Raw genomic sequence first — 68,784 nt, forward strand, 5'->3', positions numbered from 1 at the left:
ACATGCCGCGGAGTGGCTGGGCCCATGAGCCATGGCCGCTGGGCCTGCATGTCCGGAGCCTGTGCTCCGCAACGGGAGAGGCCACAACAGTGAGAGGCCCACATACCACAAAAAAAAAAAGGAATTGGGGATAATAATACCTACCTCACAGAGCAGATGTGAGGATTAAATAAAATAATGTGAGTAGAAGTGCCCCACACAGTGGCATTCTATACATGATACTTTACTCCCTCAGCAGGTGAATACAATCTTCCTTAATCCTAAAGTTGATGCAATGGTATGGTAAATATGTTATCACTTTATAGACTAGCAAAACCTGGCTGTCAAGAAAAATCCTATTTTCAGGGAATTCCCTCGTGATCCAATGGTTAGGACCTGGTGCTCTCTGCTGGGACCCGGCTTCGATCCCTAATCAGGAAATTAAGATCCCACAAGCCACGAGGCAGCTGAGGGAGTAAATCTGACTCAAGAGAGACTCAAAAAAGAGATATCACTCCTCTAATTAAGAATCTACATTTAAGAGAATTCCCTGGTGGTCCAGTGATTAGAACTCGGCACTTTCACTACCACGGGCCTGGGTTCAATCCCTGGTTGGGGATCTAAGATCCTGCAAGCCACATGGTGCAGCCAAAAAGAAAAAAATCTACGTTTAAAAAGAAAAGGCCGGGCTTCCCTGGTCGCGCAGTGGTTAAGAATCCGCCTGCCAACGCAGGGGACATGGGTTCGAGCCCTGATCCGGGAAGATCCCACATGCCATGGAGCAACTAAGCCCGTGCACCACAACTACTGAGCCTGTGCTCTAGAGCCCGCGAGCCACAACTACTGAGCCCGCACGCCTAGAGCCCGTGCTCCGCAACAAGAGAAGCCACTGCAGTGAGAAGCCTGCACCGCAACAAAGAGTAGCCGCCACTCGCCGCAACTAGAGAAAGCCTATGCACAGCAATAAAGACCCAATGCAGCCAAAAATCAATTAAAAGAAAAAAAGGCCTATAATGCCTTTTTAACTCTCTTTTAAATCATGTTCAAAGTCCTTGATCTAGCATTTTAGGCTCTTGCCAATCTAGCGACACTTCACTTGACTTTTTTGTTCCCTTGCTTAAACATACCCTTCTGAGGGAATTCCCTGGTGGTCCAGTGGTTAGGGCTCTGCGCTTCCACTGCAGGGGGTATGGGTTCAATCCCTGGTCTGGGAACCAATACCCTTTGATATGTTAGCAGTGGTTACAAACAGCAAAAGGACTAAGCTTGGAGAGAACCTGAAGAGGATTCTTACTCCATATGCTTCTGCATTGAGTCTCTTACAGTGACAATATGTATTGCTTTGGAATTTATAATAAAACACAAAAAGTAAAATAGAACAACTTCCTACCCAAGCCTGGCTCCCCCTACTCTTCCATATCTATCCAAATTTCTCATTCTTCAAATTTCCATTCAAAATATATTTCTTAATCCTCACATTTATGGTTAATTGGTTTTCAACTAGGGTGCTAGGACAATTCAATGGGGACAGAATAGTCTCTTCCACAAATGGTGCTGGGACAACTGGATATCCATATGCAAAAATGTAAAGTTGGACCCCTACCTCGTACCACATACAAAAACTAACTCGATGGATCAAAGACCTAAATGTAAGAGCTAAAACTATAAAACTCTCAGAAAACATAGGAGTAAATTTTCATGACCTTGGATTAGGCAATGGTTTCTAGGATATGACATCAAAAGCACAAGCAACCAAAGGAAAAATGGATAAATTAGACTTCATAAAAATTAAAAACTTTTGTGTATCAAAGGACACCATCAAGGAAGTGTAAAGACAACACAGAGAATGGGAGAAAATATTTATAAATCATATATCTGACAAGAGACTTGTCTCCAGAATATATTTTTAAAATACAACTCAATAAAAAGACAAGCAACCCTAGTAACAAATGGGCAAAGGATTTGTATAGACATTTCTCCAAATAAGATACAAAAATGGCCAATAAGTACATGTAAAGATGCTCAGCATCATTAGCCATCAGGGAAAGTCAAAGTAAAACCACAATGAGATTCCACTTCACACCCACTAGGATGGTCATAATAAAAAAAGACAAGTAACAAGAGTGTTATTGAGGATGTGGAGAAATTGGAACCCTCATACACTGCTGGTGGGAATGTAAAATGGTGCAGCCTCTTTGGAAAACAGTCTGTCAGTTCCTCAAAAGGTTAAAAGTTACCATTTGACCCAGAAATTACATTCCAATTACACTTGGTATATATCCAAGAGAAATGAAAACATATGTCCACATAAAAACTTGAACATGAGTGCATGGGAGCATTATTATAGGAGCGTTATTCATAATAGCCAAAAGGTGGGAACAACCCAAATATACCTCAACTGATGAAGAGATAAACACAAGTGGTATATCCACACAGTGAAATATTATTTGGCCATTAAAAGGAATGCAGTACTGATACATGTTATAACATGGATGAACCTTGAAAACATTATCCTAAGTGAAAGAAGCCTGTCACAAACAACCACATATTGTATGATTCCATTCATATGAAATATCCAGCATAGGTAAATCCACAGAGGCAGAAAGTAGATAAGTGGTTGCCTAGGGCTATGAGTCTGGGGGGGACACTGGGAATGACTGCTAATGGGTACAGAGTTTATTTTTGGAGTGATGAAAACATTGTAAAATTGATTGTGGTTGTATAACTCTGAGCACACTAAAAAAAAAAACCCTGAATTTTACACTTTGAACAGGCAAATTGTATGGGATGTGTATTGTACCTAATTAAAGCTGTAAAAAATGTACTTCTTCCATGGAGCTTTCCCCTTCTACTACAGTCCACATTAATCACTCCATTCTCTCAACTCCTACAGCTTTTCAAAACTGTACTGCACAATTTAGCACTCAGTTAAACTACCTGATAATATTTATCATTATCTCATGTAGAGCCTTGACTTGTCAGCCTGACTACAATTTTCCTGAGAGGAATGAATGAGTCTTCTGTTTCTCAGATACCTCTAAACCACCTAACATATAACTGGGCACATAGTAAGTACTCAGTAAATACTTGGTGGTTGTGAAGAATTGATTACATGTGCTTTTTTCACACACGTGTGTTGCACACACACGGAAGTTGGAGGGAATGAATACAATCTTAGATAGTGAGGTGAGAGAACGACACTATGTGAAACTGCAGAATACAAGATTTATTTAAGGGAAAAAACAGAATGGTTGGGACACTTTTGTTCTCCCCTCCTTCTGCCTCCTGCTGCTCAATGACACCACATGGCCAACCATAACCTGGTCTCTGAGATCCTAAGGGAGTCACTGAGGTCCTACCTAGACACTTGACTGTCTGGTGTCACTATTCCCCCATCACTTCCTCCTCTTCCTCCTCCTCTGTCCAGCTCAGGTCATCATCTGAATCCTCAGATTCTTCCTCATCCATCTCTAACCCAACCCCTGCCTTAGCCTTCTCAGCCAGTGCATCGGGGTGCTCCAGCTGGGCCCAGGATCCTGGGTCAGCCTTGACCAGGGAGATTTCAACCCGAGATGGCATCAAGGAGACAGAGCTCTGCTCCACGTTTATGACCTGAGGAGGAGGGAAAGATAGTGGAACACAGAAGAGAAAATGAGGAAATCAAAGGGATTGGGGTCAGGGAAGGATGGTGATGAATGACAGGGAGAAAAATAAAAAACGCAAGGTGGGGAAAGATATAGGGAAGGAATAAGTAAGGGAGAGAGAGAAAGAGGAAAGAAAGGGGAGTTGGGGGGAGAGGGAGAAAAAGAGGGAGGAAGAGGGGGAGAGAGAGAGAATATCAAAGCAAATGAAGAGAAAACCTCCACTTTCCCACTACAACTCCTTCCCTCAAGACACCCTCTATTCATTCCAGTCTGGCCCTTCTTTTTACCCCATCTGCCTCCCCCTCCTGTGCCCCCTTATCTTCACTTACCCCCCAGAGCTTCATCTGTGCTTGGAACACACGGTTACCATCAAAGACAATGTGGACATGAAGCTGAGAGAAAAGAATTACAGGGGTAGTAACAATCCCAGAAGGTCAGAACAAGTCATTACGACAGAGAAGCCGGCCAGTGGTGTAATCCCTACATCCACGGGTCAGCCAGATAACCCTGACCTAACAGGTCTACCTTCCTCTCAGAGGACTATGGAGCCTACATGTTTACTGCCTACGATGACTCTGCCTGTAAGATTATAATATCACCCAATTCATTGGCTTCCCATCCAGCATCAGACGTTCCTCACCTCAGTTTGACTGGCCTTCACCCAGTTGAATGCAGGAAGTGGAATCTGGCCGTATACAGTCACCACTACTAAGGAATCTGTCTGGTGCCAATCATGACGGCAAGACGCTGGCAGCTAAAAAGAAGACGTGAAAAGTGGGTGGTAAGGATGAACTCTTAACCCAAGGGGCGTTCTCATGGTATATGTGGAGAAGAGACAGAGAGTGTCAGAAAGATCAACACTACCTCATATTGCAAAACCACTGGGCTGGTAAAGGATAAGGAGCAGAATCTTATTTGGTCCATGCAAAAGGGAGAAGATACAGAGCTTGGCCATGAGGTATAGGGAGAAGAAATTATTTTGGAATTGGGTTCTAATCAAGAGTTCGGGAAAGTCGGGACTTACCTGCTTCCCCCAGTCATGTCTACCAACTCTGCACCCTGGCTGTGCCAGGAATGCCCCAAAATCCAGGGTCTGGATACCACAACAACTCCAAGATTTCATCCTGAGGTAGGAACAGAATTCAACTGACTCTCCTTTCCCCTCCCCACAAGCCCCCACTTCCATCTTAAGGTCAACATTGGGAGAAACCTGTCTCACAGCCCACCCAGTCCCCTCCATCACCCCTCATGGAATCGAGGTGCTCCTGGGTGGTAGGTACATGGAGTAGCATCACTCTCCGGGCCTTGGTAAACCTGAGACAGATAAAGGAGAATCAGGAAAAGAATTGGGTCATTTAAAAATGTACCCTATGCAGCCTCATATCTATACCCAGTCATCCCTCAGGCGTGGCATCTCTCAACCACATGCTTGAGTCCTCCACAAACTCTCACTCACAGCATCACATCCTGGGTTCTGGCAGCTGGCACCAGTCTGGATCAGACTACTGTCAAGTCCTGGGCAAAGGAAACAGAGTCAGGAACCCTATTCATTTCCCCCACCCAACTGCCACTTTCACTAAATTCCTGCCTGTGAAGCCTGTCCTACTAAAGACCCACTTACCTGCTCCAGGTTCTTGGTCTAATTCCTTCTGTTCCAGTGCCATTCCCAGGGCTTGGGATATATTTAGTGGAAGCAGCTTTGGAGGCAACTCTGACCTAGGGAGTATGGGTGGGGTGATTTAGTCCTGACCCACTAAACGTGATCAACAGCGCCAACCTTCCCAACAGTGGTAATGGAATCGAAGAAGTCTGGTGAAAGGGGAGCAGGGTTAGAGAAGATGGGTAGCAATCCCATTGCCAATTTTCTTCTCTGTGGACATGCCAAATCCTTGAGCCCTGGGGAATTCCCCAGGGCTCCTCTTGCCCATCTATTCAGTTGCTCTAAATCCAACCATATTTCTCTGCAGAACTGCATCATTCCCTCTTCTTCTTCATCTAATTAGTCGTAGACCCAATATGACTTTCTTCTGTTGCTCATACTATTTCCACAAAATTAACTTATTCTTCTCTGCAGTCTCCTGGCTGCCAATACTACTACATCCTTTTCTTGATGCAAAACTTATTATTATTATTATTATTATTATTATTATTTTTGCGGTACGCGGGCCTCTCACTGTTGTGGCCTCTCCCGTTGCAGAGCACGGGCTCCGGACGCACAGGCTCAGCGGCCATGGCTCACGGGCCCAGCCGCTCCGCGGCATGTGGGATCTTCCCGGACTGGGGCACGAACCCATGTCCCCTGCATCGGCAGGCGGACTCTCAACCACTGCGCCACCAGGGAAGCCCGATGCAAAACTTATTTTAAAGCTCTTTTCCAAAAAGAAAATAAAGTCATTCTCAACAATCCCCCTTGTATTATAACTAAGTATATATTCATGAGAGGCTATCTACTCTATTGATTCAAAATACCTATCCCAGGACTTCCCTGGAGGTCCAGTGGTTAACTGTGCTTCCACTGCAGGGGCACGGGTTCAATCCCTGGTCAGGGAACTAAGATCCCACATGCCAGACAGAGCAGCCAAAAAAAAAAAAAAAAAAGAAACCCAAAAACACAACAAAAAAGCCCCACAGAATACCTCTCCCATCACTCCGTACCACTTTAGCACAAAGGACATTATTTCTGGACACAAATTTCCCCTAAGGCACCAAAGTTACACCAAGTCCTGATCCTTGGGTCTCCTCACATCTCTAGTCACTAGTCTCCAAACCTCAATGACCCATTAATCACTCCTAGTAAGCTCCGTTAATGTAGGAAAAACCCAGGGACCTCCTCCTCTTTACTTGGGCCTCTCCCGGCACAAAGTCTCTGCTGACTTTGGAATCATATTCGGAGGTTTTTGCTCCTGAAGTGAACTGCTTGTGGCAGGGCCCTCAGGTTGAGGGGTCTCAGGGAGCTTCTCAGCACAGTGTGGTCCCACAGTACAGCCCTAGTACAGATAAGGAGAGAGGATTAGGGATAGAATCCTTCTATTAGGGGCAGAATCCCAGGAAGTAAAGAATTTACCTTGATGTTTAAGAACTCAGAGAAATCTACAGTTCGCTTCCGGCAGCAGGACCAACCCTGATAACAAGAGATCCAGCTCAGCTTAGATTCCTGGCTATATTTCTTTTGCGAAATGCTCTTGCTATCCCCCCTTGCCTATTCCTCACCTTAAGTGCATCATGGAAGATTGGGACCCCAGGGTGATGGCAACAGGAATCTGTGGATACCGGTAGAAGGATCAAGGAAGGAAAGATACTATACCAAAACATCACTTCTTACCTTTTTTCCAGGTTTATATGCTTAGTCTTTCCGTATGATATAAAAAAAAAAATCAGTGAAGACTGAAAATCACTCAGAACTATGGCAGGTACACTAAATTTTTCTTTTCTTTCTTCCTTTAACAGACTGCCCACAGCTGACAACTCGCCCAGCACTCACAGAGCTCCTGGCAAGGTCAGGATTACTCACCAGGAAGGTTGGTTTGGGGGTCAAAGTGCTGCCCACAGCCTTTGTTATAGCAGAGTAGAGACATGGAGGCGTTGGTAGAATTACTGAAAGGGTGTTTCAAGGAGTCTGGCTGCCAGAGTGGGGAACACCTCTTAGTCTGGAGGCTTTTAGCTGCCTGGAAGGGCCAGCTGTTTCTATCTTTAGTTCAGGAGGCGTACACCTCCTAACATGGGCAAGGGAACTTCAATTGGTCTTCCCAGCCAATAGGAAAGAGCTCAGGAACATTTTAGCTCTGAGGCTCAAGAAAAAAGGATCAAGCAGAGTAGGGCTTGGAACTTGGGTGAGGTCAGCTAACCACTGCTGAGACAGTTTTAGATTTACCATGCTAATTCCAAGCCTCTGACATACCAGCAGCTGCTCAGAAATGAATACCAATTTTGAGCCCCCCCCCAGCTTGGTGAAGGTACCCCAATTCCTCCAGCCCATTTTCTCCCTTTCAGAGCAGCTTTCCTCCCATCCTCATTACTTCTGTGTACCACCAATAGCCCCCAATCTTTGTCAACCACTTCAGTCATAGCATGCATCCAACCTCCCCATGTTTGCCTAGATGGATGATTAATACTTTAAGCAAAAGGTCGTAAAGGATTATTCCTATAGCCTTGTGCTCATCTGAGACAGAACTCCCCTCCCTCCCTGCCCCTTCAAAAACAGCACAGAAAATTAAAAGGCTTAAAATGTATTTTAATAAGTTGACATTGCATTACTTCATTTCTCAGAAAAACTCCAAAGGTATCAGGGACAAATCAATCATGGTACACCAATAAAAAATGCACAGCATAACTACCTAAGATAGGCAAAGCTAAGAGCTACTGTCTGACCTTCAGCATACAGCAACCCTATTCTCAAGATTGTACTAGGCCTATCAAGAAAAGCTGTGAACAGCAATGTCATAGACACAAAAGGGCCATTTCTGAGTTGTCCTTACCCAAGAAAAAGATGGAGGCAAGTTTAACACAAGAGTTTTTTTAAAGATATACTAAATGAAAATCTCTAAGAGAAAATGTCTTCCTTAGGACACAAAGGGGTAATATATGGGATATAACAGAACCGTATGTATGTTGTCTGTGACCTCTGTGGACATCTGCCTGAATTCCCACCTGGGAGCAAATGGAGCAATGGGGCCAAGGTCATTGGGGGATGTTTGGTTTTTGTGGTATATGTGGCAGTGTCTCTGGGATGGGGGTGTAAGGACAAGAAAGCAAATAGAACAGGGTGGACAAAGAGTGGAATGATTAAGATTAATGGCCCTAACTGGATCCATTTTATCATGGCTCCCCGCCCCTCAGGCTCTCAACAATCACATGAAACTTTAGGAATGCACCACACAGAACTGGTTAGTTAAAGGATATACCACACAGAACTGATTTGTTAAATATCGCCCCTCCCTTACCCTCTGCCTCCAGCATACTCCCTAGAGTACTACAGGCAGGGAAGACCTAACTATTGGGAGGAATCCCTAACACTTTTCCAGGGTAGAATTCGGCTAGTCCAAAAAGGGTCCTTCTTTTAAGGGTTTTGGGAAACTAGACACTGCAATTTTATTAGTATCGGCGACGTTTGTTTGGAGCAAATTCAGCTCCAGGAGCTGCACGGTTGAATGCAGGAGGGGTTCCACCAATTGCCCCAATTCCTTCCATTGTAGCAGCTTGGCCAAAGCGTTCAGTTGTTGGTGGGGTCTTAAAGAGAAAGAGAGCAACGTTATAAGAGAACCTATGCCCTAGCTTCCCACCCATCTGTAGTCCCTCCCCGGAGGCCATTTCCACCCAACTATTCAAGGCTCCTGATGGTAGGGTTGACCAAGCCTGTTTAGAACTCTAGTGGCTATCCCTAAAAGGAAAGTAGCCTGAAATACAGTCCTACCCTACCATCCTACCTGTAACTTTTTATCCGTATTTCTCCATGCTAAGCAATATTACATACTCCTAGGCTGGTTAAGTGCTAGCCAAGTCCTTTTTCCTGAACCAGGTACATGGACGAGGGCAGTCCATCACTCCTCAGCAACCTTAAGCCTATCTAATTTAAACATTTTGACAGTAGAACTAAAACCACCTCAGGACTGTATGAGCCATAAAGCTTTTGGACTCACATCTATTTTATGTGATAATGCCTAGCCTTTGTTGCCTTCCCTCCAAAGAAGAACCTGTTCACCCAGGGTAGCAACTAAACAGTCAATCAAGACTACCCAGTCAGACAGTTATTTGCTTAACTCCTGGGTAAAATATAATTTGAGACTGGGCTTGCACAAGACTCCAAACAAAGATCTTGAGGTAATATTTTATGGATAACAGTGATCCTAAAAACTGTCATCTGTAGCAAAATTGTGGCAGACCCAAGGACCACGAAGGCAAAGTCCTTCCTCCTCCTATTACCATTTAGAGTTACTATAAGGCCCTGCAGTTTATTACCAATCCCAAGGTTCCATCTGGCATCATAGTGGCAGGTCCTGGAGGAGCTGGGGTACCAGCTGGCACAGGAGCAGGGGGCATAGCACCTCTGTTGTTTATGCCCATAGCACCTAAAGCAGAGCAGTGTGATCAGTATAGGAGACAGAGACTGTCAGTCTTTTTCTATGCCAAAGGAAATAATTCAAGATCTCTGGCCTAAGACATGTTACCCTCTCACCAAAATGATGCTCCCAGAAATGTCAAGCCTCTTAAATTTGGACTAGGTAGGAGAAGCTACCTAGTTTACCAGAGACAAGACAAAAAAGGAAAGCAGAGCCATTAGCCCCTTAAGTCCTTACCTCCCATAGCCATCTGGCCCATCCGTATCTCCTGCTCTCTCTGAAAAACAAAAAACACTCAAGACAGTCCACGACAGCACTGCATTCATTCTACCACAATCCACTGAGGCCCACATACTAAGGGAAGTAGACAGTGAAAACACATCCTAAGTGCACTGAGACCAAGCTGAGGAAGAACATCAACAACAGCTCCTTGAACTCTTTACAGCTGTACAATGAATTCAAGATTAGAGCTACTAGGACACAAGTCAGAGTTTCCTATTAGGAACAGAAGGAAAGATGAAAGAAAAGGAAAGACATAGCTGATTTCTTCTAGGGCTCCAACCTGTACAACTGCCAAGGACATCAGAAGACCAGTCAAGGCTGCTACAGGACTGGGGGTCTATCTGATCCTGCAGTCACTGAGTTTAAACAGCATACACTGGCCCCCCAGCTTTTCATCCTAAATTGCCTGTGAGGCAAGAAGAGCTCCTCTTCAAACCTTACCTTTCCTTCCTATGAATGCTTCTTTCTATAAGGAGTGTCATAGAATGGAAAAATTGGTCATAGCCTAGTGTGTTTTAATAGTCCTAATGGACAATTCATGATGAGTTTTTCATATCATGGGCACATGGGAGATAATACCGCATCAGGGAATGTTCCCTTGAATCCTTCCTGCTGTCGTCGCATCATTTCTTCTTGTTGCCGCCGCATCTCTTCCTCACGGCGCCTGCGCTCCTCTTCCTGCCTACAGAGAAGTCACCAAGATATTTAAGCAGAGGCATTCCAAAACTCGAACAGATTATCTTAATAGGGGACTCAGCCAAGGAGATCAAGAGCCTACTGAAAACTATCATAGCTCTCCAGGAAACTCACTGTTAAATGTGCCCAGCCCTAAAACAACCCAGATGTGTCCTTCAGGGAAAAAAGTTCTTTCCCAAAGGAGCCAGTCTCATAAGACCAGCACTCAGCTGCTTCCCTCTTTAGCGCAGTCCCAGGAATTCCTAGAACCATGGGTACCTGAAACATCTCCAATCTAAAGAGAGAACTTGAGAAGCAGCCAGGAAATATTTGCCAACATATTTACAAATGCATGAGGTAGCATGGTGGTAGGAAACAGGAGAGAGACATTACATTTTAAAGTTGTCAGATAAAAAGGGTTGGAGAAAAGAGCTACCTGAGCTCCAGCTGCTTTCGTTTTTGCACTTCTTGGTTGTGCAGCTCTTCCATCCTCCTAAGTTCTTCTTGACGCCTCATCAAATCTATGAAAACAACAGACTGATTGAGAGTACATAGGCCCAGTAATTTTCCATAAAGATAGATCCAGAAAGCAAAGGGGATATTTAATCCCTGAGTGGCCATCCGAGGTATCCAGATTCCAAAAATGAAGTCAAACCTATTATTTCCTTCTCCACAGAATCCAGTATCCTCTGCCACATCTCCAAGCTCATTTGCCTACCAAGATCAACAAAATATTTCAGAGAATAAAAGTTGAAGTTTAGGCCTTTCTCTACTGATTGATACAAAGAAACTCCTGAAAAAAGTTACTCTGTCCTTCTTATAGTTTTAAGACTTACAGGCCGATACTCACCCTGCCTCATTAGCATGACCTGGTGCTCATGGCGAGCAGCCTCCATCTCCATCTCCAGCTTCTCACGAGCTTCCTTAATGTTTCGGTCCACTTGGTCCTGTTGCTGCTTCTCCATCTCAATAAGTGCCTTCCAGCGCATGGCATACTCATACTCAAAGGAGCCAGGCTGTGCAAATCTGGGTGGCTGCTCTCGCTCCCTATACACAAGGTTCCTAGGTTACTAAAACTTTTGTCCAAGATTTTCCCAACGAAACACTACATTCCTCCCGAGGGCCAAGACAATGGCTGCCAGTGAACACATACAGCAAAGATGTGCCTCTTTTACACATCTCTTTACAAGCTTCCTTAAGAACAGGCAATACCTAACAGGGAATCTGTCAGGACCACATACTTGTGAAACTGTTGGTTCTTTATAACCAGCTTCTCTGGGAGTCCCTCTTCATCATCTAACTGGTCCATGGGCTCCACAGTCACAGGTCGAGGAAATCTGGGAGAGAGATGCTCAGTGTTAATCAAATTATACCGGCACAGGGAACTAGTTAGGGGTCAGGATTGGACAATTAAACATACTTCTGAAGGGGTTTTTATACGCAGTCCTAAGTAACCACGCCCTTTTAATGGCATTATGTGGAATCTGGGGTTGACAGGATAGAGTCAGGTTTCAGATCTCTGAATACAGTCTTTAAGTAGGTGGAGGACTTAAGTGCAGCCTTTATTTATTTATTTTTTTTATTTAATTTATTTTTTGGCTGCATTGGGTCTTTGTTGCTGTGCATAGGCTTTCTCTAATTGCGGTGTGGGGGCTTCTCATCATGGTGGCTTCTCTTGTTGCAGAGCACCGGCTCTAGGCACGCGGGCTTTAGTCGTTGTGGTGTGTGGGCTCAGTATTGTGGCGCATGGGCTTAGTTGCTCCGCGGCACGTGGGATCTTCCCGGACCAGGGATCGAACCCATGTCCCCTGCATTGCCAGGCAGATTCCTAACCCCTGGGCCACCAGGGACGTTCCAAGTGCAGCCTTTATATATGGTATCTACAGAACTCAAGGTAACGACTTGGGGTAAATACTAAGAGAGACGTTACATGCACAAAACAACTTTTTAGAGTTCTAAAACTTCACCATAAGGGGAGACTTAACACTGATTAAATGACAACCTACTGAAAGACTGCAAAGGTTTATTTTTTAATCCTCATACCATTTCCATTAATTTAAGAGTACACTGAAAACTCTACTAGAGCTGAATTATATCAAAAGTCTTTAAATGAACACAGGAACATGGCTCTTAGAGGCTAACTCCCCAGGCCACAGAAGGAAGTAGCATTTAAGGTATGTTTCTGAAAATGACCCCTCACTCACGTGGTTAGCAGGAAGGAGCCTTCACTGCATCTGTCCAGAGCTTTCCGAGCAGCTGGCTTCCCTGAGAATTCAACAATGCCTTTTCCTGAGGGCCTTCCTCGATCATCCACAATGACTACAGCCCTCTCCACCTGGCCGAACACAGAAAAGGCTTCCTCCAGCAGTTCATTGGACACATACTGAGGAAGGTTTCGGACTGTAAGGGATGCACTATGGCAGGCAAAGCGCACACGCAGCTGCTTTCCACGGAGCGGCATGTTGTCCAGTTCCACTTTGGCAATCTCTGCTAGGGTTCTTGTTTCCTAGGAAGCAGAGGAAAGTCAGAATAACTCAGTTGGACAAAGATCACCTACACAGCCATCAAGAGGCTCAAGAAGAATAGCTCAATGTCTCCAAAAAACCCAAAAAAACCCCTTGGCAACAAGCATACAAAGAAACATGGATAGAACTGGAAGAATGGAGTCAGGTGTTTCAGATAACTCTTTGGTTAGCCTAACTGCTCTGATGGCCTTGCAATATATCAACTGGAAATTCTAGAGTTAATACCACTTACATGGTCACTGGTATCATAGGCTATTCTCTGAAGTGTTAACAGATCATCTGGACAAGAATGACCATCATAAAGCCTACCCTTACAGTACAGCAGCCAGAATTATTTTAATTTTTGCTAGCTATATACAAGTTTAACCAGAATCACTATGCCCTACAAGAGGCCTCTTTAGAACCACAGACCTTGATGGGACCCTCCACATTACTGAAGAGGAAGCTGAGCCCTAGAAAAAACGACTTGCCTATATAGTTAGTGGTAGATCTGGAATGAAGACTAGTTCTGACCGTAACACCCAGTGATCTTGCTAGCACATTATGTCCCTCATTTATGGAGATAGATAATGCCCAGAAACGTTTCCCCCATGCACTTAAACACATTTCCTAAATCAAGTCAGATTTTTTTAAAAAAAGATCTACACTTAAATTTTTTTAAAAAATACATACAAATAAAACTGTTCCCTCAAGGTTTTGACGAATCTTAAGTGAGATAACGTGTAAGGGCTTTGGAAATAAATTATATAAACCTTGATCATTACTAAAATAAAAACCTTTTTTTTTTGGAAAAAAAATCTAATTTATTAAAATATTTGTGGGGGGCAGTAAATAGAAGGGTAGAGATAAAACAAAATTAACTATGAGTTGATAGTTACTGAAGCTGGGTAACAAGTAAGTGCAGGTTCATTATACTATTCTCTCCACTTCTATATGTTTGAAATTTCCAAATTAAAACAAAAGAAGTTCCAAAGGGCATACTTTAGCCCCAGAGTCCTAGGCAAATAAACCTATGTTGTCCTTGAAACAAAACAAAAACCTATGAGGAAAAATTAAAATAAAATCTGCATTTTTGTCCTGTTCCGCCAACTGTAACTATAAGCTTTTAATGTCATCTGAGGATTATTTCTACTGCCTAACTTTCCATATCCATCATTCCCCAGCTTCCCCACCTTTTAGAGCACATGCTCTAAAAGCCCACAGTTGCTCACCAAGCGGATAAAGCCAAAGCCCTTGTCCTTATGAATGAAGACTTCGCCTGCCTTCCCATATTTCTCAAATAGTTTCCTCATTTCCTCCTCAGTGATGTCAGGAGGAAGATTGCCCACAAAGAGCCGGCTACGCTGGGTGAAGGTCTTCTCTCCTGGTTTCCTAAAATTCTTCAGGTCAATAGTCAAGCCTTCATCTGAGAGAAGACACACAGTCACATTCTCAAAGAGTTACAACTGCTGCTAGATGGGCAATATAATTGCTGTAGAGAAGTCAAACACCATTTCCCAATAATGGAATCTATCCACTAACCACTTATCAGTAAATTGCACCTTAGAATGTGAAAGCAGTAGGCAGAGATCTGGGGAGACTTCTCAACAACTCTACTATGGGCCAGGAGCCACCCTGGACTAACTCAGAGACAGAAAGAGAAAATTAAGCAAGTCAAGGAGCCCTAGGTCAGAAGGGATCAGGTTTTTACATTTAAAACATAATTGTTCCATTTCCCAATCCCTCACTAATCTTCATAACCTTAACAGTTCCCATTCTTTCAGGCTTGGGGTAATGGAATGAATGAAAAGAATGAGTTAGGGAAGAGTATTCTTTGTAGGAATCTCTGGAAATAAAGAGGGTTGAGGTTGGTTGTAGTCTTAGAGGCACACAACAGGTGCTCAAAATTTGCTGAATGGATGGAAACATACCTTTAAAGACCTTTTACTCTGATTAAAAATGGGGTGGCACAGGGACTTCCCTGGTGGCGCAGTGTATAGGACTCCGGGCTCCCAATGCAGGGGGCTCGGGTTTGATCCCTGGTCAGGGAACTAGATCCCACATGCATGCCGAGGCTGGGAGTTCGCATGCCACAACTGGGAAGCCTGCCTGCCGCAACTAAGACCCGGTGCAACCAAATAGATAAATAAATATTTTTTTTACAAATGTGGTGGCACAGGCCCTAAGATAAAAGTATAATACTTAATACCAGACTTCTTCTCCATTAAGTCTTAAAGACCTTTTCTATATCTTCTCTATGTACTAGTCATCTGATGATTACCTCTAAGAACCAAGCTCTGAGGTAAAATATGCAGCCATCTGTTTAGCAACAGAATGTGCCAATGCAGCAAAGCAACCTGTACTCAACTGCTATCCTACATGTCTGCTCCTTATTTCAGAGAATCAGCCTTTTTCTATCCTAAGTATTAAGAGATAAATAGAGAAAAGAACAACAAGGGTGTGCTACAAAGGCCCATTACTTTATAATCCCAAGAATCTAATCTCAAAATCAAGAAACTATTCCCAAGAAGGGACCTATTTCTACCCCATTACTTAGCATGTACTCACTTTGGCTGCTGGCTTGCTGCCCATTTGCAGGTATTGGTGGAGGTGGTGGCTGCTGCTGTTGCTGCTGGTGGTGCTGCTGATGGTGATGCTGATGATGTTTCCTCGGAGTGTGGTTTTGTTTCTCCAAGTTAAAAGTTTTATTGCTCTGCATTTTTGCACCCTAAAAAGAAACGGTAGAAGGTCAAATACATTCAGTGCTAAGAACACAATCAGCCATCTTCCTGATGACTTGTATGTCATTAATCACCTTTGGTATTATTTTTAACAAGTATGGCAAAGGACTACAATTCAAAAATCTAAAAACCACCAGCACTAGCAGTTATGTTGTACATAGAAACTAGACAAGTACTAGATAAGAACAGCTTGCACTAGAATGACTTGAGGAAACTTACAGTTCAATAACTATATGCATTAATAGGAAACTACTTTCCCAAAAGAATCTACTCCCTAAAAATTGGCCTTATCATAATATTAAAGCACACTTTAAAACACAATGACTGAAACAGATTCTAGTTATCACAAGGACTAATTATAAGTCTTGTTCTTCTCTGGTACCTTGCAGTCCTAGCCTACAGTAGATACTGTGGAATGAACAGCAGGCAAAGTATGGGCTGTGGAGTTAGATATACTTAGATTTGAAGCATGGTCCTAATACTTACTTACTAGCCATGTACTCCTTAGTAAATTACTTCTGCACCAGTTTCTTAAGCTGTTATAAAAGGAATAATAAAAACACCTACCTCTCAAAGTAGCTATAAAGATTAATGAGTATGTGAAAACACTAGTTCTGTACTGGCGTATAGTAAACACTTGGTAAATACTGCTATTAATCACAATGGAAAAATTAACGACTACCAAAGCAATAAAAGCAGCAAATACAAAATTATACAATCATAAAATCTTGAATTCTGTCATTTAAAAATCAACATAAGGGAGTTCCCTGGTGGCCTAGTGGTTAGGATTCTGGGCTTTCACTACTGTGTCCTGAGTTAAATCCCTGGTTGGAGAACTGAGATCCCATAAGCCACACCGTGTGGCCAAAAAAAAAAAAAAAAAAAATCAGCATAACAAATGAAAACTCCTGGTAAAATCCAGACTGAATACAAAAGTTAATGGTTTTAAAATGGAAATTTCCTAATGGATCAGGTTAACAAAGTGAGGACCATCTTCCTCATCCAAAGGCAGTTCTTCAGTAAATTAAAGGGCAAAATCAATCCTCAATCTTTTCCCCTCAACACAGGACCCTCCAGTCAAATTTAACTGAAGGAAAGATGCAGAAAAGGACCTTTTCCCTGAATACTCCATTATTAACATCATGATTCCTTTAAAATAAATTATATTCCTCAGACCAAAAAAATGTGACAAAGGCTTAATAACTGTTGATTTTGGATTATGGGTATATAAGAATACTTCTATGTGTATAAAAACTTTCTAATACATATCATATCCCACCAAAACTGAAAACATCAATGCAATTAAGTTCTTTTTTTTAATTAGTTTCTGCTTTATAACAAAGTGAATCAGTCATACATATACATCTGTTCCCCCATCCCTTCCCTCTTGCGTCTCCCTCCCTCCCACCCTCCCTATCCCACCCCTCCAGGTGGTCACAAAGCACAGAGCTGATCTCCCTGTGCTATGCGGCTGCTTCCCACTATCTGCAATTAAGTTCTGTATCCAAAAGTTGTTTCATAAGACAATAGGTAACAAGAGCTATCAAGAATGTTCCTATTCTTTTAACTCAGGAATTCTACTTCCAGTAATTTATCCTAAGAATATCATTTTAAAGTTTAAAACTACATCCACGAAATACTCACTGTAATGGGCTTTCTGGTAACAAAAATGATAAAAATGACTTAGGTACCCAAAATTAGGGGCAGTGTTTTTAATAAATTGTGGTACATCTATACAATGGAATGTTACACAGCATTAAAAATTATAAAGACCATGTAAACATGAAAAAATGTTTGATGCTTTAAGAGGGGAAGTGTTTTTATAAATGCATGACTGTAGATAAGAAACAGAAGGTGGGCAAAAATGAAATCTGTCCTGGTTGTAGGTTGATAATTTTTTTACTAATTTTTAAACTAATTCCATTCAACAAATATTCATTGAATGCTTATTATTTGCTAGGCACTATTCTAGGTGCTTGGGATGCCTCAATGAACAAAAGCAGATTCTTGCCTTCAGCAGTGATAACCTTCCAGTGAGAGAAAACAATATACATAATTAAATTACACAGTACTTAAGAAGAGGTTAAGTGTAGGGGAAAATAAAGAAAAGGGGGCGGAGGGGGGAAAAATGGACAGGGAGTGGAAGGGGGAAGATTGCAATTTTAAATAGACCTGTGAGGTTAGCCTCACTAGAAACCTGACATTTAAGCCAAGGCTTGAATTCTCATTTGTATCATTTCATCAATCTTTTGTTTCTCATTAATAAAGTACAAAATACATCTTTAACATAGAAAACGTGGAAATAAAAACAAAAATAAAGAAAACCCCAAAGACCCACCACTACAAAAGTCACTGTTAACATTTTGGTATACCCTTTCAGTCACTGATTTATACATTTGTATGTATTCTAAATGGTATATTGCATGTCACTAAATCTTCTACATTTACTGTTAGCGGACAAAGTATTCAGCTGTCAACCAAGTCCCTATTGTGTTGGGACACTTGGGCTGTTTCTAACTTTTCATCATTATAAACAATGCTCACAGCTAAATCTTGGGGCACCTCCATGACTATATATTCCTCCCACAATTTCCATTTTTGCTTATTTACCTTCAAAACATACACTGTCATTTCAAAACTGCAATCATAAATGCATTGTTGTATATTCACCCTTTCCCCATTTCTATAGTGTCAACTTAATTATACTTGTTAATGGCTACATAAAGTCCAATTGGATGTACACTAATTTACTAAACTACTCCCTATGAGACATTTAGGCTGTTTTCAGCTTTTTCCTATTACAATGCTGAAATAAATACCTTCTTGCTTATAGCTTTGTTTATTTCCTTAGGATAAATTCTTAAAAACAGAGTAATTAAATGCCTTTGTGACTCTTGCCACATAGTGTAACAACTTTAAACGCCATGAATAAGTGTACCAGTTCCACAGCAAATGGGATACCTTAAAAAATGTTTTTTAAAAACAAGATATAAAAGTAGGAAATTAAAACACAAAATTTAAAGTCTACCCCAGCTACAGGTGAGGACAGGTAAGTGGGCATTAGAATCAGATCTTTTCCTATTTGAGTCCCATGAATCAAACCCCTCCCTTCCCCTGACCCCAAAGTGGCCTACGGCAGAAACTTGAATTATCCACAGCCATTTCTCCAACTAGTTCTTCTTACCTCTGGCTAGAATCCAAGGAGGCTCTTTTTTTTCCCCTCCAGCCTTTAATTTAAGAGGCAGTGGCCCCAGCCTCAATACCCTGCATCCCATTCAGGAACCCACAATGTATATGTTAACAGAAATCCTTATAGAGAGCCACTCAAAACTGAAATATTAAAAACTCTATATTTACATCCTAACCACACCTCACCACTCCATTTCAAAAAAGGCCATTTTACAACTTAGTAGAAATGATCTTGAGCACTGGGATGTCCTAAACCATTTAGAATTACTTCAAGGGAGGTTATTTTTGGTTTTAGAAAGTGTAGCCTGGTAGTTAAGATGATAATACCAGATATTTATTGACCACTGTATGTCAGGCACTGTGCTAAGTCCGTATTATCTCATTTAATGCTCGTAACTATCATTCTTCTGAATAAGAAAACTGATGCACATCCAAGGTCACACAAAAATGTGATGGAGCATGGAGTAGAACTCAGGTCTGTTGAACTCTAAAGCTCATACTCATCCCTATGCTACAAACTGTGTAATCAAGCTCACCTTGATTTTAGAGTTCAGAATCCAAAACACTTACTAAAATGTCACTTAACCTCTGAGCCTCAGTTTCCTCACCTGTAACATCTATCTCATAGGGCTGGTTATTCTGACTAAATGAGGTCACGTAACACAGCAGTCACTTGTTCCTGCTGGCAACCACTACCCCTATTTCTACATATGGTGGGTGCTCCAGTTAGACAAATGTCATCAGTTACATTCTTCCCCTGCTCTTCTGCATTCTAGCAAAAATTATTTTTACAACCAAACTGCCTACCTTTGTGTTGAATAAATGTCTCCATAATGCCAATCTTTATAATCTTTCCCTTCAGTTTTTTATTTCCCAAGCAGGCATTCAACGGTGAACACTAAATATTGTATAAATCACCTAAAACAGTGCCCACAAAGTAGCAAGTACTCAGTAAGTGTTGTCCCTATAATGTACTTCTGATGATGACCACCAATATAATTTGAAAGTATGTGCAGGTATCTTGGTAATAAATTCACTGCCCCCTAACCACTGGGCCTCTGAGAAAAGAACAAAGCATAAAGGTCAGCAGTAAGGATTTCTGTCTACTTATCCGCCCTTAAGTCTAACCCTGATGGACTTTCTTGAGAGAAAACACATATTTATGTTAGAAAAACTGGTGCTATTTGCAACACAACTGCACAAATGTTGTTCAGGTACAGGACCAAACATTACATCACATATAGCTGAAATCTAAATAAATGTCCCCTTAATTTTCAGGAAAAGGATCAACTTTTTAAGTGGAAACTGCGGGGGTAAATCTAGTAAAAATCTACCAGACGGAGATGGCTGCCTGGATGTGGACCAGTCTGAAAGCTGTAGGAGGCACTGGCATGGTAAGGTCCTTTCCTAAGAGTCTCTTAGGACCTTTAGTAATAAGGAAGTCAGACAAAGAAGCAATGTAAGTGCAACCAGTACTCTCCCATTAGAGTTGCCAGACGTATCAAATAAAAACACACTACAGTTAAATTTGAATTTCAGATGTTAAAAAATGAATGATTTTTAGTATAAGTCCCATGCAACGTATACTAAAAAATAATCTGTTGCCTACGTGAAATTCAAATCTAACGGGGTGTCCTGTATTTCATCTGGCAACTCTACCCCCTACACCTACCTCAACTTCCACTGAAGATAGCAAAGTGCCTCCCAGTCCTCTCTAACCTCGACTTCTCTGTTAAGAACACAAAGAAAAGCATCAACTTACGACAATAATTTTTCCAAATGTAAAATACCCGATAGAAAATCCATAACATTCATTTTCATTTTAAAAAGTGATGCCATAGATGGGTCGAGTAGCCAGGCAACAAGACCCAAAAAAAAAAAAAAAAAAAAAAAAAAAAAAAAAAAAGCCTCCAGGAACCTGCCTAGGAAAGCGGCGAGGTTTGGACTAGCAGATGAACTTCCCAGCTAAGAGTTTCGCCAAAAAAACATCGCTGGGAGGGGGGGCGCTTTCTCCTCCGGAATTAATGGCCTCAAGAGGTCGAGAGGAGGAGCACCCGACAAAGCGCCTCCTCCTGCAGCCGCGACTTCAGGGCTCTCGGATAATAGACCCCACACCCTCAGGCCCAGGTCGGCTCAAGGGCCGGGGAACTTACTGACAGGGCTCAGATTCCAAGATGTGTCGCACAAAGAAAAGAGGCGGGAAGGGAAACGGGAACCAGGTTAAAGCCGAAGGTGAGGCGAGGGGAGAGCGATGGGCCCCCGCGGGTGGGCTGAGGAGGCCGTGTGGCGGCGGGGACAAGGCCTCAAAAGAGGCCTCGGAACGAACGGCCCGACTCCCTCCAAACCCGGCCTCGCTCTCGCCTCTGTCTTCACCATTGTCGCGAAAAATCCTACTCCCCTCTCGAACAAGAACTAAGTCGTCCCCAAACTCACCCTCTACCGACAGTTTTCTCCTCAGAGTAAAGGCGACGCTACACGGCCTCTACCGTCCCGAGAAAAGAGCGCGCGACCGCCGGAAACCAGACGACGGAGCTCGGTGGCTCCCAAGGGCTACAAAGTGGCGTTCTCTATTGGTTATCTGACCTGCCAATCAACGTTTATCTCCAGAGGCGGAATCGGTTTTCCACGATTTCTTCGATCTTATTGGCTACCGAATGCGAAAGACTTGAGTTCGTGTGAACGACAGATGGAGACAAAGAGCGAGGCTTTGTACCGAGTGCGCATGCGCAAGTTGCGTCCGCTAGAGGCGGAAAAGGAAGGGGGGAGGGGGATAAAGGGTTGGAAGGAGAGACATCAACGGACTGACTGAAAGACCGAAAGACCAAGTGATGGGAGGGGGAAAGGAGAGGGGAAAAAAGGGAGAGAGAGGAAAGTGGAAAGAGAGTGAAACAGAAGGGGAGAAAATGTGCGCGTAGGCGTGCTCTGAGAATTCCTGCACTGCGCCTGTATAAGCAGCTAGAGTAACAATGTCATTGTATTCAGTGTAGTATATCTAGACTTTTCCTACTGAAAAAATGCCGCGCCATGTTTCTTTTTTCACACTTCCTCATTAGGGCTTGCACTCTGACACTCCTTACTTAATCTGATTTTCTAGTTGCTTTTCCTGCTGCCAGGTTTACTCCTAAAGCCCAGCTGAAATAGTCATCACTATGGCTATGGTTATAGAAAGGGATGGGGGAGGGGGGATCGATACTTTAGTCTCTGTGTGATTACAAAGAACTGTAACCAGTACCCTCATTTCCATGGTAACCAGGGAACCCAGCAGTCCAAACATCACTATTCCCATGATTTACAGAGAGACTCAACAGGTGTCATCATTGCCATGGATACATTGTAGGCCTCCAGATCAGACTGATTCTATATTCCAAAGGATGCCAATTAGGTAATCACCTTCATTTTTCAGTAACGCCTAACTAGCCCTGTGGTTAATCAAGGGCTACGACACTCAAGTGATAGGTGTTTGTAGTTAATTCCCACTAATTAACTACTTCACGCTCAAGGTTTCAGGGTGTTCCGACTGGTGCCACCTTATGTGGGGACACAGTGATCTAGAGCCTGTCTAGAACCTTCTGCAATGACAGAAATGTTCTATATCTGCTCTGTTCAATACAGTAGCTACTGGCCATATGTGGCCATTGAGGGCTTGAAATATGACGAGTGCAAGTGAGGAACTGAATTGTTAATTCCATTTCATTTTAATTAGCTAAAATTAAGTAGTCACATATGGCTAGTGTCTACCATACTGGACGTATCTAGACCAATGGAATTGTTATTTTTGAGAATAAATAACACCTCTATTATGAAAAAAGAATTCCTCTATTCTGAAAAAGCCATTTTTTCTTGCTTACAGAAAAAAAAATCAAACAATACGCAAGAGTAAAAAGAGAAAAGTCTCTCCTTCTATTCATCCCAGTGATTACAATTATGACATTATTGCATTTCTATTTTCTATGTTTGTACTGTCCTGGTGAAAGGGAAAACCATACCTTTTTATACATGTAGGATTAAGCTATACATACTTTTCTGAGCCATGACTTTCTCACTTAAAATACTTTAGCTATCTTTCCATATAAATGCATAAAGATCTATGAGGACTTTTCATATCTAATATTTTAGAGACTCCAACATGATGGTTTCTAGTATCTGTTGAGTGAGAAAATACATAGCTACAAAAAAGATACTACGGGACTTCCCTGGTGGCACAGTGGTTAAGAATCTGCCTGCCAATGCAGGAGACACGGGTATGTGCCCTGGTCTGGGAAGATCCCACATGCCGTGGAGCAACTAAGCCTGTGTGCCACAACTACTGAGCCTTCGCTCTAGAGCCCACGAGCCACAACTACTGAGCCTGCATGCCACAACTACTGAAGCCTGCATGCATAGAGCCCATGCTCAGCAACAAGAGAAGCCACTGCAATGAGAAGCCTGCGCACCGCAACAAAGAGTAGACCCTGCTCGCCGCAACTGGAGAAAGCCCGTGTGCAGCAACAGAGACCGAATGCAGCCATAAATAAATAAATAAATAAATAAATAAATAAATAAATAAATAAATAACGCTACTATGGATTCAATACCATTTTAATGAACTTATACTTTGCTAATCACGACAGCTGTTTACACCATTGAAAAACTAAAATAACAAATGAAAAGAAAAATTGTTGTACTTTTGTGTAGCTCCTCAAGGCAATAACAACATAAGCAGAGAAATGTTAATGTAAACAAATAACTTCAATACTGTAGGCAAATAAAATAATAGTATCATATTAGAGGTAAAGGTAGCTCTGCTTGAGTGGATCACGAATGCCTTCATAGAAAAGAGCACCTTTGAATTGGGTCTTAACTAAGAGGTTGAAGTCAGAGAGATCCGTGTGGAAAGGGTCAGAGACAGAATGACCTATGTTTTATGTAATTTGTCATGGCTGAAGAGAAGTGGGGAGGCTGAGTGACAGGAAATTAGGCTAAAGAGATAGACATAGGCCAAACAATTAAGGGCCTGTGCCATGCTTAGAATTTTTTTACTTTAATCTGTAGATGATGGAGAGATATTGAAGGGTTTTGTAAAAATAATGCGTTTTTTTCTGATTTTAAAAGTAATATATACTTATTGAAGGAAACATTCAAAAATACACAGAAGTATATTGGGCTTCCCTGGTGGCACAGTGGTTAAGAAAAAGAGAATAACTTCCTGGTTAAATTCCCTGAGAGCCTTGTCAACAAGGTGTTGAATTTTTTTTTAAACTAGTCCCTTATCAGCTCTATAGATGTGGTCCATGAGTTTTGGTGGACGTGTTTTCATGCCTTCTTTTTTTTTTTTTTAATTTTTTATTTTATTTTATTTTATTTATTTTTTATTAATTAATTAATTAATTAATTTTTGCTGTGTTGGGTCTTCGTTTCTGTGCGAGGGCTTTCTCTAGTTGTGGCAAGCGGGGGCCACTCTTCATCGCAGTGCGCGGGCCTCTCACTATCGCGGCCTCTCTTGTTGCGGAGCACAGGCTCCAGACGCGCAGGCTCAGTCGTTGTGGCTCACGGGCCTAGTTGCTCCGCGGCATGTGGGATCCTCCCAGCCCAGGGCTCGAACCCGTGTCCCCTGCATTAAGCAGGCAGATTCTCAACCACTGCGCCACCAGGGAAGCCCTCATGCCTTCTTTTAAAAGCAAAATAAAGTTAGTCCCTTCTGGCCACTGTTAACTTCCACTGAGAGGCTATAAAAGTGCTAGCAACTACAGATACTTTTTTAATGTGCACTGACTGAAATCCCAAAGAATAGCAAGCCCTTATTTTATGAGGCTTTCACTGATGCTGTGTGTCCCCCCACCAAAAGCACACTTTATGTTATGCACAAGAAGATCCTTTGCCTGGCGTGGATTCATTGCTAATCTATGCTAGGAAAAAAAAAAAGATACCACTGGAAAAATGCATTGAGGAAGTCAGCTGAGAATAATATACTCATACTTATGGTTTTTCTTTTCATTACTACTCAGTATACTGAAGCATATTGTTCATGTTGAGGACGAATAGATTGGTAAAGGGAATGAATTAAAAGACATTTATAGGTCTCATATTTTATCCCTGGTAAATTACCTCTGTTTAAAATCATATGCTTTGTGGCCACCTTGAGGGGTGGGATAGGGAGGGTGGGAGGAAGACGCAAGAGGGAGGAGATATGGGGATACATGTATATGTATAACTGATTCACTTTGTTATACAGCAGAAACTAACATACCACTGTAAAGCAATTATACTCCAACAGAGATGTTAAAAAAAATCATATGATTTAATGAAACAGATTGCTTTTTTGTCTCCTTTTTTTTTTTTTTTTTTGCGGTACGCAGGCCTCTCACTGTTGTGGCCTCTCCCGTTGCGGAGCACAGGCTCCGGATGCGCAGGCTCAGCGGCCATGGCTCACAGGCCCAGCCGCTCCGTGGCATGTGGGATCTTCCCGGACCGGGGCACAAACCCGTGTCCCCTGCATCGGCAGGCGGACTGTCAACCACTGCGCCACCAGGGAAGCCCTTTTGTCTCCTTTTTTTAAGTTTTATTTTTATTTTTTAAAATAAATTTATTTATTTATTTATTTATTTATTTATTTTTGGCTGCCTTGGGTCTTCGTTGCTGCCTGTCAATTTTCTCTAGTTGTGGCGAGCGGAGGCTACTCTTCGTTGCGGTGCAGGGGCTTCTCATTGGGGTGGCTTCTCTTGTTGTGGAGCACGGGCTCTAGGCACGCGGACTTCAGTAGTTGCGGCACATGGGCTCAGTAGTTGTGGCTCGCGGGCTCTAGAGCGCAGGCTCAGTAGTTGTGGTGCACGGGCTTAGTTGCTCCGCGGCATGTGGGATCTTACCGGCCCAGGGCTTGAACCCGTGTCCCCTGCATTGGCAGGCGGATTCTTAACCATTGTGCCACCAGAGAAGCCCCTAAGTTTTATTTTTTATTTGAGATATAATTGACATAACATTGTATTCCTTTTAGGTGTACAACTTAATGATTTGATATAAATATATATTGCAAAATGATTACCATAATACGTTTCATTTACATCAATCACCACACAATAAGTTACAATTTAGGGCTTCCCTGGTGGCGCAGTGGTTGACAGTCCGCCTGCCGATGCAGGGGACACGGGTTCGTGCCCCGGTCCGGGAGGATCCCACATGCCGGGGAGCGGCTGGGCCCGTGAGCCATGGCCGCTGAGCCTGCGCGTCCGGAGCCTGTGCTCCGCAACGGGGGAGGCCACAGCAATGAGACGTCCGTGTACCGCAAAAAAAACAAAAAACAAAGAAACAAAAAAAAACCCAGCAGAAATTTATCCTCTCACAGTTCTGGAAGCCGGAAGTCTGAAATCAATATCACTGGGATGAAATCAAGGTGTCAGCAGGGCCATGATCCCTCAGGAAGCTCTAGGGAAGTGTGTTTCTTGACTCTTCCAGCTTTGGTAGCTGCTGGCATGCCCTGGCTTGTGGCTGCATCACTACAATTTCTCTCTCTGTAGTCACACGGCCTTTTCCTCTCTGTATGTCAAATCTTCCTCTGCCTCTCTCTTTTTTAAATAAGTGTATTTATTTATTTTTGGCTGCATTGGGTCTTTGTTGACCCGAGTTCAATCCCTGGTCAGGGAACTAGATCCTGCATGCCACAACTAAAGATCCCGCATATGGCAATGAAGAGCCCACATGCCACAACTAAGACCCAGTGCGGCCAAAAGATAAATATTTTTTAAAAAAAGATCCTTAACCTAATCACATCTGCAAAGTCCTACTTTTTTGCCATATAAGGTAACATTCACAGGCTCTAGGAATTAGGACATGGATATCTTTTCTTTTTTTGGGGGGGGGGTGAGCATTACTCAGCTTACCACGATCACCCTGGCAACAGTATATAGAAAAGATTGGAGGAGATAAGCTAGAAGATAAGGGCACTGGCTAGAATACAATCATAATTTCAGGTGAGGGACTTCCCTGGTGGCGCAGTGGTTAAGAATCAGCCTGCCAATGCAGGGGACATGGGTTCGAGCCCTAGTCCGGGAAGGTCCCACATGCCACAGAGCAACTAAGCCTGTGTGCCACAACTACTGAGCCTGTGCTCTAGAGCCAGCGAGCCACAACTACTGAGCCCACGCGCCACAACTACTGAAGCCCACGCGCCTAGAGCCCGTGCTCCGCAACCAGAGAAGCCACCACAATGAGAAGCTCGTGCACCACAACAAAGAGTAGCCCCCACTCGCCACAGGTAGAGAAAGCCCATGCGCAGCAACGAAGACCCAAAGCAACCAAAACTAAAAACTAAATAAATTTATAATAAATAAATAATAATAATAATAATAATAATTCCAGATGAAAGGTGGGGAAGGCCTGAACTAAGACAGTGGTTGTAGGGATACAGAAGAGGAAACCAAATCTAAATAATTAGAAGGTAGGATTAAGGGGACTTAATCAATTAAACGTAGGAGGTAAGGAGTAGAAGACTAGAATGATTTGAAGGTTCCTGGTTTGGGTGCCTGGTTGTCTGGTTATAACCAGGATAGGAAATAGAGGCAGAGGGTAAGTCAATCAGTGCATTTTGGTTTAAGGTGACAGGAGCCAGCCAAGCAACAGATGAAAAGGTTCAAATCAAGGCTCTGAGAGGTCATTTTTTTTCTAATTATCATTATCAATCACATAATACTTATTGAATATTTTCAAGATACTGAACATAATAATATGGGGTTTTTCAGTACTAAGGAGGACTTCTGTCCTCAATAAATTACCAAGTAACTAGATAAACAGGTAACATCAATCAAAAAAAAAAAAAAAAGAAAAACGGAATGGCCTAGTGTACAAGAACTATAAGTGGATGCCACCTGTATTCAACATTGTACTAGAGGTTCTAGCCAGGGTAATTGGCAAGAAAAAGCAATAAAAGGTATCCAAAATGGAAAGGAAGAAGTAAAACTATCTGTACTTGTAGATGACATGATCTTGTATACAGAAAATCCTAAGGAATCCACTAAAAAAAGATTAGAACTAATAAATGAGTTCAGCAGGGTTGCAGGATACAAGATCAATATACAAATGTCAATTGAATTCCTATTTACTTGCAATGAACAATTTGAAAATGAAATTAAGGAACAATTCTATTTACAATAACATGAAAAAGAATAAAACGCTTAGGGACAAATTTAACAAAAGAATGCAAAAATATACTCTGAAAACTATAAAACATTGTTGGAAGAAATTAAAGAAGATCTAAATAAATGGACTTTAATCAAATAAGTGTTAGCAAGGATGTGGAGAAACTGGAACTCTGCTGGTGGGAATATAAAATAGTACAGCTACTTTGGAAGACAATTTGGCAGTTCCTCAAACAATTAAACATAAAGTTACCATATGATCCAGAAATGCCACTCCCAGTTATCTTTTTTTTTTTTTTTTGGCTGCATTCGTTGCTGCACGTGGGCCTTCTCTAGATGCGACGAGTGGGGGCTACTCTTCGTTGAGGTGCGTGGGCTTCTCACTGCAGTGGCTTCTCTTGTTGCGGAGCATGGGCTCTAGGCGCGTGGGCTCCATAGTTGCAGCGCGCAGGGCTCTAGGGTGCACGGGCTTAGTTGCGCCACGGCACGTAGGATCTTCCCGGACAAGGGCTCGAACCCGTGTCCCCTGCATTGGCAGGCGGATTCTTAACCACTGAACCACCAGGGAAGTCCCAATTCCCAGTTACCTACTCAAGAGAACTGAAAACGTGTTCACATAAAAGCTTGTAAAAGTGAATGTTTATAGCAGCGTTATTCATAATAGCCAAAAGGTACATCAACTGATGAATGGTTAAGCAAATACGGTATATCCGTACAATGGGATATTATTCAGTCATAAAAAAGTAATGAAGTTCTGATACATGCTACAACATGGATGAATCTTGAAAACATGCTAAGTGGAAAAAGCCAGTCACAAAAGACCACATATTATATGATTCTATGGATATGAAATGTTCAGAATAGGGGAATCTATGGAGAAAAGAAGTAAAACAGTGCTTGCATAAGGCATTGGGAGATGGAGGGATGGGGGAAGATAGCTAAAGGGTACAAGGTTTCTTTTTAAAATGATGAAAATGTAAAATCGACTGTGGTCATTAATGGTTGCACATATCCGTGAATATACTAAAATCCATTAAGTTGTACACTTTAAATGGGCAAATTGTATAGTATATGAATTCTATCTCAATAAAGCTCTTATTTAAAAAAAAAAAAGAAAGTATAAGTGGGACCTAAAGAAGTAATAATAACCTACGTTGATTTCCCAAGGGACAGCACCATAGCAGAAAGTCCTGTAGAGATCCTGGAACCCATATAGACCCTAGGGTGTGTGTCTCATAAAGTCAGTTGACCTCCTGTGGAGTAAATTAGGATATGTTGCCTCCCAAATTGGGAGAGATGTTTGGACAGGAGAGAGTGAATGTTAAAGAGTGGTGTGTAGTCAGAATCACACTAAATCAGACTGCCACCATTGGACTTGCTGATAAGGAGGAATAGGCGCGCTTTTACTACATTTCACTCATTTTTCTTCGTTTTTTTTAAGTTTCAAATAATATTGTGTTTTAAAAATTTCTTAGCAATACAAAAAGAATTTTGCTCTCAATAGCATATTTGTTTGATAATTTTCACTGAAGCAGTGTTATTGACTCTGTTTAATTTTTTTATTGAAGTATAGTTGATTTACAATGTTGTATTGATTTCTGCTGTACAGCAAAGTGATGCAGTTATACATATATACACACTTTTTTATATTCTTTTTTAAATTATTTTTATTTATTTTTGGCTGCGTTGGGTCTTTGTTGCTGTGCGCGGGCTTCCTCTAGTTGCGGTGAGAGGGGGCTACTCTTCGTTGCGGTGCGCGGGCTTCTCACTGCGGTGGCTTTTCTTGTTGTGGAGCATGGGCTCTAGGCACGCGGGCTTCAGTAATTGCAGCACACGGGCTCAGTAGTTGTGGCACGCAGGCCCTAGAGCACGTGGGCTTCAGTAGTTGTGGCTCGCGGGTGTAGTTGCTCCGAGGCATGTGGGATCTTCCCAGACCAGGGATGGAACCCATGTCCCCAGCATTGGCAGGTGGATTCTTAACCACTGTGCCACCAGGGAAGTCCCTATATTCTTTTCCATGATGGTTTATCACAAGATATTGAATACAATTCCCTGTGCTGTACAGTAAGTAGGACCTTCTTGTTTATCTATTCTATATATAATAGTTTGCATCCGCTAACCCCAAACTCCCACTCCTTTCCTCCCCCAACCCCCTCCCCCTTGGCAACCACAGGTCTGTTCTTTATGTCTGTGAGTCTGTTTCTGTTTCATAGATAGGTTTGTTTGCATCATATTTTAGATTCCACATATAAGTGATATCATGTGGTATTTGTCTTTCTCTTTCTGACTTACTTCACTTAGTATTACCATCTCTAGGTCCACCCATGTTGCTGCAAATGGCATTATTTCATTCTTTTTTATGGCTGAGTAGTATTCTTTTTAAAGATAAAGATGAAGATTCCTTACCTTTGCCTGCCTGCCTTTGCTCCCCTCTTGCTTCACTCTTACCTCTTTCCTTATATTATAGAAATATTACTACAATTTGAGTTCATTGAGGCTTTTTTCCCCTCTCTCTCCCTTATTCATTCGTCCACCAATTCATCCAACAAACATATCAGGGACTATGCTAGATGCTGGAGATAGAGATGAGTAAGAACTGGTCCCTATTGTTGAGGAGCTCACAGTCTAGCATTTCCCCAAAGTCTCTCTAAATGCATATTTCCTTTTCTTCATTCCATGGTACTTTAGAATGGTATAAGACATTAAATAAGAATCCATATGTTTCCAGAGTTGGTTCTAAAGGGTGAACTTCACTCTAATCAAATGGCTGCCAAATAGTATCTCCAATTGTTTGATCAAGTTACATGTAGCCTTACCTGTCATAAAAAAATAATAAAAGTTTGACACCCAGCGTAGTTAAGTAAAGCATGGCACATGCAAATGATGGAATAATATACAGCCACTACAATTATGTTGTAGAACATATTGTACAAGATAATTCCAATTTTGTAAAAAAAAAAAAAGTATGCAAAAAGAAAACAAAGGACTGGAAGGATATACATCAGAAATAGTAGTGGTTATCTCCAGGTATGATGGATAGGATAAAAGTGATCATTGCTTTCTTCTTCAGACCTTCTATGCTTTCCAAAAATTTTACAGTGAACATTTATATTTTTGTAATCAGAAAAGTATATATATAATTAAAATGAAAGAACTCTCATGAAGACAGGGACTGAGTTTTTACCTGTCTTATAGTATTTACAGAGCTTTAGGAGTGCTTTATAAATGGTGAATAACAAGTAACAGAATTGAAAATGAGAGTGTTGAATTGCAGGCCACACTCTTACTCAACACCTTCCCTGTCGTCCCCCATCAGCCCATTTCTGTTAGAGCTTTTCATCTGTGGCTGATACATACTCAAATCTATCAACTATGGGCACTCTTGGCTTACTCAAAGAGAAAAAGTAGATATTTATTTTAAGGACATGAAGGTTCCAGGGTGTGAAGTCCCAAACCTTTCATAAGTCAGCTCCATTTCTCTTATAATAGTAACAAGTATCTATTGAACACCTGCTATATGTCAGGCAAGTGCACACCCCAATCTTAGTAGTATTGCTATGCGGTATCATTATCTCCAGTATTTCTTTCCAGTCTTTTTCTAAGTATACATGTACATAGAATTGCTCTACAAAGTTGGTATCATATTTTAACTCCTGTAAAAAAAAATGTAACATTATATCTGGAGCGTTTTCATGTCTCGTTTGCTTTTTTAATAGACTTTATTTTTTAGAGTAGTTTTAGGTTTGCAGCAAAATAGTAATTTGTAGTAATGGTTGTTAATTACTACATCCATTGTATGAATATAACCCAAATTGATTTGACCAATTTTCTATTGTACATTTAGATAGTTTTCTTATCTTCTGTTTTAAAGATGAGAAAAATAAGACCTGGTGACCTGACAAGAGACAAAGTCAACTGGTTAAAAAGCAGGCAGAGTTGAGATTAGAATTCTGGTCTATCTGTCTCCAGAACTCACACACATTGCCTCTGAATACACCATCAGCCCCCTTTAGATTGTCTCCTCTCAATTTGAAACCAGGCATTCTCCACAACCAGAGCAGTCAAGGATCCAAGCATGTGTTGAGAAGGGCAGGCAATACAAAAGAACGACGTGACCCAACTGAGATGGAACAAATTGAAAATGCAAAAGGAGGTACAGGGACACAGAAATAAGCAGAAGTTGTGAGAGGGGTACACAGTATACTGGTCAAGATAAAGAGAAAGCTGCGTTTGGGAAACCTAAAGGGGAAAACTCTTGCTTTTATCTCTGGATATGGGAGAGAGCAAAGATAACCTCAAGGCCACGGGGGGAGCCAGGAAGGATAAGGTTTCTGAGAAAGTGAATGAGACAAGGGAGGATAAAACTCCGGAGGACTACAAGGCTAGGAGAGGCTTAGTGTGGGAAGGAAGAAAGGCCCAGGGCAAAGAGGCAGGCCAGAGCAGGCACTGGACACCAAACCTAAAAATGTGATGGGACTCCCTTCCAGCCTGAGCCTCTTCTAGTATCTCAGATACTAAATACCCTCCAGCACTTAGGGGTCGGAGGGGGAAAGTGAAGACAGCGGGGATTGTAAAGTGCTCTAACTCTAATGGGGACTGAGAATGGATCCTGGCACACATTTTTTAAAGCCAGTAGGCCTAATGCTAATGGCCCCCTCCCCCTACACCACTTCCCTAGCTTCAACCCCAGCCACACCCACACGCTAAGGACCATCCAGGAGGGGGAGTGTGTGTGTGCGCGCGCGCGTGCGTGCTCGTGCCTAAGAGAGCCTGAGAGACAGACGAGACAAAAAGAGACCGGGAGAGAGAGAGTGCGCGCCAGAGTGCGGGGGGGAAGAGAGAGAGAGAGGGACAAGGACAGAAAGAGGGAGGGAGGGAGACAGAGACAGAGAGACAGAGAAAGGAGGAAGGAGAGCTGTCGGCCTCGGTGAGGAAAACTACTGAAGAGATAACGCTGGGGGCTCCTGCGCGAAGACTCAGGGAGAAGATCTCAGAACTTACCCTAAGACCGTGGAAGGAGTGGGGGAGTGCCTTTGCAGGACCTGGTTTTGGGGTCATCAGGCAGTAACGGTTACTGCATAGGCGTTGTCACTGAGCCAGAGCCATTTAACTCGCCCTGGGTGGCTGGAGACCAGGCTTAAGACACCCCACAACTCCGAGTCTCAGAATGGTTAGGGGGGCCCGAGGCTGCAGACAAGGGGAGGAGGGGCACGTGAGGGTTGGGTCACTGCCTCCCCCCACCCTTCGCTGTCACTCATTACCCCAACAGTCGCCCAGGGGGCGGGCCCCGAAGAGGTGGGGTTGGGGGGGAGGGTAATCTTGGCAGGCGCCTGCGGCATGGCGTAGGTAGGGACTGTTGAGGGGGGCGGACGCCGGGGGGTTGAACACGAGTGGGAAGCGGAGAGAGACACGGGGAGGGGGAGGGGACCGGGAACCATTTGAATGAGAGGAGGGGATCACGGGTAGAGTGGGCTCCAGGAGGTAGGGCGGGCACGGGTGTTGACGGGGGCCAGACTCTCAAGCCAGGTAAGGGAAGCAGGTGCGTAGATCTGTTTTTTGTGGGTCAGTGTACTCGGCCCTTTGGTGGAGAGGGGGTGCCGCCTTCCCCGGGGGCGGGCTTCCAAGCTCCGGAGGCTAGCTTTTCCTCCTCAACTAACGGGGCCCCGGGCGGGGGCTCAAGCTCCATCTCCAGTGCCGACGTTCCACTCCACAATTTCCAGGCGTCCACTGGGCTGGGAGTCTCGCGCCGGGGGCCGGCGCTGTCTCGCGAGCCCCCTCCTCGAGCCAGCCAATGGGGTTGGTTGCTGGCACCGCCCGCCCGCCTGGTGCAGAGCGCTGGGCGCTGTGAGCGGCGCTGCCATTTAAAGGGGCCGCGACCCCTGTCCCGGCTGCTAGGGAGGGAGGTGGAGAAGGAGCGCGGGGCCGTCGCTGTCTGCAGTTCTAGGCTTGTAGCCGTTACACTAACCCTGCCGCAGGTAGGGGTCGAGCCTGATCAAGCCGAACCGAACCTGCAGGCGGGTTCTCGCAGTAGCCGGGAGGGGGGTCTAAGGAGAGATCGTAGCTCCAAAATGTCTTCCTGTAAATGCCTGAGGTGGGGGGTGGGCAACAGGAGAAGGAGGACTGGGGGAGCAATAGGAAAGGGGGCTGAGGAAGTGGGCGACCCTGAAAGGTAACTGGGGGGGAGGGGTTAGGAAGGGCAGTTTGTGGGGGCGAGGGAAGGGCTGAGGGAGGACCATGCAACGCGGGGAGGGGGGGTGGGGCCAGACAGGGTGGGTAAAGACTGGGGAACTGGGGGGCTCTAGGAGAGAGGGGAGGGGATAGAAACTGAGATCGCGGGGGCGGGAAAGGCTCCTGTTGGCAGCGGCCCTGGGAGACTCTAAGGGGGCGTTCAGCCCGAGTTGGGGGGGGGGAGTGAAAGGTGAGGGGGGAGGGGAACTGGGAGTTGCAGTGGGGTGGCGGGGGCTAGGCGGGCGGGTGGAACGACGGACTGCCTGGCGAGTGGGGCACAGGGCCAGGGCGGGGAACGCCTCTCCCCACAGGGGGCGCTGTATGTTGGTGGGGGGAGTGGTCATTTGCAGTAAAGCCTGTGGAAATGCTTGTCGGTTGTGGTGGGGGCGATTCAAGAGAAATCCAAGTGGATGATGGGGTGTGTCCCAGAGCCTATATAAGAAGGAATTCTGGCGAAGACCACCTCTTCTGTCCTCTTTTCTACCCCTAACCTACAGCCCATATCCAGTCATCCTCATGGACCCCAGTGATTTCCCCAGTCCGTTTGACCCATTGACCCTGCCAGAGAAGCCCCTGGCTGGAGACCTTCCAGTAGACATGGAATTTGGAGAGGATCTACTGGAATCCCAGACTGCCCCAACTCGAGGATGGGCCCCCCCTGGCCCTTCTCCATCCTCAGGAGCCCTGGACCTGCTTGATACCCCCGCTGGCCTGGAAAAAGACCCTGGAGTCCTGGATGGAGCCACTGAGCTGCTGGGGCTGGGGGGGCTGCTCTATAAAGCCCCCTCCCCCCCAGAGGTGGACCATGGTCCTGAGGGGACCCTTGCATGGGATGCAGGAGATCAGACCCTAGAGCCTGGACCAGGGGGCCAGACCCCTGAGGTGGTGCCACCTGACCCAGGGGCTGGGGCAAATCCCTCTTCACCTGAGGGGCTACTAGAGCCTTTGGCTCCAGATTCTCCAATAACCTTGCAGTCCCCACATATTGAAGAGGAGGAGACCACCTCCATAGCTACAGGGCGAAGGGGCTCCCCTGGGCAGGAGGAGGAGCTTCCCCAAGGGCAGCCACAGAGCCCAAATGGCCCCCCCAGCCCTTCAGTGGGAGAGACTCTGGGGGATGGAATCAACAGTTCTCAGACTAAACCTGGGGGCCCTAGCCCCCCTGCACACCCTTCCTTGCCAGGTAGGTTGCCTGATGAGCTGGAAAATCAAGGATGGGGAGAGGGTGGGGGTAAGGAGGGTGGCTGTGTGTTTGGGGAAGAAGTTGTGGGAGGAGGGTGGAGAGACAGGAGTAGGGATATGTATGGAGGAGTTGGGAGTTTGGAAGGAGGAGTGGGGGTGTGGTGAAGAAGGTTAAGGAAAGTAGGGGTAGGGGGAGCTCAGTGGCTGTGGAGGAGAAATAGGGGTGAGGTTTCAGGGGGTGGGTTGAGAAGACTGGGTTCGGTGGCAGAGGTTCCCTTTTTCTTCCCCCAGTGGGCTTTTGGTACCAGGGTCCTCCTTCCTTCGGGATTTGGGGAGGACACCAGGCTTCTTGGTTCTAAGATCTTTCTAGCTGTTTTGTTCTAGATGAGACTGGGGTTTCTGGGTTTGATGAATGATAACTAGGCTCTGGAGCCACCAAGTGCATAGTGATTTCAGAGGAATGGTAGACATGCAGGGCCTAGGATTGTGTCTTTGATAGGGGAGGGCCAGCCTAGACTTGAGAGGCTCGCATTTCTCCCCAGTTCTGCCTAGTGTTGTGCCTCTCCCAGGCTGTGACCAGGGTCTTAGGGCTTATATAACCACCTGAGATCAGGGGAACCTCCCCATACATTAATGCTTCCTTTTTCCCTTGCTGCCTTTGGGTGGTTGCATTTGTTTTTGTTGATAAACTATAGATGCTTGATGAAAGGTGTGTTACTTGTATTGCCTTAACTCCCAATGATTGGGACAGAAAGCTGGTGGGAAGGTAGGATTTTTTTCATGGAGAATAGCTGTGTGCCGCCCCCCCCGCCCCCCCCGCCCCCCCCCCCCGCTTAGTGCAGAGCTCAAGGTAACCCTGAGAGGGGCCCCAAGAAGCCACAGGCACTCGAGTTTTCCCTTTCAGTTTTGAGTAAGTTCTTCCCCAGGAATGGAGGCGGGGGTTGGGCCAGGGAGGGGGTGGTGAAGGCAGGCTCAAGATTTAGGTTGCTTTCTGCTTCCTTTGCAGGAGATGGCCTGACTGGGAAGGCGAGTGAGAAGCCGCCTGAGAGGGTGAGGGGGGGAGGGGATTGGAAGGAGTCTGGTTCCCCCTGTAGCTCTGGGAAGGACAGACCCTTCATTTTCCCTCCCAGATGTTGCTCTGCGGAGGGTGTGCGTGAGGAGAGTTAGGAGGAGGGAGGGAGCGCTTGTGTCTATTGCTTCTTAAGGAGAAAGTCCAGCCTCCTTTTCTCCCCTCCTCCTAAGCGCAGGGCCAAGGGTCCCTACTCTCCCTTCCCCCTCCTATTTCTGTACCCCCCCCAAACCCTGTACTAGTGCAGCTGGCCCGTTAGCCTGCCCCTGGTGTCAGCTTTCCTCCCCTCCCCATGTTTCCAAGGTGCAGAAGAGAAGCGAGCGCGTTAGAAGAGTAGAGCCTCCAAAACCTGAGGTTGTGGATTCCACTGAGAGCAGTGAGTAGGCCTTGAGGAAGTGTGACCCAGTGGGATGTGGCGGGCCAGGGATCTCAGGGCTCCTGTAGCGCTGCACTCTGCAGAGTGCAAAGCGCCTGTCTCTGCTCTGGGTTGGCATGGGAACCAGGGGCAGTGGGGGAAATTGAAAACAAGAGCAGTGAGAATGGAGTTTCCTGTTTCAGCTCTGCCATCCCTGTCCCTGAATATTCTCACTTGGATCCCTTCCTTCCCCTCCCTGGGAGGTTACAGAGTAACTAAGGGAGAGTGACACCGGGCGGCTCGAGGAGATTCCAATGTAATAGGGGCGGGGTATAAAGCCAAGAACTACAGGGATCGGGGATCCCAGGATCAGCTGAGCTACCTGTTGGTCAGGTGATGGCTGAAGGCCTGGTCCCTCAGCCTTTTCTCCCCGCCCCTCCCCCCTCTTCCTCAGTTCCAGTGTCAGATGAGGATTCTGATGCCATGGTGGATGACCCCAACGATGAGGACTTTGTGCCATTCCGGCCCCGGCGCTCTCCTCGCATGTCCCTACGCTCGAGCGTGGCACAGAGGGCTGGGCGCTCAGCGGTAGGCACCAAGATGACTTGTGCCCACTGCCGGACACCCCTGCAGAAGGGCCAGACAGCCTACCAGCGCAAGGGGCTGCCACAGCTTTTCTGCTCTTCATCCTGTCTCACCACCTTCTCCAAGAAGCCCTCCGGCAAAAAGACGTGTACCTTCTGCAAGAAGTACGTGAGGGTCCCGGGCTGTGGGGAGGGCAGGGATCGGGCTTGGAGTAAAGGGTGAGACAGAGACTCTGTTGGCAAGGACCTGGCAAAGTGGAAGTGGGAGAGAGGTGATTTAGGGAGGGGGTCCGAGAGTATTTTGGTTCTGTTGTCCTTGATCCCAGAGGAGGGGGGGGTGGAGGCTGATGAAATGAGAGGGTGGTACTGAGTGAATGTGCAAACCTGTCCCCACCTCCAGGGAGATCTGGAACACCAAGGACTCAGTTGTGGCGCAGACTGGTTCAGGAGGCTCCTTCCATGAGTTCTGCACGTCTGTCTGTCTCTCTCTGTATGAGGCCCAGCAGCAGCGCCCTATCCCCCAGTCTGGGGATCCCACCGATGCCACTCGCTGCAGTATATGCCAGAAGACTGGAGAGGTGAGGAAGCTGGATGGGGGCTAATTTACAGAGCCTGGCCAGCCCTGAGCTGCCCCTGCAATCCTGGGGCTGCAGGGGCCAGGCCCTGTGGAAGAGGGGAGTGGGGAGGGGAAGCAGCCATCGTGAGGGAGCGTATTCAAGGATAGAGCTTCTCCAGGATGTGTGCAGCTGGCCTTCCTTGCCTCCCAGGACCTCACCATCAAGTCGGCAGCCCGATGTGCAGGTTGGGGGGTCCCTGGGCCCACTGTCTGCTGTGAAGGTCTAGGGTGAGGCGGGGCGGGCCATCCTTGCACTAGGGTGGGTGGTGGTGGCCAGGCCCCAGCTCAGGGTGTGTGTGTGTGTGTATGTGGCAGGTCCTGCACGAGGTCAGCAATGGCAGCGTGGTGCACCGGCTCTGCAGCGACTCTTGCTTCTCCAAATTCCGGGCCAACAAGGGACTGAAAACCAACTGTTGTGACCAGTGTGGGGCTTACATCTACACCAAGACCGGGAGCCCTGGCCCCGAGCTCCTCTTCCACGAGGGCCAACAAAAGCGGTTCTGCAACACAACCTGCTTGGGGGCGTACAAGAAGGTGGGGCCGAGGGAGTAGTGCATTAGAGGGCTGTGGAAGGGGGTGCGGTCCTTGGGTGAGAAATAAAGGTGCCTGACGGGTCGAGGGCTGGGAGAAATAAAACAAATAAAGGGGGTTTCCATTGTATCTGTTATGTTTTATTTTTGAAGCTGGCTGGTGGATACACAGGTCTTTGTTATCTCATCATCTATACTTTTTTTGTATGCCTGAAATATTTCATGTTTTAAAAATTTAAAAAAATAAAAGTGAAGGGACAAATCCAGCCTCAGCCTCTCCTTCCCCATCCTCACAGAAAAACACACGGGTGTACCCATGTGTCTGGTGCAAGACCCTGTGTAAGAACTTTGAGATGCTATCCCATGTGGACCGTAATGGCAAGACCAGCTTGTTCTGTTCCCTGTGCTGTACCACCTCTTACAAAGTGAAGCAGGCAGGGCTCACTGGTAGGTGCAAAGCCCTCTTCTCTGAGACCCCTGCTGGCCTTCCTTCCACCTCCCATACTCCCTTCTTCTAAAGTAACCCCTGCTGCCCGACTTCAGCCCCCACCACATCTTCCCGTGGGTTTCCTGTTCCACCTCTGCACTGCCTTACACCTTCTGTGCGCTCTCTCTCTCTCTCTCTCTCTCTCTCTCTCTCTCTCTCTCTCTCTCTCCTTTTCTCTCTATGCCCCAGGCCCTCCCCGACCCTGCAGCTTCTGCCGCCGCAGCCTCTCTGACCCCTGTTACTACAACAAGGTTGATCGCACAGTCTACCAGTTCTGCAGCCCCAGCTGCTGGACCAAGTTCCAGGTACTCCAAACCCTGGACCAGGGATAGAGGGTGTGGCGACGTAGAGAGGGTATGACATTTGGGGTAGGTAGGCCTGGGCAGAGCCAAGCAAAAGCCTGACCCCGCCCCCACCCGCCCACCGCACGCGTCTTGCCCCTCCCTCACTTGTCTTCCTTCCCTCCAGCGCACAAGCCCTGAGGGGGGCATTCACCTGAGCTGTCACTACTGCCACAGCCTCTTCAGTGGCAAGCCCGAGGTCTTGGACTGGCAGGTAAGATCCCCACCCCCACCCACATCTTGCTACACAGAGACATCTGGCCGAAGGGGTCCTTCCACCCGGCTCTCGCCGGGTCCAGATGTCACAGCCCTGTCCTCCCCACCCTGTGCCCCCGTCCCAGGACCAGGTGTTCCAGTTCTGCTGCCGTGATTGCTGTGAGGACTTCAAGCGCCTTCGGGGTGTGGTGTCCCAGTGTGAGCACTGCCGGCAGGAGAAGCTCCTGCACGAGAAGCTCCGATTCAGTGGGGTGGAGAAGAGCTTCTGCAGCGAAGGTAAGGAGACGGGGCAGGGGCAGATGAAGCGAGGAGAGCTCGCAGTGTGGCCCGCGGGGCCGGGGCCTTCTGCCCCGGACGCTCTACCCCGTCTGTCCCCGGGCTTTGGGCACGGGAGGTGCTTAGAGGTTTCAGGTGCACCGCCTTGCCAAGGTTGGGTCTCACGGCCATGGCCGTGGAGAGTTCTGCGTCTCTGGACTCTTCCCTCCCGCCCCCTTTCCAGGCTGTGTGCTGCTGTACAAACAGGACTTCACTAAGAAGCTGGGATTGTGTTGCATCACTTGTACTTACTGCTCCCAGACCTGCCAGCGCGGAGTCACCGAGCAGCTGGATGGCAGCACCTGGGACTTCTGCAGCGAGGACTGTAAGAGCAAGTACCTGCTGTGGTACTGCAAGGTAAGGGGGGCAGCACGTGACAAAGGAGGGAAAAGGTGGCAGGGAGCACGGGCTCTTGTGCTGCCATCAGGGTGTGGGCCGATCTCCAGGGAGGGGGCTCCGGCTTACCCAGCCTCCGAGGGGAGCAGCACGGCTTATCCCAGGGCAAAGGGCCCAGCGCATTTTAAGGAGGCAGGTCTGACCATCCTGTTGACACCCCCAGGCTGCCCGGTGCCATGCCTGTAAGCGCCAGGGGAAGCTGCTGGAGACCATCCACTGGCGTGGGCAGATCCGTCATTTCTGCAACCAACAGTGTCTGCTGCGTTTCTACAGCCAGCAGAACCAACCCAACCTGGATACCCAGAGTGGGCCCGAGAGCCTCCTGAACAGTGAGTCCCGGGCAGGGGGCACAGTCTGTTGGAACTGGCCTGGACTCTTCTGATCCTGGGCCTGGCCCCTTTCTTCTTCCTCTCCCGCTTTCACCTCACCCCTGGCCAGATGTCCTGGTACTGCATTCTCTTTCAGCTTGTGGACTGTAGAGGTGCTAGAGGAGTCTCGTTTAAAGGTTCTGAGAGTTAGATCCTACTGATTTTCTATAAGGGATTTACTGTAGGGAAGGGGTACCTGCCCAGGTAGGGTGGGGCACATGGGGGCTGTGGTTAGTTTTAAGAGAGAAGGAAGTGTTGGCATAAGCTCTGCCTTTAGTGAGAGTGAAGGCTGTTGTTTCTAGAATGCTACCCTGGCCCCTCCGCACTCCAGGGGCGCTAAACTCCTGAGGGCCATCTAAATGGAAGGCCTTAAATTACGGGTCATTGGGGGGACACTGTTTTTCATCCTTGGCAGCCATGAGCAAAGAATCTTTCTGGCCACTATTGCTGGGACCTAGAGAAGACTAGACCTGGGGGTGGGAGTGGAGGGAAAATTTGAGACTTCCCATTCGTATTTGGTGTTCTCTTAACGAAGCTCTCCTGGAGCAGGGGTGAGGAAAACGGAGAGCTAGTGCCTCAGATGAGAGCTTTCGTTTGCTTTGATCTACAGGTCAGTCTTCTGAGGCGAAGCCCCAGACACCCTCTCAAACCAAAGTGGAGAACAGCAACACTGTAAAGACCTCAGAGGAAAATGGGAATCTGGGCAAGGTCAGGGCAAAAGCCAGGGGGTAGGATGGTCGCAGAGGAGGGCACCGTAGCCAGCAGCACTAAAATTCCTTTGTCTCTGCAGATCCCTGTGAAGATCCGAACAGCCCCCGCTGCTCCCACCCCTCCTCCACCCCCACCGCCCCCAGCAACACCCCGCAAAAACAAAGCTGCCATGTGTAAACCACTGATGCAGAATCGGGGGGTCTCCTGCAAGGTGGAAATGAAGTCCAAAGGGAGTCAGACAGGTGAGTGAGGGTGCTGAGATGCCACAGGCTGTATTCCATGGTCTTGGGCCTCCAGCCTTGTGCCTGGGAACTGGACAAGGGGGTTTCTTAGGTGGCCGAAGCGTCCTGCATATTGTCGTCCTAGAATCCCAGAGTTGTCTCTCGACATTTGGTTCAAGGGCAGTTTTGTGACACTGAGCACATGTTAGAGCTTTGCGGGGGGGTGGGGTGGGGTGACAAGCACCAGGTCCTGGGTCAGATGTGACCCATCTGGCAGGCGCTCTGAGAAGACCCCTTTTTTGTCAGCAGAAGAGTGGAAGCCACAGGTGATCGTGCTGCCCATCCCAGTGCCCATCTTTGTGCCAGTGCCTATGCATCTGTACTGCCAGAAAGTCCCGGTGCCTTTCTCAATGCCTATCCCGGTAAGTTTTCCTGCCCTTCCTGGTGGGGGCCTCCTTTACCCTCCCAGGCTTGAGACCCACCCTGCCCCCTCCCTCTCACCAGCCGTTCCTCTCATCTGCTGGTGTGGTTCTTGGCGTTTAGTTGGGATTCGTGCCTCCAGGTGCCTGTGCCCATGTTCCTGCCCACTACCTTGGAGAGCACAGACAAGATTGTGGAGACCATCGAGGAGCTGAAGGTGAAGATCCCTTCTAACCCCTTGGAGGCCGACATCCTGGCTATGGCAGAAATGATTGCAGAGGCCGAGGAGTTAGACAAGGCCTCATCTGACCTTTGTGGTATGCCATGGACAGCGGTGGTGAGGGAGACAGGGTGCTGCCAGTCTGTCTCTGCCTAAGGGGGCGGAGAGTGGTGATCTCGGTGCCTGACGGGTTGGGGGAATAGTTGGGATCAGCCCCTGAAAGCCAGTTGAGGGCGCCAAGTAGGAGCTGCAGGGACTAAGCCAACCTCTCTGCCTCCCAGATCTCGTGAGCAACCAGAGTGCAGAGGGACTTCTGGAAGACTGCGACCTGTTTGGGCCAGCTCGGGATGATGTCCTGGCCATGGCCGTCAAGATGGCCAACGTGTTGGATGAGCCTGGGCAAGACTTGGAGGCGGACTTCCCCAAGAGTGAGTAGGATTCAGGGCGTGCCCGCTGTGTACAGCAGCATTTGAGCCATCAGGAAAGGAGTGTTCCTTGTTACCCGAAGCATGACCCTAAACAGAAGACTGTCACAACGAGCGGTACCAGAGATACCGGGACAGGCAGACTCTTCTATGCTTGAATCTTCTTGTTGTTTTTGTTTGTTTCTTTGTTTGTTTGTTTTTTGCGGTACGCGGGCCTCTCACTGTTGTGGCCTCTCCCGTTGCGGAGCACAGGCTCCGGACGCGCAGGCTTAGCGGCCATGGCTCACGGGCCCAGCCGCTCCGTGGCACGTGGGATCTTCCCGGACCGGGCTCCGGACGCGCAGGCTCAGACCGGGGCACGAACCCGCGTCCCCTGCATCGGCAGGCGGACTCTCAACCACTGCGCCACCAGGGAAGCCCTGTTGTTGTTTTTTAATTGTGGTGAAACACATAACATAAAATTTACCATCTTAACCACGTTTAAAAGTTTACAGTTCAGTAGTGCTAGGAACGTTCCCATTGTTGTGAGTTTTTGTGTGCATGTGCCTCTGAGCACGTTCTCAGTATAGAGCTTTGTCCTGGTGACTGCGATGAAGCTGTCTGGGAGGCTCATCTCGAGTCAGGTGAACAAGTAGCAAGGGTGGGGTGTGAGGACTACAGGGTTGAGGTCCTAGAAAATTGATTTCTTCTTCCTTTCCCCTCTAGATCCTTTGGATATTAACCCCAGCGTAGATTTCCTGTTTGACTGTGGCCTGGTAGGGCCTGAGGACGTGTCTACTGAACAAGACCTTCCCCGAACCATGAGGAAGGTGAGGGCTGGGGCTGCTGTATCCACAGAAGAGGGATGGAGGCTCAAAGGGCGAGGTGGGGGGTGGCTTTTCGTAGCCAAGTCAGCAGCCTTAGTTTCACCTTCCCTAGCCTCCTTTCTCCACCACTGTGAGTGCTAAGGTACAGCCAAACTCTGCTCTCTCCCCAGTTCATCAGAGGTTATAAGAGCTGTTCCTGGGGTTCTGCGCTGTGGAAGCTTGCTGTGTTCTTTCATCAATCCCCACCTCCCTTGGCGGTGAACACTGTCCTGACTAGCTTCCATGGTGCCCTGGCCTTACCTCCACCACTCCCTCCTTTCTCTTCCCCTCCAGGGTCAAAAGCGGCTGGTGCTTTCAGAGAGCTGTTCCCGGGACTCCATGAGCAGCCAGCCTAGCTGTACTGGACTCAACTATTCATATGGTGTCAATGCTTGGAAGTGCTGGGTGCAGTCAAAATACGCCAATGGAGAAACCAGCAAGGGTGATGAGCTGCGCTTTGGCCGTAAGTACCCAGCGGGGGAGGAGGGGAAAGGGAGCAGGGGCAGGGCTGTGATTCAGCTGTAGACGTCTACAAGTGATAGGGCTGTGATCACTTAAGGGTATCCTGTGAAGATGAGGAGGAGTTGCAGAATAAGGGGAGATGCCATCTAGGTTTCAAGGCTGAGGGCTCTTTGTGTAATTGGTGGCTTTGTTCTGGAGCTGGACGTGACTAAGGGGTGGAGGGGTTAACGGTGGAGCTAAAGGAAATTCTTAATGTGCAGTTGTCTTAATGCCAGCCACCTCCACTGTGTATCACTGCAGCCAAACCTATGCGTATCAAAGAGGATATTCTGGCCTGCTCAGCTGCTGAGCTCAACTACGGTCTGGCCCAGTTTGTGAGAGAAATCACTCGACCCAACGGTGAACGATACGAACCTGACAGTATCTACTATCTGTGTCTTGGCATCCAACAGGTACCCCTTGCACCCTGCCTCGCTTGCCGTCACTTAACACAGCAGGCAGGGTCCCACCAGAAATGATCCTGTCCCACTCCCTGTTCCTCACCTTGTTTCCTGCCTTGAGCAGGCAGCTTGCCTTCCTTTCATCTCCCACTCTAGACACGACAAGAAATGAGAATACTCTTCTAAACTCAAAGCTGTGTTCCAGGACTTTTGACCAAGGAGCAGTCTTCATTGCTCTGCGGGCCCCTTTGTCATCCTGAAACCCACTTTAGGAGGGGAGGGATGGGCAGAGCTGGGTTCCCTGAGTGGTGGGGTAATGTTTGGTTCCCACTGGGAGACGTCAGCCATGCCTCAGCTGACAAGGGGGTCTGGGCTTGTGAAGAAGCGGCTGTGACACATCTCTTCCCGACTTCCTCCTCTTCCAGCAAGGCCTCGGCTCCTCCGAGCTGTAGGTATACCTGGGGAAAACCGCTCTGGATCACTAAATCCAGCAACTGTTTCCCACGGGCTCCTAACCATCAAGGTCGCCATGCGTGGGGCCTTTGGCCTCATCGTCTTTCCTCTAGGGCCTAGAGTCTAGCTCTATGTGTGTCTGTTTTTCTTTTTCCAGTACTTGTTGGAAAATAACCGAATGGTGAACATTTTCACGGACCTTTACTACCTGACTTTTGTTCAAGAACTCAACAAGTCTCTGAGTACCTGGCAGCCCACACTCCTCCCCAACAGTAAGGGACAGGGACTTAGCAACCCCTCCGCCCTTTCCTCCTTTCTTCCAGTGCACCATTCTGAGCCCAGGGCTCTTGGGTCTGCCACTCTTCACAGAAGGGTCTGAGCATAGACGTGTGTAGTGGGGTGCCTCAGGGTTAAGAGCTAGAGGAGCCAGAGCCCCTGTCCTTGAACATAAGGAGGGGATCAGGACTTAGGTCTGAAGAGCTATCTCTGGGACCCAAAATGGTGACCAGGGTTTGAGTGATAAGTGAAGGGAAAAAAAGGAAGAAGTTGTGGGACTCCTCAAGGTTTACGTCGACCTGCCTGTAACTTGAGGATGGTGAGCGAAGCTCTGAATGCAGGTGGAAACTGTTAAAAAAAATATCCCCCCCCCAAAAAAAACCCACCCAAAACCGAACCAAAACAAACCGCAAAATCCAGCCCTCCTGTGCAGTATAGCGAGGCATCAGGGTTTTACGTGCAATGGTCCCTCACCGAATGAGTCTGGCGTGCCCAGTGCTTGTGAGCCGGACATGTGGGAGCAGAAGCGGTTGGGTTTGTGTAGTCAGTCCCTCCTGACCAGCCTCTCCCCCTTGCCCGTTGCAGATACGGTATTCTCCCGAGTGGAGGAAGAGCACCTCTGGGAGTGTAAGCAGCTGGGGGTCTACTCACCCTTTGTCCTTCTCAACACCCTCATGTTCTTCAACACTAAGTTTTTTGGGCTGCAGACGGCTGAGGAACACATGCAACTCTCCTTCACCAACGTGGTGCGGCAGTCCCGCAAGTGTACCACCCCTCGGGGCACCACCAAGGTGGTGAGCATCCGCTACTACGCCCCTGTCCGCCAGAGGAAAGGGCGAGGTATGAAGCTGCCCCCTCCTTTGCTTTTCCCCCCTCTCTGCTTTCCCCTTCCGTGCCCCACCGTGCCACCAGGTTGGCCCTCTCCATTGCCCCCAGCTTCTCTATCCTTCCGTTCCTGGGTTTGCAGAAAAGATGAAAACAATCTGATGGGCAGTGGCTATTGCATAAATAGGAGGTCACCCAGCTGCCTGTTTCCCACTTTTCCTCATTTCAGGGCAGTTTACTTTTGGGGCTGGGGGTGGGGGGTTGGACAGGTGGGAAACTGTTGGGTGTGTTTGGCTGAGGGGAAGAGTTGACAGGAGTGAATGACAGCCTCTCCATCGCTCTTTGCTAGTGAGCATAACTGCCACAGCACCTTGGTTTCCATTCTGGCCCTGGAATCAGTTCCCAAGGTCCCTTCTGAACCTGAGCCTCTACCAGGACTAATGTGCCAGGGGCTGGGGCCATCGCTGTTTATCCCAGAAGGCAACCCCAATCTTGCAGTAGGGTCTGTTTTGTCAGTTTTTCCATGTAACTTCTGAGATCACCTCTTCAGGAAATCAACTTGGGGAAGATGATGGAGACTTTAGCAGTGAGAACCAGGGTACGCTGCAGAGCAACACCCTGCAGAGCGTTGGGTTGGTAGAGAGAGACTGACAGACTCTTCTTCTGCCTTTATTTCTCCATGAGACTGTTTTGTGTCCTGAGGCCTTCCCCCCCCCCCCCCCCCCGTGCCCTGGACTGTGCTCTTGGAAGTGCCTCGTTGGGACTGCACTTTTAAGGAGTCTGGTTCATTCGTCTCCTCCACAGACACTGGTCCTGGGAAACGGAAGAGAGAAGACGAAGCCCCCATCTTAGAGCAGCGTGAGAACCGCATGAATCCCCTCCGCTGCCCTGTCAAGTTCTATGAATTCTATCTCTCAAAATGGTGAGTTGGCAGGTCCGCAGGAATGGCATTGTGGGCGGGACCCACAGGCTCTACTTCGCCCAGGAACTGATCTCTGTCCTCCCGCCCCACCCCCACCCCCACCCCCACCATTGCAGTCCTGAAAGCCTCCGGACTCGCAACGATGTGTTCTACCTGCAACCCGAGCGGTCCTGCATCGCCGAGTCACCTCTCTGGTATTCTGTGATCCCCATGGACCGCAGCATGTTGGAGAGCATGCTCAATCGCATTCTGGCTGTGCGTGAGATTTATGAGGAGCTGGGTCGTCCCGGGGAGGAAGACCTGGACTAAGCCCACGTGCTGCCCGGATCCATCTTTCACACCAGTGTCTGTCCCGTGGCCACGTCCCACAGGGCGATTGGCCCAGGAACCAATGCTACTCATTCTGAAGGGCCCTGACTGCCCTTTTCTACTCATCCATTCCCTGCCTTCCCTAGGAATCCCTGGCTTTTGTCTTCTCCCAAACCACTTGACAACCACAGGGCCCCAGTTCTCTGTACTGAGGGACTGGTCTCCCAGTGATGGGCAAAAACCAGCTAGGCCATTTTCTTTATGTTTCAGAGTAAACCCCTTCTCCTGGGGCCAGACTCTGGGTGGAGTATTAATGGCTCTGGTGATCCTGTTGGCTTTGGGTTTCCTGACCCATCCCACAAAGGTAAAGGCCCTTGTTCCTAGGTTTGGCCAAGGGAAGAACCCAGCTGCCTTCTCTGCCCTGTGCCCACTCCCTTCTCTACTCTTCCCCGGTACCAAGCTAAAGGGTCTTGTATGAAAGATACGAGAGAAACCATGAAAGTAACGAGGGGACCATTTACCTAAAACACAGAGCTTAGGCACTCTTCCCCTCCCATGAGGTAACTGGTGGTTGGAACCTCCTCGCCACCTTGTTCCCCCTCTGCACCCCTGCAAGCATCAACCCTTGGTGCTGCAATTAAAAAAAAATCTTCCAGGGCTTCCCTGGTGACGCAGTGGTTGAGAGTCCGCCTGCCGATGCAGGGGACACAGGTTCGTGCCCCAGTCCGGGAAGATCCCACATGCTGCGGAGCGGCTGGGCCCGTGAGCCATGGCTGCTGAGCCTGCGCGTCCGGAGCCTGTGCTCCGCAACGGGAGAGGCCACAACAGTGAGAGGCCCGCGTACCGCAAAAAAAAAAAAAAAAAAAAAAAAAAAAAAAAAAAAAATTCTTCCAAATGCTTTCCCTCAAAGGCAGAGAATGACTCTTAAGTATGGGGAGCAGACTCCTGTCCCCTTGGTTTATGTCTTTGTCTCTCTCTGCCATCTTAGGTTGGCATGAGCCATGGTGTCAACATGCTTAGCCCCCTTCTGTAACTGCTTCCCTTTAGTTCAGTGGACAGAGTTCCCAAGGCAAAAACTACCTTGTGACTTGGGTTGGGGCTGGGTTCCCCACTCTTGTTCTTCCCCCATCGTGAGAGCCAGGCCAAGCCTGTGTGGGCCCTGGGTCATGCAGGGTGGGATCTGTAGTCAAAGGATAGGTGAGGAGCTGTGGGCGTGGGTCCTGCCCCCACTGCCTCCATCTCCTCTCTTCCCCATCTTGCCTCTGTAGTTCCAGAAAACTCTTAGCATCTGGCAAAGGGGGTACCCAGTTCTTTCCCTGTTGGCTTTGCTGTTCCCCCGCCTCCTTTTTGTGTTTTTATAACTGTCACCAGTTTAGCCACTGTTTAAATTGTATATATTGTTCTGAGGCGCCTGGCCTGTCCCTTCAGTGAGCCATGCCCGCCCTTGTGTTGTAGTGAGAAGCTGTTGTCACGACTAACCTTCTGTCTCTGGAATTGTTTGTTTCAAATAAAGAGTTAAAATTGTCTTTTGCCTTCACTGGGGGAGGGAGAGCAGTGTATGGAGAGGTGAGGGATATAGAGGAGCAATGCTGGACCACTTCAGATCTCTCAAGGTATAAAGAAGTGAGGTGTCCCACCACAGGTTGAGAATCATTTTTACCCAGCTCACTGAACGGACCCACTAGGAGTATGGGCCTCGTTATAACAAGTTTCCAAACACTTAAGGGAAAAATTTATTCAGCAGCTGTCTATTAAGAACCTACTATGTTTAAGGACCTAGATTCCATGTTTCGGAGAAGACAGAGATTAACTAGACCGGGATCCTATCCCCAGCAGGCTCTCGGGCTAGAGGGGAGACAGAACGGTGCACAGTTAGTTGCAAGATGGGCAGAATGAAATAAATACCTAGTGCTATGGGAAAGCAGAGGAATAAGGAACTCATTTCAAGTTTACAGGCGGGTTGTGTGCAAGTTCACGAAGGGAGGTGGCATTTGACCCGGGCCTCCAAGAGTAGGTAGGAGGGGTTGGGGGACCAGCACCATCAAAGGCTGCGATTTTCTAACCCGGGAGGGACAGGATCAGATCTGTTGCTTTAGGGAGGAGATCCCTAGGACAATATGAAGGATCGGGGGTGGGGTAGATCTGAAGGCCAGGACAGCAGTGAAAGGTGTGTGGCTAAGAGATTCTGTGAGCCTCGATGGGGATAGAGAAGCAAAAGAGAGGATGAATTCAAAATGAGTTTCAGACATTGTGAAGGTCAAGTCTGCAGGCTATGGAGGAGAGGGAGGAATCGAGCCTGAAACCAAGGTTTCTAGCCTTGATGATTGGGAAAGTGAGATACTTTTTTTAAAAAACAAGAAAACAAATCCACACTTTATTTACTTTTCAGTAAGTTTAAATCCTTGAAGGGTACGGCGTCACACGGATTCTGTGTCCGATGGCCTTAGCATGAAGGTTCCTTCGGAATTTGGCACGAACCATGCCACTGTTTCCATGAGTGCGAGTTACGTTTCCCCAGATTACTCTGGTTTTGTTAGGTTTTCCACCAGGAGTTGCTGTGTTGTTCTTTGCTTTGTACACCTAAGCACATCTCTTGCCTAGATAGAATTCAGTTTCATCTCGAGCATAAACACCTTCAATTTTAAGAAGAGCTGTAGGCTCCCTCTGGTTCTGGAGACACCGCTTATGGCCAGCAAAAGTGGCCTTGGGCCACAACCTTCGAGACATATTTGTCGTTTTAGAAGTCCTGTTCCCAGCAGGCCTCCACAGGCTCCAAGATGCCTGAAACAGCGAAGGTGAGACACCTTTAACCAAGTTGGGAAACATTAGAGGCAGGGTTTCGTTGTTTTGTTTTTTGGGTTTGTTTGTTTTTTCAGGGGAGTAGGGGTAGGAGGAGGTTGGTAACAAGTTGAGATTTTTTTTTTTTTTTTTTTTTTTTTTTTTTTTTTTTTTTTACTACGCGGGCCTCTCACTGTTGTGGCCTCTCCCATTGCGGGGCGCAGGCTCCCGACGCGCAGGCTCAGCGGCCATGGCTCACGGGCCCAGCCGCTCCGCGGCATGTGGGATCTTCCCAGACCGGGGCACGAACCCGTGTCCCCTGCATCGGCAGGCGGACTCTCAACCACTGCACCACCAGGGAAGCCCCAAGTCGAGGTTTTGATCACGTTGGGTTTGAGACTCCATTGAAACATCCATGTGGTGGGCTGTGCAACATGGCATAACAGAAAGAACACCCAAACTTGAGTTTTTAATCATAGCTCTGCCACTAAAACTTGAGCAAACCTACATTTCTGTGTCTCCCCTAAAAAATACATTCATATTCTGCCCTGACTTTCTCACAGAATTGTTGCAAGGGTCAGGTGAGAAAATGGATATGAAAGCAATATTGATGCTAGATATTACCATATAAACTAGGCAGTTGGAAATGTGGGTCTGAGGCTTAAAAGAGAGATGAGTTGTCTGTTTTTTTCCAGCTTTATTGAGATGTTGTTGGCATATAACATTGTATGAGTTTGAGGTGTACAGTGTGTTGATTTGATGCACTTATATATTGCAAAATGATTACCACCATAGTGTTAGCCAACACCTCCATCCTGTCATGTAGTTACCGTTTCTTTTTTGTGGTAAGAACTTTTAAGGTCTCTCATAGCAACTTTCAAGTATATGATACAGTGTTGTTAACTATAGTCACCATGCTGCACCTTAGATCCCCAGAACTTATTCATATTAGAACTGGAAGTGTATACCCTTTGACCAACACCTCCCCCCCCCCCGACCCCCTGGCCCCTGCAAACCACCGTTTTACTCTCTGTTTCTATGAGTTTGGCTTTTTGGATTCCACATATAAGTGATATCACACAGTATCTGTCTTTCTCTATCTCGACTTGTTTCACTCAGCATAATGCATGAGGTGTCAACTTAGAAGTCATCTACAAAGGGCTCCTAGCTGAAGCTCTGGGAGTGGACAGGATCATTCAGGGGAAAATAAGAAGAGAAAAGGACAAAAAAAATGGTACCTTGGAGAATATCTCCAGTTAACCGGCGAAAGGAACTGAGATGGAGAGACCAGAGAAGTAGGAAGAGCCCCAGATTTCCCAGGTGCCAAGGGTAAAACCACCTGATGAAAAGCTATCCTCATACCCCAGGCCAGGATGAAGTCTGTTAATTTGCTTTCACCTTCTTCCATCCTCAGCAGGGCCCAAAGCCATCTGACTCTCCTACCTCCTTCCCCTACTGGAACGGAGAAGGGTTTGATGTCATTTGTGCATCTAGATTTCCGCTCTGCGCCCACCCTTGTGCTAATCACTAGGGATATGAAGATGAGTAAGAACTTGGAGTCTGTTCTTGAGAACTCCCCAGCCTGATAGGACCAAGGCTGGGACTAAGGTGAGGCAATTAAGGTACTTAGGGTGCAAAGTTTAAGGAGGCACTCACTGCTGGGGTCAGGCAAGTATAGGGTTGGCATTTGAGCAACCCCGAGAGCGAATGCCTCCTTAAATCTTGCACCCCAGGTGCCTTGATTGCCTCACCCTAGTCTGACCCTGGGGAAGACTCACATGTCAATAAAATGGTCAAGGTAGAAGGTAATTGTTATTCATTCCGTCCCAGGGAATCAAGAAAGACCACAGCGGTGCTATGGGAGCTGGGTTCTCATGAAGAGTGGATAGTTTATCAGGCAGCATAGAGGTGCAGTGTGCACAAAGGCATGGAGGTAAAAAAGATCTCGGAGTGTCTTCAGGGAAGAATGGTTGGGCTGCAGAGGACGTGGAGAGGGCACAGTAAAAGGGGTGAGGAATGGTGGGAGCTGTTGCTGGGAAAGAAGGGATCGGGTTGTGAAAGGCATCCAATGCCACGCCCTGCTAGGGTGACCAACCATCTCAGTTTGCCCAGGACCTTCCCAGTTTTAGCCATGAAAGCCCAGCAACCCGGGAACCCCCCACCCTGTCCTGGCAAACTGAAACAGTCATACCTTATCCTCAAAACAGTGGAAAGCCATTAAAGGATTTTCACAAAGAACTGGCAGGATAGGCTTCATGTTTTAAGGTGACTCTAACATGTCTGGGTGGGTGGAGGAGAACTGGGTGCTGAAGAAACCTGGGAGGCCAGTTACAGGGAGCCAGTTGCACAGAAATGGGTACGTGCTTTGCCTATGGCCTCTGGCAGACATGAGTTCCAGATCCCCGGCTCAGCCCTTTCTTTCCTAGATGTTTGGTCTGACCAAGTTACTACGTGGCCTGTTTCCTCATCTGTAAATTGGGGCAATAATGGTGCTCACCTCCATGAATAGTGAGGATTAAGGGAGATACGGTTTAGCACAGTGCCCAGCACACAGCAAGCACTTAATAAACATTAGCTTTTTTAAAAATTTAATTAATTTATTGATTGATTGATTTTGGCTGCGTTGGGTCTTCGTTGCTGCCCACGGGCTGTCTCTAGTTGCGGCGAGTGGGGGCTACTCTTCATTGTGGAGCGCGGGCTTCTCATTGTGGTGGCTTCTCTTGTTGCGGAGCACAGACTCTAGGCACATGGGCTTCAGTAGTTGTGGCACGCGGGCTCAGTAGTTGTGGCTCCCGGGCTCTAGAGCGCAGGCTCAGTAGTTGTGGTGCATGGGCTTAGTTGCTCCGTGGCATGTGGGATCTTCCCGGACCAGGGCTCGAACCCGCGTCCCCTGCATTGGCAGGCGGATTCTTAACCACTGCGCCACTAGGGAAGCCCCCTAAACATTAGTTTTTATTGTCCACATTATCAGTTAGGAGATAATTTCAAGGCCTGAAGGAAGGCAGCAGCACGATGGGACTGCTGAGGAGGAAAGGGACTTGAGAAAGATTTGGGAAGCTGACTTACCAGACTTTCTTCGTTGGTGAATTGATTATATTTTAGCATGGATGATTTTTTTGTTGGCGTTAATGCCCCAAAGTATCTGCTTTTCAAGACTTTTATCTCTAATTGTGGAATGAAAGGCTTTGTCACCTTGAAGGGAAGGCGGAGGGGAAAGAGAAAGGGGCAAGGGAACTGCTGGAAAACCAAGCATGTGTTTGAGATCCCTAAGGTTAAGGGAAAGAAATGGTGGAATTTTCAAAAGCTTATCTTGATTTAGGGGGTTGAAAGGTAGGGGTTCTGAATAACTCTCTCGCCCCATCTTGGCTGCACTCCCCACATTGCCTTGCTTCCCAGGGGTGGACAGTTTCTGCATCCTGCTCCAGGCAGAGATCTCAGAAGGCGCCCTCTCCCTCCAGACTGCCCTTCCCCGTCTGAACACAGGACAGCCCCTTCCTCAGCTTTCACCGTTTCTCTCTCTTAACCTTAGGGCCCCCACAAAGCACATCTTGTTTTCCAGTAGTTTAATATTTTCATATCGTACTGAGCTTCCCCCACCTCACCCCTCCATCATGAAACCCTTACTGAGGCAGCCTAGAGTGGTTACTTTGGTGTAGAGGAGATAGCACAGATTTTGGATTAGAATAGGCCTAAGTGTTCATTCTAGCGCTGCAGTTTTCAGCTGGACATATTACTTAACCTCTCTGACCCTCCATTTCCTCATCTACAATGAGGTATAGTAATAGCTACGTTGCCATTACTGAGATGATATATGTAAGTGCTTAATTTGGCACCAAATCTGGTCCATACTGGGTGCTCCATAAGCAGCCTCCTTTCCTTTCATCCGCCTAAGTTGTTTGTAAGTCTGGGAATAAAGTTTCAGACTTTATTATAATTGAGACACATGCTTTTCATTAAAACTACATTAAGAATTAAGACCACCACCCCCCGACAGCCATCCTTCCATTTCTATCTGAATGTGGCCATATGTACCACTACGTGTGTGCAAACATGCAGACGTGCCTACTTCAGCACACACATGGCAATTGACAACTAGACAGTCAAGAAAGCACCGTTAGGTGAGACAAAGAGTTTAGTTCAGTGTTTCAAAGAGCTGGTGAATCGTTGGAGGGTGGCAAAGATGGTGAGAGGAAATAATAGAAATACACACCTGTATAGAGCTTACTATCAACTAGGCACTATTCTAAGTGCTTTTTATGTAATGAATGCATTTGATCCTCACTACAGCCCTTTGACATATGTACTATTATTATCTCTATTTTACAGAAGAGGAAACTGAGGCATAGAGTGGCCAAGCGACTTGGCGAAGGTCACTATGCCGTACCGACTTTTCACAGGGGCTTCAGCTGACATGGAAGTCATCCGGTCACCGTCCTGGGTAAATTACCCTTTCTCTATGAAGTCCATTGAAGTCCACTGTCAAGTCGCTCTGCCATTTCTTCCACAGTTCACCGTCAACCTTAATGCATCGATCTTGGATCTCCTCAAGATCTCCACAGTCTGCCTACCATGATGAGTACAGAATTGCCTACAAGTCTAGTAGGGGCCTAACTTTTAAAAAAGAAGGGTCCTGCCTGCGACAGCTGAGAGTTCAGTTTCCTGTGTAAGTTTCTCCACACAGCATATGAGACCCTTCATGACCTGGCCCCAACCTACTTTGCCAGTCTCACCTCCTATGACGCCCCCCACCCCACATCCCCGGCATTCTTTGCTCTAGAACACACTCTACTCCTTCAAGACTCTGAGCCTTTGCATATGCCTCTATCCTCTTCCCTGCTGCCCTTAATTCAACAGACTAAGCACCTATTGTGTGCTAAGGCTGTTAAAGTAATTACCACACAGCTTGACAAGCACTCTAATCAACCACACTACTACAACGTCCTGTGGGGATTCAGAATGGGGGGAGGACTCCTTCTCCCTGAGGGACGTGGGGGGAGGGGGCGAGGAAAAGAGAGTTGAGGGCTTCACATAGGAAATGACTTTTGAGCTGAGCCTTGAATGATTAGGAGTCTGCCAGTCAAGGAAGGGGAAGGAAACCCGGTGAGTTATCTTTGGCTCCTCCATCTCCCCACACTCAGACATCAAGTCCTGGTGTCGATTGATTCTACATCCGAAGTGTCTCTTACGTTGGTCTCCTCTTATTCCTCCTGCCACTGTATGAGTCTCACAGGCCCTACTTGGGCTATTGCCCCAGTTCCATAGCTGGTCATTCTGCCTCTTATTTTTCCAACCCCCAATCCACTGTCTGTAGCTGCCAGAGTGATCTCCCCAACCGCAAATCTGAAGGTGGCACTCCCCTACTCAAAACCCTTAATGGTTTCCACCAGCCATAGGACAGTCTTAACCCCTTATAGTGACGTACAAGGCCCATCATACGATGGTCATAGTTTATCTGTCCTACCTCCCCTCTAGCCATTCCCCTCCTCAAATCCCACGCAGCAGATTATTTGTCTAAGTCTGAAGACAATACCATACACTTTCAGACATCTGTGTGGTTTCTGCCTGCTTTATTCCCCCTCCCTAGAGTGCCCCAGTCCTTTCCCCACCTGCCAGGTTCAGACTGGCCTAGTCCAGGGATCAAAGAGAGCCCAGCTTGGTGGGCTTTTATAGCCCCTTCTCTCCCACGGGTCAGGTCTGGCATTTAAGTACTGTGGAATCAGTAAATGGAGCAAGCAGTCCCTTCTAGCCACCACTGTGTGCACCCAGGCTGTCTGATTGGGCATCTGAATCAGTTCATGGTTGCCATGCCAATTCTCTATGGAGACTGCAGCCTGCTTTGAAATCCCAACTCAGTTGGCTGGGGCCTTGACTACTCTCCTAGTTCGGCCAGTCCCTTCATCCAGGAGCTGACTCTGTTCCTTTGTCCCCAGCTCCTGGTATCTCTGCACACAGATGCCTTTAAAAGACCATAAATGTCCCTAGAAGCACCAGTGCCATGAGAAAGAGTGCAAGAAGTTCCTATTATCAGGCCTTTTCTACCTCCAGATCAGACCTCTTGAATATTGACCCTTAAATGGATCATGCTCAAGAGAAGTTTGCGACATCTCCTGAACTTTGCTGTTTGGACTGCTGTCCGTTCCCTCGGGGAGCCAACCCTACTGTTGCCAAGTTCCTTCCACTATCTCCAGCCTAGCTGAACCGGCCTCACTCCTTTCTGGCTCTTTGTGAGTTCTAGCATGCCCTAAGGCTGTGGCGTCAGTGCTTGTGATACTATCATTCCTTACTTTACAGTGTGTAACCGGCTTTTGAACACATCTTGTTTGATTCTCACAAAAGCTCTGTGAAAGAGGTAGAGAGGTTATCATCAATCCTATACTGCAGATGAGGAAGCTGAGACTCAGAAAGGGTAAGTATGATGTGTCCAAGGGGCTAGAGCTAATAAATGGAGAGCCAGGTTTCTGAATTCCATCGCCGTCTTCACTACCCCGCTCACTCTTCCAAGTGTCTACTCTGTGGCAAGTACTAAGCCCCGCTTGCCTCCTGTTTCTCCCTTACACGACTGTGACAGAGCCTCAAATACAAACGTCAGTCCTGGGGTTAGCCTGCCACACCCTCCTTGCTATCTTGTGTACACCAGCTCCCCTCAAGCTTCCTTTGGCCTGCTCCCACCTGCTTCACAGCCAACAAGAGTGAGAGTCCTCCTTTTGGCTGGAACACCCAGCCCGGTAGCTTTATTGTCCCACCACTGCCCCCTGGAGAGGAAAGCCTGGATCTGGAGATGGAACCTCTTTCCAAGGGGGATTCGTAGAATCTTCTGAAGAGAAACTAGATGTCTGAGGTGAGGGATTTAACATTTCTCAATGTGAGAAGGGCATGAAGTTCCTTTGTTGAACCAGGATGGATTTTTAAAAAGAAAAGCTTTCTCTCGATGGCCTTTTGGACAGAGAGGAGATGCTGTTGTTTGTGTTGTGGGTGGGTGGATTTCAATAAGAAAAGAAATCTCCCTACCATGAGGGGGTGGGGACCTCTCCTCTGACAGAGTATGCTGTCTGTTTCTAAGGAGGAAGGAAATTTCTTGCAGGAAAGGAATGTCTCTCTTTTAAGAGAGGGGGAAGCTCTCTCTCAGGATTGCTGAGTGTGTGGGAAAGGAATACTTACTCTCTCCTTTCTTTTCTAAAGGAGAAACCTCCTTGAATGAGGAGCCCTCCCAGGCTTTCTGTCTGAAGGGAAAAGACTGTTTCTGGAGAACAATTCTGATAAGATTATGCCTGATTTTCTCTTCCTTTCTGATATATTTCCCACAGGGAGTCAGCATTCTCTGAGAGGGAGTGGCAAATAATTTTTTCTATTAAGAGGTAGGGAGGCTGAGGGGAGAAACTTACTGTGGGGAAAACTTTTACTCCGAGGGGCCATTGGTGAGGGCAGTGACTCTGTGATGGGGAACCCTCATGAAACTGGGGGAGTCCTTTGGGAATCCGAGGAGCCCAGAGTGTTAACGGGAGCTTAGAGATGTGCTAGGCCAGCCCTTGTCTGCTCACAAGGAAGCTGAAGCTTGGGGAAGGGAATGCCTTGCTACTAAGTGACAGAACCAGGAGTTGAACCCAGCTTTATCACGTGCCAGCCTGGAGCTCTTCCTACCACAGCTGACCGAGGGAGAGGGGGCTACCTGCTTCTTGGGCGAGTGATGCTGGCAAGGAAACTGCTGCTGCTGCTGTGAAATGTTTGACCTGTGTTAGAGGCATCTCTGGGGTGGGAGGCATTGATTCCTGAGGGAAAGAAACTGGGGAGGAGGGTAGAATCTGGGGCTATGTCAGAGGAAAGGGGTCAAAGTCACTGTGCAATCCAATGGGTGGCTTGGGGACATCAGTCAGCCGTGAACGCTGAGTTTCGAGGAAGAGCAGGGCATATTTCTCCCAGGAGTGCAGGGGACATGTGGGTGGAGCCATGGGGATGCCGGCTACCCTCTCCGACTTGCAAACTTTCTCTATCATTTCCTGTCTTTCCAGGAGGAGTTGTCATTTTAATCTTTTTAAAATCAGAGGAAGGGGCCCAAGGAAACTTTTTGAGGGAACGTAGATGTTTTATAATAGATCGTGGTCATGTTTACGAAACTGCCCACAATTACCCAAACTCAATAAACTGTACACTTAAAATGGATGAAAAAAATCACATCAGAGGAAGGGGTAAGTGAATTAGAGCCCAATAAAGCTGTTATTAAAAAATGGGAGGGGCGATCCCCAAACCAAAAAACAGGAGAGAATGGCCCCAGGCCGGGTTTTGCCCGGCCTGGGGGGTGGCGATCCCTCCTTGGCAGTTTCAGCTACTCAAGTCACTATCTCTTTTGCCCATTCCTTTCTTGATCAGCAAAAAGCCAAGGCCAGCTCATCCAGGGGGAGGTCAGATGTTGCAGGAGAAAGAAGTTCACAAACACACAAGCCACCTCTTCGTTTACTGTAAAATCCTGTTTAATGTGTAACATTTCAGGCAGAGAGAGGCCTTAGGGACTAGAGGCAAAGGCAGCCCTGACCAACCCCCACTCCAGCTTATCTGCCTGTTTCTCCCTCCCTACCTCCTCCACCCCAGACATGTCCTCCTTTTCCTTGGGCCGGCAAGCACTGTTCCTCCTTTTCTTGCGTTTGCTACCCTCCCTTCTCCACCCACACGTCCACAGCACCCTCCCTCCACTCCACTTGCCCACATCCCTCCCTACTGATGTGACTCCAGAAATAGGGTATCTGACAGAACGGGGTTAAGATTAGTTTCATAATTGGAGATGTTGTCAGAGCATCCTACCTCTGGTCCCCAGTGGTCCCAGGGAGAGGGAGAGGGAAGTGGAAGGGGTGCAGGCAACGAGCGCGGCCCACACGCCCAGTAGCCTTGAGTGCTGGCGTGGGTGGCCTCCAGTTCCCCACCCCTTCAGCCCCTGAGGCAGAAGGCCCTGGGAGGAAGGGAAGTTGGGAGAGAAGGAAGGTTTTGATGGAGCAATCCCTAGCAGTCTGAGGCCTGTGCACCGAGCCCTGTGCACCGGCAGGGGAGAAGGAGGGGCAGGCCGGTGCAGGGTGGGGGACGGGATGGGAGGTTGCCTGGTCTGTGGCATCAGCAGGCTGAGCAGCGGTCGCTCTTCTCGGCCAGCCCGGCCCCGGTGCCGGGGCTGCGGCGCAGTATGTCTTTCAGGGAGCCGTCTTGCTCGCTGAGCAGCTTGTTGATCTCGTTCTGCTTGTACTCAGGTGAGAGGCGGTGGCCGAAGCCCCCGGAGCCCTTGCGGGAGGGCGGATTGGAGCGGCGCTGGGCTCGGCGGGCGCAGGCCCGGAAGATGAGGTACACCACCTCGGCCACGTTGAGGATGATACAGATGCCGGAGGCGGCCAACATGAAGACGGTGAAGACGGTTTTCTCCGTGGGGCGGGACACGAAGCAGTCCACTGTGTTGGGGCAGGGGTAGGCCTCACATTTGACCAGCCGCACCATGGCGTAGCCAGGGTAGAGCAGATAAAAGACGTACATGAAGGCGGCTTCGAACAGCAGCCGGAAGACCACGCTGATGACATAGGTCCACCACAGTGTCCCTGAGATGTGGACCTTGTGCCTCTTCACCTCCTCCAGGTGTAGGGGGTCCCCGTGGCCCTCAAGTCGCAGCATTTTCTTTTCTATGTGCTGCTGGTGAGCCACGTGCATGGCCACGAGGAGAGCTGGGGTGGAAACCAAGATGAGCTGCAGAGACCACAGACGCACATGGGAAATGGGGAAAAAGTGGTCGTAGCAGACGCTGTTGCAGCCAGGCTGGAGGGTGTTGCAGATGAAGGAAGACTTCTCGTCACCCCACACGCTCTCGGCAGCCACCACCAGCACCATGATTCTGAAGATAAAGATGACCGAGAGCCACACTCGGCCAATGGCAGTAGAATGCCGGTTCACACCACTGAGCAAGGTGTACAAACCCGTCCAATTCATCCTGCCTCATTCACACCTGCAAAACATGAGCCACAGAGCAAGCTGTCAGGAACCTGGGGCCGAAAGCCAGGCACCATAACACTGCCTGACACCCCCTTACCCCTTCCAAGAGCCAGTGACAAGAAAGGAAGAAGGAGAGTCATAGCTTTCCTCACCACCCCCTCTCCCGTGCTAGCCTCTCCTTCTCTTTCTCTTCCTCCTACTTCTCCTCCTCCTCCCTCATTCACTTGATGACTTGACCTCCCTGAGCCCCATCTCCCTTCTTCGCCTTTATCCAACATTCTTTCCTCTCCTGCCCTTTGTTGCCAGGCCCATCTTGTTCTGCCGGCCCATCCTCTTTAGCTCCCCCTCCCCCAGCTCCTTAAGTCTGGACCTGGGGCAAACCCAACAAAGCCTCATTACCTTGGGGAGCGCCTATCCCTGAGGCCACCCAGACAGGTCCCCTATGGTCTCATGTCTGTGCAGGGGGAGTGGTCCCTGGGTCCGCGCCTGCGTCCCAATTCATCACCGCCCGGTGCTGGGGAGTCATATGCTGCTTTATACCCAGTGTCTGCACAATGGGACCTTTGTGGGGCTCTGAACAACGCCCTTTAGAATTCAGATCAAACGCCCTGACTTCCGCCCACCCTACACACAGAGCACTTGTGTCCCAGCGCCGGACACCCAGCCTGCACCCACCTGTTCTGTGCCCGCCCGGTCCATCGCCGCACCCGCCCCATAGCCCCACCAGAAGAATGGCCACAGCGGGGCGGGCAGGGGGAAGATGGAACAAAGACAGGTGCATGTAAGAGGGGACCCGGGGGAACAGGAGGCTCTGGGCTGAGGCCCTCTCCGGTGACCCTACTAGAAACTTAGATTCAGCAGGAGTTTTCCTAGGCTTAGATCCCCTCCAGGGAATGGGTGAGCTTGAGGTTAGGAAAGGGAGCTCACATTTATCAAGCTAGGAACTGTGCTAAGCGTTTTCCCGTACATTCTTTCTTTTGACCCATTTAGCAAGCGTCTAAGGACTGTTACCCCAGTCTTTCCAGCTGGGTGAAGCTGAAGCTCAGATAAGTTAAGTAACTCACTCAAGATCACACAGCTGAAGTGTTTGAGTAAGATGAAACACAAAGGTATCCGCAGCAGAAGTCTAGGCTCTTTCCATGGTATAATCCTTGTGCTTTTGCTGATGGTGTCCACAAAAGCGAAGCCTAGCCGTTAATGACAACAGCAGCAGCAGCAGCAGCAACAGAAGCAAAAGCTAATGCTACCCATAAAGGCACAAGAAACAAGGAAGCTGCTGACCAGTGAGTACAGTCCAACTCCAGTGTCATGGAGCAAACCCTGACCATTCCTCCTTGAGCCCATATCGAGGGTGGCCAGGTGAGGACAAGCCAGGAGGAGAAAGCAAACGTTAAGCAAGCAAACAGAAAGTCAGAAGATGGAATAGGTAAGAGTCACCTAGCTTTGGGTCTGAATACTGGTTCTTCACTGGCTACGACTTTGGGCTGAGTTACCGAACCTCTGAGTCTGCCGTGTTCATCTATAAATGGGGTTAATACCCAGGGTTATGGTGAGGTTCAAAGAAGCAACCTGCAAAGGTTCTTAGCCCAGCTCCAATTTCATAGTTGGTGATCAGGGGAAGTAAAAACCTTATCAGGAAGAGAAAACAGTGTGGCTTCGGAGGAACTAAGTGATCTGCCAAACCCAATATCCCTCTTTTTTCCTTCCCAATGCTGTTGTTGACCTATAGTGTCTCTCTGAGACAGAACAGACTGTTCCATTGCTGCCCTGCCCCCAAGTCAAGCATACATGGTAACTCCTGGTTTCCTGAGCTTGCCGGTTGCTCTAGGGAAGAAATTCCCCTCTGTCCCTTAGGCAGGCAAAGAAGGCCTCCCCACCACTTCTGCCATTAAGTTGCAAGGAGATCATGCTGGAAGCCGGGAACTGGCTGTGAGAGCACACAGGCCTGGACGCAGGGGCAGTGGTTGTTGTAAGGGAAAGGGTAGGGTATTAGCAGCTGGAAAAGCTGTGGGGAACGGAATGGAATGACAGGAACTGGGGGACGAAGGGACGGTCCATGGGAGACAGATTACCTCCCTGAACAAGGTTTCTTCATTTAGCTTAACAAAAAAGCCTCAGCCAGTTTATGCTGTGGGCCTAAACCAGTGTGGGAAAAGCAGGGATGCAGGTGCCCTTTCTCCCAAGCCTGGGATTCTGAAGGCAGAGCTGCTACAGGAGGTACCCCGGGAAGAAATGCTTCATCCAGTGAGACACGTTAGAGTCAAAAACAGGTGGTCGAGGAGCATTATTAAGAATAACCATTTCCGGGGCTTCCCTGGTGGCACAGTGGTTGAGAATCTGCCTGCCAATGCAGGGGACACGGGTTCGAGCCCTGGTCTGGGAGGATCCCACATGCCACGGAGCAATTAGGCCCGTGAGCCACAACTACTGAGCCTGCGCGTCTGGAGCCTGTGCTCCACAGCAAGAGAGGCCGCGATAGTGAGAGGCCTGCGCACCGCAGTGAAGAGTGGCCCCCGCTTGCCACGACTAGAGAAAGCCCTCGCACAGAAACGAAGACCCAACACAGCAAAAATAAATTAATTAATTAATAAACTCCTACCCCCAACATCTTCTTTAAAAAAAAAAAAAAAGAATAACCATTTCCTGAGCCCCTGTTATGGGCCAGGCCCTTGCATGCACACGATCTCACGTGAATCTCAGAACAACCCCGTGACGGAGGTGTTATTTGTAATCCTCATGTCACAGACGAGGAAACTGAGGCAAAGGAAGGTGAAGGGACTTACCCCAGTGTCACAAGGGTCATGCAGTGAGTACGTGCCGGAGCTGGGATTTGAGCCAGGTCAAGCTGACTCCAGAGCCCATACTCTTTCCCATAAGGCTTTACTGCCTCAGCTACAATGATCATTTTTCTTTCTATGAGTGTGTTTTAGAAACAGAGAGATCGAAGACTGGTCTGGCTTTTATTCTCCTCTAGCCCTTCTCCCCTTTCCTATAACTGACAGCTGTTTTCCTCTCCTCCCTTCCCAGGGCTTTCGGCGGCCTCCTGATTTGTTCTGTTTCCCCTTCCTTACCTTTCTCCAGCTGCTTCCTCAAACCTCAAAGCAAACTTCATATGTTCTCTTCTCTCTGTCCCTCAGCGGTGCCCCACAGACAGCCTGGCCACCCCTGAGTTTCTAGGTTCTTGTAGCTCTCCGCCTCCCATCTTCTTGAGCCCTCTGGGACATAGCCAGGAGCTCCCTTTGGGGCCCCTAAGGACCCTTGTGCAGGCACTGGGACCTCAATTTTTGCTCTCCCTTTGGAAGGAGAGCTGATCCCTATGTCAACATCAATACCTCAAGGGTTTCATTTCAAAAACATCCAGGGGACTTACCTGATTTTGAAATCCAAACTGTTTTTGTGACTTTGGGTTAAAGTCCAGGTATTGATATGCTCTGTGTTGCTCCAGGAGTGTTTTGCTCTCATGTTTAATTGGGCAAGACTTCTCTGACCATGTCAGGCTCTGGCCTTGCCCTCATATTCAGATTTGCCCAAGCACTCAAGCACAGTTCCAAATCAGGAGATCGTCCTCAGTGTCTCCAACTAATATTATACCCGCTTCTCAGACAAGGCAGTCGAGGCTCAGAGAGGTTAAATAACTTACCTCAATGACAACTGCACTGCTGCTAAATGGTAGAGTCAAATTTCAAATTTGTTCTCCTCTGACCCTAAAGCCTTTGTACACTGGCAGCCTCCCTTCCTTAAAGGACACTGCATTCCGAGACCAGGCCCATAACTCAAAAACGTATACTCCTTTCCACGTGTGCCAGCATGCGTGGGTATGCGTGCACACACACACACTTTCATCAAGTCTGTCTCTCTCTTTCTGCTCCCACCTCTTCCCCGTGCCTCCTTCCAACTCCTTGTGTCTTTCTGGTTTGGGGAAGAGAGGCCCGGCTGGGCTGGCTGAGGTTACACTCAGCTTCAGACTCCACACTCCCTCCCCTGTTTCACAGGCAGCCTCTGGCCAGGAAAGGACAGGGACCTTTCTTTGAGATTTTCTTCTGAATTCTGGGCTGCCTTCATCAGTTTGGCTAAGACCAAACTCCTCCGGCCCTCTGCCTCTTCACCTGCTTCTCTTCACCGCCTACCCCCTGTGGTTCCACAGCACCTCAGTCGCTGCACTGTTCCCTCCACGCTGCCATACGTATTCTGTGGCGGGGCTTGGGTCAGGGCCAATCTAGCTCATTCCAGTTTTCTTCTTCACTCACTCTGCCATGGTCTTTCCACAGAACTGCTGCTAATATCAGCTCCCTTCGTCACTGTTTGGACTATGCCCTCTTATGCCTCCATCAGCTCTCTGACTTCCTGTTGCTCTCTACTTGGGCTTATTATAGCAGCCACCATTTATGAAATACCTACTGTGTGCTAGAAGTGGTCTGTTCCTTAACTCTTATCCTCACTACAACCCTGTGAGCTGTGGGTTATTGTCTGCAATTCACAGAGGAGGAGATGGAGGCTCAAAGAAGCTGAGTAACTTATCACACAGCTGGTAAGCCAGTGCTGGAGCTCAGATTAGGATTCATGTTGGCCCCTCACCAAAGCCTGGGTCCCTTCCCCATTGCTCTGCTGCATCCTCATATAGACTTCTCTCCATTCAAACCCCTCTTGTCTCTATTCTCCTCTCCCCATCTCATTTTCTAAAAGTCCATGCATTCTGAAGTGCCATTCCCAACAGCTGGAACAACTTTTAAACAGCTGGGGGGGGGGAGCCACCCGTCTTTTAGATCTCCCAATCATCAGTTACACCAAGCTCAGCTTGAGTCTCCCTGTCTCCCTCAAGAAGATGGAAACGCATGCTCCCAAATCTTGGCCCCACTGGCTGGTCCTCTGGGCCTGCTGAGTGCACTGTATTCATCCGCTGACAGCCCCCATGTTGGTTGCACGCCTGGTTTACCTTCCAATCAGGGAAGGAAGACAGCACCGGGCAGTGCCCAGAGGCCCCACCGAACCCTAACCCTGTGTGGCAGGAAATGTCTTAAAGAGATAAACTTGGCCACCCTGAGCTTGGTGGGGGCCCCTCAAGTCTTTCCGGGGATTTGACCCTGTGGAGATGAGGGGGATTCTTGTCTGGGAAAAAAAGAGTGAGAGCAGAAGCAACACGGAGCCTGGAAAGAGGATGAGTTGGGGGTTACAGAGAGAAACTAAGCAAGCCTGGCGGGAGGGGCCTCAGCCCAGCTCAGAAGGAAGCAGAGAAGGGATCTAAGTGGCTGAATCCTGAGCCCAAGAGAAGGCAAAACCCGGGCCTCTCCCCAGCCCCCGCTTCTGCCCTCCTGGGCCACACCAGCCCCCGGGGCCCACCTCCCTCAGCCCCCAGCTTCCTCACCTGGCTGCTGCTGCCCTTTCCCAGGGAATGTCTGCAAGCGTGTCTGCACTATGTCACTAGGTACTGTCAGCCCAGTCCAGGGGAGGGACAAAGAGCCCAGGGCTGGAGCCAGATATGGCCCACAGCCCAAGAGGAACCAGACAAACATTAACCAGCCCTACTTCCTCCCACACAAAATCATTAAATAAGATTGATCCCCTGAGCTCCCAGTGGCTTTGGAGACACAGATCACATAGCCTGAAGTTACTGCCCTGTCCCAGAGGAAGAGAGGCATCATCGTCACCCATGTATGCATATTTAGCCCAGTCTGGGAGGCTGAACTGGACCTGGGCTCAGCCCTCAGCCTTCCCCCACCCCTGGCCATAGGTAGATCCAATATGTGCCATCCCTTCCATCCCTTCCAGCTCCCAGTCTTTAAAATGATATGACTATGGGGAGAAAAAAAAAAAAAGCCATGGGCAATGCTTACTGGCCCCTTGAGGCTGAGGTGAGAGACGGCAGTGCTTCCCCCACATGGCAGTACCAGGGTGCTCTGTGGCCGTCTGTTTATCGCCCATGCCCTGAGTGGCTAGGGATGGACCAAAGTATTTCCAATCCCACCCCAGAACCCCAAAACCTCTTCAGAATTGCCTTCTACCCTCGGGGCCAAGGCAGTTGAACCACAAAATGTATCGTGTGCAGCAACAGATCTTGGCAATCATTAAGGTAAACAGAGAATGTCAACCATTAACTGAGGGATCAGTCCAGTTTGAAGGAAGGTTTACCTGAAGATCCTGCTAACTCTGTGACCTGAGTGGCAGTGAAGAAATAAGTGAAGTCAGCAGAAACTGGTCCCCTGACTTCTCTTCACCCCAGCCCAAGCTCACTGCCAGAAAGAGAGCCAGAGCTCCGGCTTCCCTTGGCCAAACCCGGGCATATGGGTACATCAACTGATAAGTCTTTACTGGACACCTGTTGGGTACCCAGTACTGGTTACATGCCAGGGGCAGATGGCAGGAGAGGGGGAAACATCCTAACTGTTCTTAAGGAATTTATCAACTTCCGGAGGAGACAAGACCAAGACTCAAAAGTTGCCATGACGGATTTCCCTCGTGGCGCAGTGGCTGGGAATCTGCCTGCCAATGAAGGGGACATGGGTTCGAACCCTTGTCTGGGAAGATCCCACATGCCACATAGCAACTAAACCCGTGTGCCACAACTACTGAGCCTGCGCTCTGGAGCCCGTGAGCCACAACTACTGAAGCCCACATGCCTAGAGCCTATGCTCTACAACAAGAGAGGCCACGGCAATGAGAAGCCTGCGCACCACAACGAAGAGTAGCCCCCGCTCACCAAAGCTAGAGCAAAGCCCACCTGCAGCAATGAAGACCCAACTCAGCCAAAAAAAAAAAAAAGTTGCCGTGAAAAATATTAGTGTATGTTCAGTTATGTGGTTCTGACTTGGACTGCTGAGAGAGTTTGAAGAAGGGGAAGATGAGGGTAAATTGAGGTAACCAGGGAAGACTTCCTAGAGGAGGTGAGGCTTGAGTGGAAAAGTAAAGGATGGGGGGCTTCCCTGGGGGCGCAGTGGTTAAGACTCCGCCTGCCAAGGCAGGGGACATGGGTTCGAGCCCTGGTCCAGGAAGATCCCACGTGCCGCAGAGCAACTAAGCCCATGCACCACAACTACTGAGTCTACATGCCACAACTACTGAAGCCCACGTGCCTAGAGCCTGTGCTCTGCAACAAGAGAAGCCACCGCTATGAGAAGCCCTCGCACCCCAGCGAAGAGTATCTCCCGCTCGCCACAACTAGAGAAAGCCCGTGGGCAGCAACGAAGACCCAAAGCAGCCCAAAATAAATAAATAAGTTGTGTGTGTGTGTGTAAGTATACATAAAAAGAGTAAACTATGAGTGGGAGTTGGAAAGGTGAAGGGTAGGGCTAGCATTCCGGGGAGGAACACTGTGAGTAAAGGCACAAAGGTAGGAATGAGTAGGGTATGTCTGGGAGACAGAAAGGAGGCAAGACTGTGTTGGGTGGCTGTGGACAATACCATCAGTCAGCTAAGGGGCTCGGAGCAGGAAGGATATTTAAAGTCAGGTAGGGAATTCCTTCAGTGAGTGTCTGGTAAACTTGGTATAAGGCAAAACTGAGCTAGACACCATGGGGGACAGGCTGGATGCCATTTTTTGGCGCTTGGCAGTTCCTGCTGAGAGTACAGGTTGGAGTAGATAAAGAGGACTAGCTTTCCTTGAGTACTTAACGGGTGAAAGGCAATGTTCAAAGTGCTTTGCAAGTATCACTTTGATTCTCAAAATAGCCCTCTGTGGGTTTCCCTGGTGGCGCAGTGGTTAAGAATCTGCCTGCCAATGCAGGAGACACGGGTCCAAGCCCTGGTCTGGGAAGATCCCACATGCCGTGGAGCAACAAAGCCCGTGTGCCACAACTACTGAAGCACATGCGCCTAGAGCCCGTGCTCTGCAACAAGAGAAGCCAACACAATGAGAAGCCCGCGGACTTCAACGAAGAGCCCCCCCAACCCTTCGCTGCAACTAGAGAAAGCCCGTGCACAGTAGCAAAGACCCAACGCAGCTAAAAGTAAATAAAATAAAAATAAATTAATTAATTTAAAAAATAGCCCTCTGCCATATATGTTATTAATATTCTCATGTTACAGGGGAATTAAGGCACACAGAGGATAAGTGACATAACTGAGGTCACCCAGCTAGCAAGTGACAAAGCAAGATTTGAACCCAGGGAGTCTGGCACCAGAGCTTGTTAGTTTAACCATGACATCACAGCTGATGAGCTCTATAGGTCCCATGGAGTATCTGAGTGAAAACTGGTCCTTGACTCTAGAAGGGTCTAAGCTAGCAGGAGAGATGAGAGGTATACCCGAGTACCTACAACAAGGGAGTATGTCCTAAATGACATACGTAGATATGAGGGGCCAGAAGGCGTTCAGATGTAGGAGTATTAAGGTAGGTTTTATTGGAAGAGGCAGAGTGGGACATGGGTCATAAAAGAGATAGAGAGGCCAGGCATTCCAGGCGACAGGAAGCTGTGAGATGTTTGGGGAATGGTGGGCAGACCTGTTTGACCAGAAGAGAAAGCTCCTATAACAGAGCTCCTAGGAAGGGAAAATACAGGTCAATATCAGTGTGTACTCATTGTTTCTTAGAGTTCGGGCATGGTTTCTCTAGGGTGCTTGCAGTTCTAGGCTACAGGAAGTCTTTTAGAGTAGTTTGTAGTTGTATAAAAAATACTGTTGTTAGAAGCCACTTGTCCTCTGCCTGTTTATTGCTGCTTGAATACAT

General features: G+C 47.8%; 4 protein-coding genes and 1 pseudogene across 7 annotated transcripts; 1 reads left to right on the forward strand and 4 right to left on the reverse strand.

Annotated features, from left to right (window-relative positions):
* Positions 1 to 3,363: 3,363 nt before the first annotated feature.
* ITGB1BP2 (integrin subunit beta 1 binding protein 2) lies at positions 3,364 to 7,237 on the reverse strand. Its single transcript, XM_060087539.1, has 11 exons — positions 7,135 to 7,237; positions 6,834 to 6,883; positions 6,688 to 6,744; positions 6,465 to 6,610; positions 5,245 to 5,339; positions 5,080 to 5,138; positions 4,867 to 4,937; positions 4,648 to 4,747; positions 4,264 to 4,377; positions 3,953 to 4,015; positions 3,364 to 3,591 (listed from the first exon to the last, which is right to left on the reverse strand). Exons 1-11 carry the CDS (start codon positions 7,196 to 7,198, stop codon positions 3,364 to 3,366), a joined length of 1,047 nt encoding a protein of 348 aa, XP_059943522.1. The 5' UTR covers positions 7,199 to 7,237.
* A 596-nt stretch (positions 7,238 to 7,833) lies between these two features.
* On the reverse strand, positions 7,834 to 21,609 carry NONO (non-POU domain containing octamer binding). Of its 2 annotated transcripts, XM_060087166.1 has the most exons (12): positions 21,504 to 21,609; positions 20,743 to 20,799; positions 15,709 to 15,868; positions 14,373 to 14,566; positions 12,841 to 13,142; positions 11,878 to 11,973; positions 11,487 to 11,683; positions 11,073 to 11,157; positions 10,541 to 10,643; positions 9,917 to 9,956; positions 9,579 to 9,688; positions 7,834 to 8,849 (listed from the first exon to the last, which is right to left on the reverse strand). In XM_060087166.1, exons 3-12 carry the CDS (start codon positions 15,857 to 15,859, stop codon positions 8,715 to 8,717), a joined length of 1,413 nt encoding a protein of 470 aa, XP_059943149.1. In that variant the 5' UTR covers positions 15,860 to 15,868; positions 20,743 to 20,799; positions 21,504 to 21,609; the 3' UTR covers positions 7,834 to 8,714. The 2 variants fall into 2 exon arrangements, with proteins under 2 accessions (XP_059943149.1, XP_059943150.1); XM_060087167.1 differs by lacking the exon at positions 20,743 to 20,799 and having other exon boundaries at positions 21,504 to 21,607.
* An 11,440-nt stretch (positions 21,610 to 33,049) lies between these two features.
* On the forward strand, positions 33,050 to 48,917 carry ZMYM3 (zinc finger MYM-type containing 3). Of its 3 annotated transcripts, none has more exons than XM_060087237.1 (25): positions 33,050 to 33,104; positions 34,903 to 35,588; positions 36,594 to 36,637; positions 36,960 to 37,032; positions 37,466 to 37,760; positions 37,996 to 38,173; positions 38,527 to 38,745; positions 39,038 to 39,188; positions 39,418 to 39,533; positions 39,697 to 39,783; positions 39,911 to 40,061; positions 40,285 to 40,457; positions 40,660 to 40,825; positions 41,475 to 41,572; positions 41,655 to 41,817; positions 42,106 to 42,218; positions 42,359 to 42,533; positions 42,718 to 42,864; positions 43,567 to 43,670; positions 44,001 to 44,169; positions 44,469 to 44,620; positions 45,219 to 45,333; positions 45,923 to 46,177; positions 46,967 to 47,084; positions 47,201 to 48,917. In XM_060087237.1, the coding sequence occupies exons 2-25, from the start codon at positions 34,922 to 34,924 to the stop codon at positions 47,391 to 47,393; spliced, it is 4,122 nt and encodes a 1,373-aa protein (XP_059943220.1). In that variant the 5' UTR covers positions 33,050 to 33,104; positions 34,903 to 34,921; the 3' UTR covers positions 47,394 to 48,917. The 3 variants fall into 3 exon arrangements, with proteins under 3 accessions (XP_059943220.1, XP_059943219.1, XP_059943221.1); XM_060087236.1 differs by lacking the exon at positions 33,050 to 33,104 and adding an exon at positions 34,030 to 34,152; XM_060087238.1 differs by lacking the exon at positions 33,050 to 33,104 and adding an exon at positions 34,030 to 34,152 and having other exon boundaries at positions 36,966 to 37,032.
* Positions 48,918 to 49,787: 870 nt separating this feature from the next.
* LOC132482368 (large ribosomal subunit protein eL33-like) lies at positions 49,788 to 50,120 on the reverse strand (annotated as a pseudogene).
* Positions 50,121 to 59,267: 9,147 nt separating this feature from the next.
* GJB1 (gap junction protein beta 1) lies at positions 59,268 to 60,122 on the reverse strand. Its single transcript, XM_060087543.1, has one exon. The coding sequence runs from the start codon at positions 60,120 to 60,122 to the stop codon at positions 59,268 to 59,270; it is 855 nt and encodes a 284-aa protein (XP_059943526.1).
* Between the last annotated feature and the right edge of the window lie 8,662 nt (positions 60,123 to 68,784).

Source organism: Mesoplodon densirostris, chromosome X (assembly GCF_025265405.1).
Source record: "Mesoplodon densirostris isolate mMesDen1 chromosome X, mMesDen1 primary haplotype, whole genome shotgun sequence".
Classification (NCBI taxonomy): Eukaryota; Metazoa; Chordata; class Mammalia; order Artiodactyla; family Ziphiidae; genus Mesoplodon; species Mesoplodon densirostris.

What these genes read in the sequence shown, in the direction of transcription:
- ZMYM3 (XM_060087237.1), top strand. Translation starts at nt 34,922, where the DNA reads ATGGACCCCAGTGATTTCCCCAGTCCGTTTGACCCATTGACCCTGCCA. An exon ending in TGCACACCCTTCCTTGCCAG is followed by an intron (nt 35,589 to 36,593) that starts GTAGGTTGCCTG and finishes CTTCCTTTGCAG; the next exon opens with GAGATGGCCTGACTGGGAAG. An exon ending in GAAGAGCTTCTGCAGCGAAG is followed by an intron (nt 40,062 to 40,284) that starts GTAAGGAGACGG and finishes CCCCCTTTCCAG; the next exon opens with GCTGTGTGCTGCTGTACAAA.
- NONO (XM_060087166.1), bottom strand. Translation starts at nt 15,859, where the DNA reads ATGCAGAGCAATAAAACTTTTAACTTGGAGAAACAAAACCACACTCCG. An exon ending in GGCTCCTTCCTGCTAACCAC is followed by an intron (nt 11,974 to 12,840) that starts GTGAGTGAGGGG and finishes TCTCTCTCCCAG; the next exon opens with ATTTCCTCGACCTGTGACTG. An exon ending in GGGCCAGATGGCTATGGGAG is followed by an intron (nt 9,689 to 9,916) that starts GTAAGGACTTAA and finishes GCTCTGCTTTAG; the next exon opens with GTGCTATGGGCATAAACAAC.
- ITGB1BP2 (XM_060087539.1), bottom strand. Translation starts at nt 7,198, where the DNA reads ATGTCTCTACTCTGCTATAACAAAGGCTGTGGGCAGCACTTTGACCCC. An exon ending in CCCCCAAACCAACCTTCCTG is followed by an intron (nt 6,884 to 7,134) that starts GTGAGTAATCCT and finishes CGGTATCCACAG; the next exon opens with ATTCCTGTTGCCATCACCCT. An exon ending in TCTTCCATGATGCACTTAAG is followed by an intron (nt 6,745 to 6,833) that starts GTGAGGAATAGG and finishes TCTTGTTATCAG; the next exon opens with GGTTGGTCCTGCTGCCGGAA.
- GJB1 (XM_060087543.1), bottom strand. Translation starts at nt 60,122, where the DNA reads ATGAATTGGACGGGTTTGTACACCTTGCTCAGTGGTGTGAACCGGCAT.